General features: G+C 36.6%; 1 protein-coding gene and 2 long non-coding RNA genes across 9 annotated transcripts in view; 2 read left to right on the top strand and 1 right to left on the bottom strand.

The window, feature by feature from the left end:
• The window catches only part of LOC135221028 (regulator of G-protein signaling 7-binding protein-like), a 1,347,771-nt gene extending 1,329,882 nt beyond the window's left edge, over positions 1–17,889 (top strand). For all 7 annotated transcript variants that reach the window (XM_064258752.1, XM_064258753.1, XM_064258751.1 and 4 more), the window contains 2 exons: positions 6,472–6,638; positions 17,705–17,889. In XM_064258752.1, coding sequence (XP_064114822.1) covers positions 6,472–6,638; positions 17,705–17,839 — 302 coding nt within the window. In that variant the 3' untranslated portion in view covers positions 17,840–17,889. The remainder of the gene's footprint in view (positions 1–6,471; positions 6,639–17,704) is intronic.
• Positions 17,890–28,457: 10,568 nt separating this feature from the next.
• On the top strand, positions 28,458–38,847 carry LOC135221528 (uncharacterized). The gene is made up of 3 exons (XR_010316005.1): positions 28,458–28,583; positions 34,571–34,681; positions 38,266–38,847. It is a non-coding gene; the product is annotated as an uncharacterized LOC135221528 (long non-coding RNA).
• Positions 38,848–38,891: 44 nt separating this feature from the next.
• LOC135221527 (uncharacterized) lies at positions 38,892–50,507 on the bottom strand. Its single transcript, XR_010316004.1, has 4 exons — positions 50,420–50,507; positions 46,954–47,055; positions 46,740–46,810; positions 38,892–39,030 (listed from the first exon to the last, which is right to left on the bottom strand). It is a non-coding gene; the product is annotated as an uncharacterized LOC135221527 (long non-coding RNA).
• Between the last annotated feature and the right edge of the window lie 21,582 nt (positions 50,508–72,089).

Genomic DNA, 72,089 nt, shown 5'->3' with positions numbered 1-72,089 from the left:
CCACTACATCATTTCCACTGCTTGATGCCCCTTTGAGAGATCTCGTTACCGACAAATTGACTTTCCTACATAGTATATTGCGGCCTTTCCCTCTATTTTCATTGCCCACTCGTACCCCTGATTGCTTTTTGCCACTTCTGAATATATTATTCAGTTCATTTCGGTATTTGAGCTCGAAAATCTCATCTCTCTCTCTCTCTCTCTCTCTCTATATATATGTATATATCCATATATATATATCCATATATATACATTTATATACGTATGTGTGTGTATTCGGCTGAAAGGTTAATTGAGAAGTTGACACTATTGTAAAAGAAAGGAAAAGCAAAGCATATAGAAAAAATGCTGACCACTTGCTCTGTTACCAGCTTGCGAAATTTTATGTCGTTTGGTTATCCTCGGTATTATGAACATAAGTTTTTTTTTTTCCGAGCCTAGCCATGCCTATTGAAGAGGAATTGCTTTAATACAGATTGCGTAATACCTTTACCCTACAAACTGCAAGAAAAGGTTGAATAAAAGAGGCAGCAGTGAGAAAGGGAAAAAAAGTATATGGAAAGGATGGAGAGAACCGTGGAAAATTTCCAGAAGATAATGTTCGCTGATATCCATATATACCTGGCTTTGACATCCCCGCCAAGAAAGGCCCATCAGGTTCAGACCCAGACACGTCCGGAAAGATGGAGGGAATAAAAACCGTTATACGAAGTGAATAACAGTTTCCAAAGAAAAGGATAGAGCTGTGTTATTTTGAAATGTAGGGCCAGAAAGGGTCTTTTGAAAATACAACAGAAGTTAGTGGCGGAACTGACATGGGGAATGTAAAAAAACGTAGCTTTAAAAGTTTTTATTGTATTGACGAAGTTTGTTTACGGTTTTCAAACACCCGTTAAAAAGCAAGATAGAGCCATCAAAAAATAGTTAGACAGATAAAACCTTGAAAGATAGATAGATAAAAATATAATAAAAAGACATATTGTTTGTTATGTTATGTCCGTTTTAGTTGGAGTTTCATTACGCATGCGTAGACGCATATACATGTTACTATTTATGTATTGCGTATATACGATTATAAAGAGAAAGCTTATCTTGAAAAGTTGAAAATAAGTATTACAAAAAATCCTTAATTGATATAAACGCAGTTTAACATTGCCCTGCTGAGATGTTCTTCATACTTATAAGAAAAATACTTATTATTCATTTAAATACACGTGACTCTGGAAAAGGTGGAGGTCGTTTGACTCTCCCACCAGGAAAAGTTAAAGTGAAAACAAAACTGAAACTATTGTGTCAAAATCCTGTTGGCTGTCTGTCGCCACAGACGTTGACAGAGCACCGATGAATTCGTGGCTGTGATTGACATAACACCAAGGGGAGATGGCCACTCAGTGCTAGTACAAACATATTCTCGGCCCTTGCTTGAAAGATAAAGTTAGGAAAGTCGTATTCTGGTCAGTTCATTTGATTGCTAGGTGGTTTTTATGTAAAGTCGTATTCTGGTCAGTTCATTTGATTGCTAGGTGGATTTTATGTAAGTGTTGCAGTCTTCAAATGTTAACTGTTCTGCGCCTTTCATGGACATTACGATGATTGTTCCTGTACATTGTATCTGCATCCAGTAACTGGGGCTGATAAATCCTTACTGTTATCCCGGAAAGGCCTGACAGCAGAGAGGTCATTCGTTCTTACTCCTTTTCATCATAAGGAGACATTTTTGTACAAAGGATGTCAGTGGTGGCTTAGCGTTACCCAAAGACCAAGCTCGGCTGTGTTCGTCAGAAATTCAGGCACATAAAGGAATCCCAGGACCCTGAGCTCCTTGCTTTGTTCAGACTCTCCTATCGTCTGCAAGCTATTTGGTAAATCTACATAATTATATAAACCGTACTTTTAAGATGTAAAGTTCATGGTCCAGTGGCTAACGTTTTAGCCGTAAATGTATGCACATTTTTCTTAGTTAAAAATTTATTTTAGATCATTTTTGTCAATTAACTTCTTCTGATGTCTGCAGTCCAAATGAACTTTTGTTCCCATTTTTGATTGGATTACGCTCTCAAGCGAGAGAGATTCGTATTGGCGTGACAAAACTATCCGTTGTGAACAATCACGAAATAACTGTTCTGGTCACAAATTATTCTTGGATAAATTCTTACAAAAGTTAAGAATTGGGCTCCAAAGCCATCAGTGGGCCGTCTTCTCAGAAAAAACGTTTCTAGAACACAGGATTGCCTTTTTTATCCCAAGGTTACTTTGAGCAAGAGCATCCTTAATTCAATGCTACATCTATGTGAAAAACAGTGGTCATGCCGTATTTCACCTAACAGCTCGTCCATAAGAAATCAGGCTTCCTTTGTATTTTTTTATTTTCCAAGCAAAGCAACTTCCCAGGTTTCCTTATCTTTCTGTTTACGTTTCTACCAAATTTAGTGTGTTAGCTTTAAATTGTTTTGAATTTTGATATGTTTTAGCAAATTGTCATCTATTTCGTGAGCTGCTTTACTTCCTGATAAGGACGTATAATATCTGCACCTCCTACGATACTTCAATACACACTCACATAGTTGTTCTGTTCCACACATACTTATATAGCGAGAGGAGGCACCTGCCTTCTCTCATTCACGATCTGGTACATAATTCATCAAATGCTCAAAACATGCTCTTAGTCGTTACGAATGTACATGTGACATTTCTGCATGTTCTCTTATTGAGCAGAATTTCCAGCCCTCAAGAACAGTCATATCAAATGTCTTATTTCTGGCACTGCTACCACTATCTTTTTTTGTGTATATATATAGATATTATATATATATATATATGATATATATATATATATATATATATATACGCAGAGAGAGAGAGAGAGAGGTGGGTTTTTGCTTGAGTTTCCCATGGATCATTGTTAATTTACTTACTTAAACCCTCGCCTCTTGGCATGTAATGTGGGTTAGGTTATTCAGCTTAGTTACTGATACAATCTCTCTCTCTCTCTCTCTCTCTCTCTCTCTCTCTCTCTCTCTCTCTCTCTCTCTCTCTCTCTCTCTCTGCTCTCTCTCTAACCCTTGACCAGAGCTGTTCTGTTCGTCTTTCATCCAGTGCAGATCAGGGTTGTGAGTTATTCCTAGCCTCTCCCTCTATTGCTAGTAATACGTCATTACGATCTAGTAGTAGTTACTGTATTTCTGTATTTTGAAGGAAGAGGTTTCTTGATAAGTCGAAATCAGCTTGACCTCTTCTCCTGATAGTTGACTTTTGACCCTTGTCTATAGGGTCACAGAGATTAGTTTGAATCTAAGTCTACTATTCTCTGTAACTAAATCCTCAATAGTTCATAGGTCCATAAGCCTCCCATTGTTTCATTCTTTAGGGCTATAAATCATGGGGGCCCGCCCATCCCCCGAATATTCTCTGTCTGTAATTGTTGTAGGGTTTTGGCTTCATTAAAGGGCTGGTAAGCATCAGACTTTGATTGTATTCCTACATCAAAGACTTTCTCGAAACACTTTTTACTCTGAAAGTCTCCCTCCACTACCGTTTTCATTTTTTTTTTTTAGTTTTTTTTTTTCTTTTTCATTCTTATAAACTTTTCCTTCAGGAGTCGGGTCTGACACCTACAGGAGTGAGATTCTGTTCCCTTCCCCTCTCCCCAATTCGTGTTTTACCTAAAGTCTGGACTTTATATAAGAAAGGAACTGTATTGCTTGTTCCGTCGGCTTTTGCACTGAAAAAAAAAAATATTTAAAAAAGCGTAAATTTAATCAGCGGCTACATTCTCATACAAGCAACGGCTGGTGCAGCACAATAGCAGTTTGTCAACGAATGTGTACTCTAGTCTGACATAAATCATTAACGAAGTTGAGAAGGAGATAGAGAGAGAGAGAGAGAGAGAGAGAGAGAGAGAGAGAGAAACGTGGTAAATATTGTGGTAAGAGAACCTGAAAACACCCAAATCTTACAGTTGAATATAACACCACAAGAAGCAAACACAAACATTAAAGGAGACGAAAGCTGAAAAGCAGAGTAGAGTTGAGAGAGAGAGAGAGAGAGAAATTTCGTGACAAAAAAGTAAGAGTAAATTAACAAAATTCACTGAATATAAATGCAAAAAATCATAAACTAATCGAGAGTACTGCCCAAACCCTCTTCAAAGACAAAACCAACAAACGCCTGAGGTAAAGATAGCGGTAGTACAGCCGTTTGATTTCCATTGCTGGTTTTCCTCCACCAAAGTAAAACGAAGAGGGAAAAATAAAGGATAAAAATCTTCCACACGTCCAGCATCCCAATCATGGGGAAAGAAAAGTCAGTCCGAAAACGAAAGGAAAGAAAGAAAGAAAAAAAATTGAACTACGCGTTTTCTACTTCCCCTCAACATGTGTGATCTCCCAAGGGATTAGCAGCTAAAAGCTAAACCTTCCCTTCCTTCCCTTCCTTACCCGCACCTTAAAATCTCACAGTATTTGGGACCTCGGCTTCCACTCTTTTGTTAATGATAAACAAACAAGAGAAACTTTACAGAAACGTGAGACTCGTCAGAATTAAAAGGGAAGGAGAGGAGTACTTTACCAGAAGAAGATTTTTTCTCGTAAAAACATTCCTCTATGAGAAGAATTCAGTGCTTTTCACTTGCTTGGAATGACTATAAGGGAATATTAAATATGCTGAATAGCGCTCTCTCTCTCTCTCTCTCTCTCTCTCTCTCTCTCTCTCTCTCTCTCTCTCTCTCAGGAGTCTTTGTTGTTGAGGTTAGGCTGGCCTTGTAATATCACAGGCTGTTATTATGAGGCTTCGTCCTTATTTTCGTCTACTCTTGAAAGAATTCATACTTGTACGTTGGTCCACCTTTCCAACACTAACTCGTTAATTATCCTGTCTTGTACTTTGTGTCTGCGCCTTGATTTCTTGAGCATTGGTAACAGAAAACTTGTGGGTTGTGAATATCCAGCAAATATCCGTTTCAAAATCCTTCAAAATCATATTCTTTGACACTTGTCAAAATTAGTGTTTATCTCTTCATAGATGGTGGTATTCATATGTTTCAGATCTTATGTTTTACAAGTAGCAGAATGTTGCTTTGTTTACATATCAAGAGTATGGCGCGTTTATTGTTATGGGAGTCTACACTTACTGAAAATTGGAAATAGTAAATATCTGTGGCCCCAGTGAGGCTGAGTGCCGAAAGGCCATAGCTGACAAGATAATTCGGTTTAACCTATCTCGAGAAAATTGTGACCATTATAAATTCTATTATAATTCCTGCAATAAGAAAACAAAAACCTCTCAAGATTTCTCTCTTTGCTTGAGTTTTCTAGTGATCGTATTTTGGTCCTTACTGGTTCATTCATGAGCGCCTCAGTGGCGTGGTCGGTATGGTGTTGGCATGCCACCTCGGTGGCCGCGAGTTCGATTCTCGAGCATTCCACTGAGGGGTGAGAGATATGTATTTCTGGTGAGAGAAGTTCACTTTAGACGTGGTTCGGAAGTCATGTAAATCCGTTAGTCCCGTTGCTGAATAACCACAGGTGCCATGCAACGTCAAAACACCATACAAACAAACAAAATCTTATTGGTTCATAAGGTAATACATAGTATACATTTACCTGGATTGGGACGTGGGAGTATATTGGCAGGTCTAATCAAGTTAATGCAATGATCAAAATAATGCTTCTTAAAGAAATGAGGCAAGAGTAGTTCATCGAAATAAGAATATACGAGAGAGAGATATCTCAGAGGTACCGGAGATCAACACAGATTTTTCAGACCTCTGACCTGTATTAAGTTGCATCCTGAGAAATATGATATTTCCTTCATCACCAGTCCTTTTATAATCTTCTGTTCTTTAACTGGTAAAAGAAATCATTCATATTTTTCTCAGCCTCAACTGTATTCGAGTGACTTGTTATTTTTCTTATAAAAACAGTAGCAGTAATAGGAGTAGTAATAAATATGATTTTAGAGGCAAAAAACCTGTCGGTTTTGCTTCCATGGTTTAATTATTAAGTGTTTTCCCATTTGCCTCTCGTGATTCTTTCAGCTGATCATACTCTACTTCATGAAATACGATATTCCTACGGATGAAGGCTTCATCTAATCAGTTCTATCAATAAGCCTTTAACTAAAAATAAGCGTCATCGTTCATGTGTAAAAGTTATATCACTTGAAATCATGGTGTTTTTTTATTGCCAACTGTTAAAATCACAATAAATCTTAATTCTAAACTATGTTTACTTTGAGGATCAAAAGAAGAAATTTTAAGTAAAAGTGAAGGAATGTCAAACTGAAAATTTAGATAGGTAATATCTTTTGATATGTTTATAAGTCCAGGCGTTTTGTTGTTAAATATAACCAAAGGTTTCTGTTTTAGAACGTCGTAAATCTTTATCTTCTTTTGTCATGAGGATTTATACAGGTTCCCTTCCCTGAAATAGAGATAGAAAGCTGCAAAACTAATATTCCGTTGTATCCCGACAGAAAATAAACCTGGGCCATCAGGAATGGGCGGTCTGGGGGTTATATCTCAGTTGCTTCTCTGCAAGACACTACAGCCGGATTTCCAGCAAGAAGAAATCTGCAGCATCTCAAAGGATACAGATGACATCCTCGCTATCTTAAAGGAGATGCAAGAATTCATGCCTCAGGTAAGATACCCTCCAAAAAATTTAGAATTAAGGCTCTCTCTCTCTCTCTCTCTCTCTCTCTCTCTCTCTCTCTCTCTCTCTCTCTCTCTCTCTCTCTCTCTCTCTCTCATACACAAATGTTGTCAGAATAAAGATTTATTTACACAATATATTATGAAAGTAAAATTGGAGGCAGGATTATATTTTAAACAAATTTGAGCAAAGGTCTGCTTAGTATAATTAAAGTGTGTGGGCGCTGCCCGTGCTTGAAGTTGGTGACCTGTCGTGTTCTAATGGAAATGTTTGTGAATAGTTCCTCGTTTGCATTATTCTGAGTCAGCGGAATTTGTCTCGCGGAACGAGGTTCGTCTGTTAATTATTTCCTCGTACCATTTTTACCTGACAGTTATTTACTACAGTATTGACGTCTATTTCCGTACAGTATCCAGTCAGGGCTTCATTATCTTTTTTTATTTTCTTCAAGAGCTCACGTTTTTTGGAACAAAAGCATTATAATTGTAATAGCATCGTATGAAATTGCACGACTCTAACGCCAAGAAAGAAATCAAATTGAGAAATGAGATTATGTTGCCGTACTTTCTATGCTGTTCACTCTCTGTGGAAGGTGACATTGCTAATGTCGTCTAGAATAGGAAATGACTTATTGGGAGGACGCGTTGTTAATGTGGACTTGGATATGACACGGCTTTTCGGAAGGTTGCATTGATGATTTTGTCCTGGATATAACATAGCTGTGTGAAAGGTTGTATTGGTATTGTCTTCTTGGATATGATGTGGCGTTCTGGAGGGTTGCAAAGCCCATGTCACCTATAATAGGAGATGGCTCTTGGAAGGTTTAATTGATAATCTTGCCTTTTGGTAAAGGATTTCACCCTGCCACATTTATTATATCGCTTGATAAAATGAACCCTACGGTTGTGGCAATTTATCGTGTGTTGTTATCTCTCTAAATAAATTGTGCACCTGTCAGTTTCCTCACGTATAAATGAAAATTTAAAATGGCAACAAATTCAGGCGTAGTCCAATTTGTAACTGGACTGAATACTTTTTTTTCTGTTCCGTGTGATTTTGGACATTTTGTCGGCTCTTATAACGGGAAAATATTAGATAAGAGAAAATGTGAAGTAATCGTATGTACTTTTCAGCCCACCTTTGCGAAAAAAAAAAGTAAAAGAATTTGTTTAACATTTCTGCGGTGTGCTAGAAAATTTGTCTCTGAAATGTCAAGAAAAATCTAATTTGGGGCTTCGGCCAGGACGGACGGCAAGTGACAGCGTGACCCCGGCGATTGAATTCGTAATTTCATGATTTATCGGAGGCCGCACAGGGAATGCCGGGAGCTGCAATGCAAAAGAAGGAAAAAAAGAAAAAAAAAGAAGCAAAACCGGGAGCTGAGGGCCCTCCAGGCCATCAAGGATTCCCGCTTCGTTATGGATTTGTAATGAACGAGATTTAACTTTTATTTTTCATTGTTTTGCGCCTCGTGTTGATTTGAGTGGTGCTCGAGAATTCGTCTCTTCTGATTGTTTACTCTCAAATATTTAGCTCTGCTGGTGTCTATCGTTTTATTGTCTGAGGGGAAATGAGGCAGCAGCCTCAGTCCATTCATTCACTTGGTTGCTGGACAAGGATGTAGCTTGTGTGAATTTCTTAATTATCAGCGCCGTTTCCTGCATTCAAGTTATCAATGTATATACAAGTGCTTACATTAAAAAATTAAAAAATTATTAAAAATAGTCAAGGTTCCTCGACGTCTTCTAAGTTAATTTGCTTCGGGAGTCAGCGTTGCAGGAAAAATAAAATTTGAGAGAAAAAGCACTAATTTGCTATAAAAGTAAGTGCTGGTGTTAATATTCAATTACCAGACTTCAAACCAAGTAATCATAATACTTACTCAGGTGAGCACAGTTATGATCTTGTTTTTGAGGTACGATCTTAACGAGCGTATATGTTTGTATTTTGTGCTAAAATACGCAAATACTCCCACGGGCGCTCCGCTCATACGTACACGTGGATATATATATATATGATATATATATATATATATATATATATATATAAACCCATATATATATATATATATATATACATATATATATATATATATATACATATAATTATACTATATATATATATATATATATATATATATATATCATATATATATATATATATATATATATATATATATATATATATATATATATTATATATATATATATATATATATATCTAATTATATATAAATTTATTTATATATATATGTGTGTGTGTGTATCTATATAATATATATATATATATATATATATATATATATATATTTATATATATATATATATATATCTAGAGAGAAGAGAGAGAGAGACGAGAGAGAGAGAGATACGCGAGAGAGAGGGGAGAGAGAGATAGAGAGAGAGAGAGAGAGAGAGAGAGAGCAGAGAGAAGAGAGAGAGAGCATGTGTGTATTTTATATAAAGACCAACATAAAGAACGAAAAATGAAAAACATAAAGCGGCTTTTTGCAGATGCATATAATGACATTCGGAAACGTCCGTCGTCGTTTCTTCATTAAAGCGTTTTCTTCCCAACGTTCGCTCCTGACGATTTGCCTTCTGATCATTGAAAGGACATCAGAGATTTTTTTTTTTTTTTTTACATAATTGTGTCGTCAGCATTTTCCTAATCAGCTTATTGAAGGTCTTCCTTCCGTGGCCTAGGCAGGTCCAGAGAACGCGGGTTGCATTCTCTCTCTCTCTCTCTCTCTCTCTCTCTCTCTCTCTCTCTCTCTCTCAGATGGAATTCCAAGATTTTCTTCCGGCAGGATTTCATATTCCAGTGGAGACGTTTGATATGGAAATCATCGCTTTCAAACGAATCTAATTAAGAAATGTCTTTAAATTCTAACAGAGGTGATGGGAATTATGGAAATTGAATTAAGATGACCTAATTCACTTTCACGGACATAATCAGATGTTGATAAAAATCTAAATATTGGGGAAAAAGGAAAGGGGGAATGTGTAGTCCAGAAGGACCACCACCATACGATGAACAGATCTCCCTACTCTCTGGAAATGATTTATAAAAGATCGAAAGCTTGTGCGAGACTATCTTAATTTGTAAAGCTTCGTTATTGTTCCTTTTTGGAAGAAACGAAGTTAAATTAGACTCTTCATCTTTGCAAAATAAATGCTTTAGTCTTTTTTTCGCCTGGTTACGTTGCCAAATACGAAAATGAAGACGAAAGATGGGACGGAATGAGACGGAAGAAGGAAAAGTTCTGGAGGCGCTCTCCGATTTCTTCTTCTTCTTCTTCTTCTTCTTCTTCTTCTTCTTCTTCTTCTTCTTCTTCTTCTTCTTCTTCTTCTTCTTCTTCTTCTTCTTCTTCAGATCATTTACCATGGCGCGCAAATTGCAGCCCTATCAAACAATTTATCTCGGTTCCATAAGAAAAGAAATATGTTAATTGTTAAAGTTAAATTATTGCTGATGCTTATGAAAATATAGTTGAAGAAATCTTATGAGGATAAATTTAAAAGTTACCTCGAAGTTGTAGTAATAATAATAATAATAATAATAATAATAATAATAATAATAATAATAATAATAATAATAATAATAACAATTACTATTATTATTTTGAGGAGTAAGTTGAATACTAATATTCATAGTAATTTCAGTGCCCAAGAATATATAAATATTTATAGAGACCATTCGAAAGTACCCGCAACTTTTATTATGTATCTGAAATCTTTATAAAACAACATTTGGAATACTAGATCGTAGAAACTAAAAATACGAGCAAACAAAGAGATTAAAAGAAATCCGAGGGTACGCAACAATTTTTTTCAAAATTAAGTGTGATTTTTATATATTTTTTTATTATTTACGAAATGTACTATTTTCTGAGTTAATTAAAAGTGCTTTTGACAGCTTTAGATGCAAACTTATCAATATTTTGACGACAGTAATAACTGGTTATGTTTTTGTGTTAGCTACTATAGCAGATGTTTTAGCCGTAGATTTATTATTATTATTATTATTATTATTATTATTATGATATATGATATGATGATGATGATGATGAATAGGATGGCTGCATTATTCGAGTGAATTCCATAATGAGTCATCTCAATTTTCCGTATTTTTTCCTCTTCCGATTTGGTATAGAACAATAATTAGCTAGTGTTTATAATTTGGTAGAGAGAACTACACCAACAGCGAGGTAAAAGTTTTTATTCTCTATACAACAGAGCATACGGGGGAGTCCGGGATTCGCCTGCTGTAAATCTGTTGTTCAACTCTACGTGTTTATCCCCCTCATTTCACTAACTTTGTTGTATAATATATATAACAAAAATTACTGTATTGCCCTTTACCAAAGTTTGAACATTGGGTAATTATTGTCCAGTATTAACGTAAACTTGAAAATATTTACATGGGAAATTATGAAGACTCAATATGAAACTAAGTCGAGTGATGCAACACCGTATTATCATTATATCCATGTGTATTTTAACATCCAAAAAGGATAGTTTATTTTTCTATTTCACTATGCAAGTGAATGTATTGTTAGGGTTGCGTGAATTAAAAGAATCAAAAATACTTCTACTCGTGAAGTTTCTTTAGATAGAACGAACATGTTGTCTACATACCTGCAATAAAAGGAGATCGGACTGCTAAATCTTCTCTCAAAAACATTTAAAACAACCTACAAACACAGGTCCAATAGATTTTCCCACTGTCGCTCCGTACATTTAGTTGTATTCTTCACTGTTAGAAGTAAAAGGAGCCTTCAGAAGTAGGTAATTCGTGTGCTTTTGTCAAGATAGACCTTGAGTCGACAATTTTATGTGGTTTTCACATACATTGTTAAGAATGATGTCTGTTGTTTCTTTTAATAGGATACTCGTAAAAACGAGGGTATACTAAAACTAGACGTTATAAATTCAGAAAGACATCATTCTTTCGCGGGTCTGGAAGAACTGATAATACTTATATCATCAGAAGTTATTGGCTTTCATTTTGGAACTAAAATGTTTGAAAAACTTTTGGTGAATGTACCAACTGAAGTAGTAATAGGGCTTCATCAAGCCTTACCTACTTAATATACCTCATGAATTCGCACATGTAACCAAGTTTATACCATGATGTAGTAAGCTATTGTAAATATTATCCCCAATATTGTTTTTCCAGCTCTCAAAGCCCTGTTTAGTGGTATCCTCCAGTCAAAGAATATGGCTAGCATGGTCAACATTTAAAACCCTAAATGTTTGTTCTGTCGTTAATTTCAAAGTGATGATGATGTCATTAGTATAAAACAATTTTGCAGAATAAAATACTCTCTCTAGCCTGAATAATATATGTATACATATATTTATATATATTGTGTACTTGTATAGATTTATGTATGTATGTGTAAAAATAAATAAAATAAAAACAGAAAACACGCCAAGGCTAAAACGATATATTTCTTTTGATGTCTTAATAGGAATCTAAAGATGTCCTTATCTCGGCATTTCCCCAATTAAATATAGAAAAAAGGGACAATCGGCAACCCCTTGCGCCACAAAGGATACCATCGTGGCAGGAGACAATTAGAGTGAGGTATTCGATGGTCAAAGAGCACGTACCGCGCCTCCTTACCTCGGGATAATTACATATCATTAAAGGGATTTCCGGTTGCTTCTTAAGAAGTCTTCGATAAGTAGGTGAACTGCCGCTGAAAGGTGGTTCAACGAGCGGCTGTTACGGTGAACGTAAGAGAAGACTTCCATAGAAAGACGTTCATTTGTCTCGTTAAAAGGAAGAATCATTTCCTTTCCCCAGTTCCATGTGTTGAGGGGAATTGCCATAGACATTTTGGTTCGTTTTACAAGACGTCTATTCTGTACCTACAGGCTGCTCTATGAGCAAGAGCCTTTGCTGGCACAAGGTCAACTTAATCTGAAACAACAACAAGTCTATTCTGGATTGTATTTTCTGTGTTAAATTCATGTAACCCAATCTGCTCTTCAGCATCAGTTCGTTCTTCATCCTGGTGCGGTCATGAAGTCATGTTCTTCCCTCTGTTTGTGCGCGCGATTGATTTATTGGATTCCTCGTCCTCGTGGTCTCGAAAGTGCCCTTGTGGGTATCGGGCTCATTCTCATCCTCCTCCTCGAACACATCTCGATCTCAGCAGGAAATTGCAAACCAAATTAATCTCAAAAATGCTGGGTCAGGGATTCTTTGGCGGTATCCTCTGCACTCCATATAAGTATCCTCCTCCTCCTCCTCCTCCTCCTCCTCCTTCCTCCTCCTCCTTCCTCCTCCTCCTCCTCCTCCTCCTCCTCCTCCTCCTATACTGTGGTTAACATAGGAGGTTGGTAATATTTATTTTGAAAACCGAGTTCATGCGACACTTTTCAGAAGACTGTGCTCTGCTGAATTCGTTAGGTTATACATGTGTCATTGAACTAAAGTATCTTCAAATGATTGATCATATTCGGAGTTTTCTTAATTCAGTGTACGAGATCATTACGTATACAACTGAATGACAGTTTTAACGATGCACCATACCACTGGGCATTACGTTAAGAAGATGACATGAAACAAAAGCAACAAACTGTAATTCATAAAACGATTCGAAACCTTTGAAGAGTACATATTTTTGTCAAGATCTCTGAGTTTGTTTAGCTGAAATGACCAAAATATAGCAAAACATATATTAATCATTCTACAGATCTATCTCAAACTGTAATCAACACTTCTTTGACTGTAGGCCTCTCCGTCCGCAAAATTCCATCGAAATCCTTGCTTGGCATTTCAGGATATATTATTAATTAACAGATGCGCAAACCGAACCAAACTAGTGTATTCCATCCGTCCCTGTTCTTTGGTGCATATAGAAATCATATTAAGAGAACAAACTTTAACAATTTAGGTTAGTCCGCTTAACTTTTCTCAGTGACAGCAAAGCAAGAAGGGAATTTTTCACGTCTTTAAGTTGCCTTCAAATGAAAGGTCTTTCCCCAGAGTCCAAGCCTTCTGTGCAGGTTGGGGGAGGTCCTTTTGCACATTAGAATTACCAGTCTTTAATTGAGCCAGCCAAGTAGTAATCCATAATTCTAGACTTGCCAATTACTGTCTTTAATTAAAGGTATGCTACCAATCCTCACAGACCTCCAAACCTCCACTGTAATGCATTGAAAGTATGGTAGACTGTTGTAAATCTTCTCTGGGTAAGTTGAATATCTAGAAAAAAAAAGTAGTTGATTTATACCCAACGTGGGTCAGGAAGAAATGATGGGCGACACTATTAGACAGACAATTTCTGGATCCAGTGGAAAGTTCTGGAGAGCCATTACCTGACTTGTGACAATGGTATGGGGTGTTAACACTTACTCCGCATGCATCTAAGGGCTCACATCATGGAGGACACTTATTTCAGCATATCTACCCTTTAAAGCCCACATTCACGATACAGCAATATTTGGTTGTTTTACAAAGAGGAGAGCATTTAAGGGAAAAATATAAGAACAATTCTCTTAACTAGATTCCTTGTTAGAGAAGATTTTCTTCGCCCAGAAAAAAATTTATTCATCTGCCTGCAAATGATACTAATTCTAAACTTTTATCATTCTGCTTAATCAATAGGCTTTGAAAATAATGTCTTTTTAGCGGGAAGCTGATCAAAGTATGTGTTTGCAAGAAGGGTCCTTCTTTATTTTCATTTACAAAGCATACAAGTTCATTTCAACCTGAACCATTGGTAAGGCTTAATGATTTCACGTCACCCCGTGAAATGCTTTCATTTGGTAATAGGTTTGGCGTCGCTATATTTTTCTGAGAAAGCCCTATAAAGGGAGTTTAAATGAGATTGCCTATAAAGGAAACGTTTACTGAAAAGGACCTTTATGAACCCGGATTTGTTGAACCTGAGACATGTAGTGGCTGAGGGGCATCACACAAAAAAAGTAATATGTCTGTCACCTTTCCTTTTGTATTCCTTTTAGTGGTGCTTGTGTCATATGACGTTTTAGCTCTCCTATCCATTCTGTCTTCATTACTTACAAACGTATTATTGTTTTCTCATTGAATTTGCAGGTTGAATGATAATATGAAATTTGAGGTGGTGTTGTTTCCACATATGATTTAGTCAAGTAAATAGTAAGCACAGTGTTTCTTAGATGTTGCATTTTTATGATTTTTCAACATTGCATATTATATTTGTCATCTGAACACGTTTTACTGTGTTTCCAAAACAACTATCATCAGTAAATATATATATATATAATATACATATATATATATATATATATATATATGAATTTTTATCACATCACCTTGATTCATATACTTACATCGAGCTACAGATGTCCTTTCATATCCAATTCGCTCTACCTCGGTAATTAATGTACTTTCATATATGTTAACCGAAGGGGAAATCTTTAGTTGATAATAATTTCGTCCTCTCGTAGGTTCGAACCAGCACCCAGCGGACTGAGGAGAAATCAGGACTTCAGTGACATTACCGATTCGGTCAGCAAGTCGATAATGTCACTAGAGTCCTGATTTCTCCTCTGTCACCTGGTTCGAATCCACGAGAGGACAAAATTATTATCAGCTAAAAAATTCCCCTTCGGTTATATATATATATATATATATATATATATATATATATATATATATATATATATATATACAATCGAGCTACAAATATCCTTTAATATCCAATTCGCTCTACTTCGGAATTAATATACTTTCATATATGTTAACCGAAGGGGAATTTTTTAGCTGATAATAATTTTGTCCTCTCGTGAATTCGAAACCAGGTGACAGGGAAGAAATCAGGACTCTAGTGACATTATCGACTTGTTGACCGAATCGGTAATGTCACTGAAGTCCTGATTTCTCCGGTGGGATAATCAAAATATATATATATATATATATATATATATATATATATATATATATATATATATATATATATATATATAAATGTGTGTGTTGTAAAATTAATTAAACCAATTAACGTGGCTTATCAAAAACAAGACATGATTTCTTCTGATAAGCTGTCAGATATCGAGTATTCATCCGATCCTCACTTATGGACAAGGCCAGTGCTGTCAACAATTCTGTCGGCTTGACGCTAGTTGGCAGCTCGTAAGTAATGGTAGTAATATGAAAGAGATATCGATTACATTTTATAAAAAGGAAATGTTTTACAGGCCAGTGTTTAACCCTCAAATACCTGGCAGTATAAGAAGATACTTAGGCCTCTAGGTTAGTTGTAGATACCCAGGAGGGAGAAGGGTAAAAGCTATCATCAAATGGGAAAACCTTGTGAAGTCTACGGATGATCACATCGTATTTTTTAACTTACTCTGAAGATATTTTTTTTATAGTTAAACGCGTCAGTTTAAAGTAGTAGAGGATCGAAGGAATGAAAGGCTCTGAAGAGGGTAAGAAGCAAGGTTGTCGCCTTGACTGAAGCGAATCTTGCCGTGATTATCCCTCGAGGAGAGTAATTGTAATCTGTCGGTATAATTCTTGGTCTTTTTCCTGTCTGGCCCAATCAAGGACAGTAGAATGTACGAGTGAGTTACAGTTTTGCTTCTGTATCTTCCTTCGATGAGGTGATAACGTTTAAATGACCTGATTCCAAGGACTAGGTTATAAGAGAACGTAAAATTGGCGTTATTTGAAATTTAGGATAGCCTAAGACAGTCTCTTAGAGCTTTCTTTACATTATATACTAAACTTCTTTTATCCTTCATGTAATGGACTCTTCTAACATTTATACAATGTGTAATGTTGAAAAAGTAACTAAACTCGATCATTGTCTAATATCAGTCTTCACAACTGAAGGCCATGATAAGAACATTGATGCCTAATAGTTAATAGAAGGAATATTTACTGACCTTTAAATGTAAACCTTTATCAGTATTCTTACATGTTGTATGATTATTTAAATTTAAACAATATCATGCATTTAGAAATAGACATGAAATGAATTATAAAGGTATCCAGCGATTAGTTTGAGTCTCTCTCTCTCTCTCTCTCTCTTCTCTCTCTCTCTCTCTCTCTCTCTCTCTCTCTCTCTCTCTCGTACCCGAAGACGACCACATCCCAGATCCGATCAGGGCACTGAAAATGATGACAAGCTATATATGCTTTTTCATATTTTTCTATTTATTAGGTATTTTTTCCCGTGGCCGTGGGTAAAGATGGTAGTAATGGAGAGGTTGTGACTAGTTGAGTTCTCAGAAATAAGGAAAAGCACTTTTAATGTGGCAATTATTCAAATTTGTCAAGAAAGCATTAGCGTTGACCTTGTAGGCATCCTCAGATGTATTAGCAAACGGTCCTTTCAGATCTATGTTTCGTCTTACTTCTTACATAAAGTAAGATGTTCTATTGCAGTCAAGGTTTTTCACTCATTCCTTTCCATAGATATTATTTAATAATATATTCAAATTTATACTTTCATATAATTATTGTGCTTACCGCAGAGTGAACGATTATATTCTCATACATTTTTTTTATGTCTGTAGTTATATGAAGTTTTTCATTACAGAACTTTAACCTGATGGTCGCTAGGGTTTCCTTCCAGTTAGACGTTACAAGAGAGTTCTTGCATAAATATCGAAGACTTTTTATGAACAATCCAAGATATTGTTAGTCAGAATTCCATCAGGAATCACAGCATTTCGCCTACTATGATTTTGTTACAGATTTCATAATACATAATTGCATCATGTACTTTCCTTTTGGTTAAATAAAACTCTCTTTGAGTGTTTACAATTTCCTGGAACATGACCCACTTTATTCTGCTCAGGGCGATGATGTATCACATTTCATTCTTGAGGCAAAAGCTTTTTCCATCACCGTTTTCCCACTCAATAGCATAGAATATTTATATTTCATGTAGAAGATATCTTTCAAAATATAATAATCACCCGAGTCAATAACCTACGGTTTATATATCTTACAAATAGTCATTTAGAGCTGAATTTTTCATCAGTTCGTCTCGTCATTCCATATGCTAATTATTGTCTTAATCCATTCTTTTTCTTCATCTACAGGAGGAGGCTGGGACCAGAAACCTCGCCCTCACGGGCGAAGACATGTTTAGCCTTTGGAGCAAAAAGAGAGCGCGGCGTTCTTTCTACAGCAACATGTCTGCTCTGTGCTGCACGTGTAAACCAGCTTATTTGTAATACGCCAAAGTCTAGTTCTTGTACCACTCCACCTGTAATCTACACATTATATATATTATATATATTATATATATATAATATAATATTAGATATCTATATATATCTTAATATATTATACATATACATTAATATACACATTATTATAACATATAACATATATATAACATACATTATATATAATACAAATATATATATATATATATAGATATAAAGTTTATGTACCTGTAAGAATTGCCAAAGCCCTTTCATGTATTGTTTTGCCTTTTGTTTTATGCGTCATCGTTCATCTGGCATGATTCACTGTAGGTGGATAGCTTCCATGCTGGTGAAAGAGTGTGCACGCCGTATGAAAATGAAGTCATTATGAGTGCAACCAGTCCCATTGCTAAATATCTAATACATGCTAAGTCACTCAAAATGAGATATATTCATTCATGTATATAATCATCCAAATCCAAGCTATAGTGGAAATGAAAACTGTCTTGCCTATTCAGTCACGAACTCAAGTATAGCAAAAAGCCTTCAGGAATCAAAGTCTCCTTTTGTCATGCCATGACGACAATTTCTGGTCCCAGTCGAAGATGAGTGTACAGATTCGTTTACCTATCAGTTAGTCATATTCACAGTAGCACCCGTCTCAGATTTCCACAGAAAGACACCTAGAAATACTTCGATTTAGTCCTATGGTTATGATCTCACCCTTTTTCCATTTCCTTGCAAAGTGAACTGGGTTAAGGAAGTCGCTACCTGGTACCTTTGATGCTCTTCTCTCGTTAAGACTTCGTTTCGCTTTTCGATTTTCTCTCTCGACGCAAATAAATAAATAAATAAATAAGCAATTCATCGACACACTTCTTAAGATTTATATGATCACAGCGCATATACCATAAAGTTACCTAGCGATGGTTTCAATCTTCACGTGCAAATAGATGCAGCATTAAAGGATTAGCGATGATGCCATTCAATACGCCAATATTCACGTCTGCACCATCTGTGCAACGAAGCTCATTGGCAATCCTTTCCCTGCATTTATCTGGATGGATTTCAAGATAATGTACACAACAACAGTTTTTCATGAGCTTTTACCACACATTTGTATTACCAGATGTTCGTTTGTTTTTCATCCTCATAGGTAGCAATGTAAATCAGAATTTATATCTCGTGAAGTGGAGAGGAACTAGACTTAAGCAATAGGTTTACTAATGTAAAAAACAACCGTGAGTCCTTAGACATGTGAGTGATTATATTATTATTCTCTGTGACCAATAAGTGATTTGTTTTTGCATTTTAATCTCTTAGTACAAGAGAGAGAAAAGAGAAAAGTTCAGCAATATAGTATCACGCAACACATACGTATGATGTATGTATATGAATGTATACAAATGTGTACGCATGTTCTTACACGTGTGCATATATTCATACATGTCTGCATATATATATATATATATATATATATATATATATATATATATATATATATACATACATATATATATAATATCTATATATCTATATCTATATATATATATATATATATATAAAATGATCCATACATATAAATGCGTACATAGATATATACATGCATACATATACATAACAATATATGCCCCAAAACAAATACAAACAAACATGCGTACAAAGATGTATATACTGTACATCTCCATGTATGTATGTGTTCATGTTGGTTATGCATGCGTCAATGCCTATAGAAGAAAGAGAGAGAGAAAAAAATGATATTTTGATTATGCCGTGTTCTGATGTCTGTAGCTTAGATGACAAAATGCCAGTCCCTGTCTTGAGTCTGATGCCCATTTTAAAAGCCCATGGTAATGATAGCATTTTTAATCTGTTTTAGTACATATCACACGCGTAGCCTTCTCTTTTCCGAAGCTTGCTAAAGCCAGATTTAAATAAATCCTCGTTAATGAGTAGTTTAAATATTAGATCAAATAGTTCAGAGGGAGTGACTATTGACACTACTACTATTTAGTGTCTGGGACTTATTCATAGAGCTTAACCTAAACTTATTATGAGATGTCGTGCAAAGAGATTTCTCATCATGATTGGGGTTTAGTACTTTGTCAGTTCTTCTAAACGACCTCCATGGAGTGCATAGGATTGGAATAGATAATATTTGAATCAAATACTGAAGCGCAACCTCCTAAAATTTTTGCAAACAATAAGCCTCCAAATGCTGAATTCAGGTTGTCAGTGAAATATTAAAAAGTAAATAGTATGTTGTTACAACCTGTCTTCAACTTCGGAAAATAAAATACTTTAAACTCATTCAGTTGTTGAGCTGTTCGTGAAGAGACCCTTCACGCAAACCAGCGTTGATGAATAAGTCTGAATCCTTCAATGAAACTGTTACTTCCAAACTTGGTGATGAATCTGTTAGCACGAACCTAAGGTCTGCAGACACTAGGAGAATCACAGAATAATAATGCGATGTTATGCATAATGTCAATACACATTCGTGACAGTGTGCGTAGAGAGTGAGAGGGAGGGGTGGGTTAGGTGGGGGTGACAGGGGGTATTGTGGGTACGAAGCGTTTGTTTACACGTATTATACTCTGTAATTAAGATTGTGAGTGAGGTCTAGGTCCTTCCTAATCAGTATTTCCCATTTCTTAGAGACTTAGAAGGTATTGCATGAAAGTGTGCAGGGCGGAAAGGAATGAGAGAGACACGTTATATATTCCTTGGTAATGACCTAATGTAACGCAAGGGAGTAATTGAGAGTTCTTAATTTGTGTTATTTTGTTTCAATCAGACTTAGATACGGTGTCAAAATCTGTTTGTTTTTTAAATCGGTGAAAGTGCCAAAATATCACGTCATCCTAAAGGTTATCGTATTATTTATTCCCTGTCGATTCTGTCATTAATATTACCAGAAGAGGTGGCGATGATTTGTATCAAAGTTACCAGTGACAATTTGCAATTGCTCTTACTTTCAGGAAATATGTATGGTAGTTTAAGCAGGACCGGAATAAATTTAGGTCATGTATTCTGCAGTGGTGTGTAAATTCCAGTGAACTCCCTTTTTTTTCAAATGCCCTTCAGTTTTTTCTTTGTTGCATGAACGTCATTCACTCACACCGGATACATTTCGTTTGACATCTGGGAACCTTCAAGTGTGGTCTCGTTATAAAAGTATGTTTCTGTGAAATTTAGAAAATATTTAGAGGGGTGTTTTTGGCTAAAATAGTTCGAAAATTTTGACCTAATTTTTGTATAAAGGGGAAAAACAAGTCTTGTATTGTCATGCACTTATGTAGATAGGACAGAGGACGCTAGGCTTACAAGGAAAGACTCATTTCTGATTTTTATTTCATCAAGTATTAAATTCTGCGTGTCCACGTTTGATCTTCGTAATCCAGAGTAAAGAATTTGGAATTGGTTTGTTGTTAGTTCTTCAAAATCAAATTCCAAAGTTTAGAGAATGCAAAACTGAGGGTATTAGAATTTTTTCATTGCATTCCTAAGACATCAGTTCTATATTTTAAGGTTATGCATTGTTAAATTACCGATTTTAATTAACAAGAAATATCGGCCTTAATTTTGCTCATGCAGATTTTGAGTGTTTCGATGTTTAAGAAATGACATGATGCCTTAGTCGAGGGAATGGGGTCGCGAACTAAATTAGGCGGACGAAATCAGCATGCGAGTTTAAATTCATCGTTTCATTTTCAATGGCTACTTGCGTATCAAGCTTAAAGAATTCCGTAGTGCCGTATTCAAAATAAAGTCTCCCCGAGACTGTCAAGAGCAAGATGTCCATTTATATTAGACACTAGAGTCGTTGTGGAGATTCATACGATGAGTCAAGTGTAAAAGTGTCAAATTGAAAAGGTTAATATTTGCCTGCATGAACAAGCCCTACCTGTGTGTAGTATGGGTATCCTCCTAACACCACTGAGAAACGGGTATATTATGGTAATGCTTCTCAGCCAATGGAGGGAAAAGTAGTCTTTGCTCTCTTCCTTGAAAGCCTTTTTGCTTAATCTGTCAAGTCTTGGTGTCCTTAGATGCACACACACAGACACACACATACACACAGACACATACTCACACACACACTTAAACACACAAACACACGTTCATTTTTATTGTGGTTGTCTGTAGTATTTCATAGAAGAGAGAATATTTCTAGTATGACGAGCTGATAAAGCCTTGAGTTTTATAATAGTATTACTATAATGATATATTCACCTCTACCTTCTTAAGCGTAAATATTGTAGATTGCAATTACCAGTATCAGTTAGGGTGTTGACAGATCTAACCAAAACTGTGCATATATAAGATATTCTATTCTTTAAATGAAAGAGAAAGTATTAATATGTAGACTTAAAATTGCTGAATATTTGTGCATATTTTTTTTCTTTCTTTGTCTCTAATTTATATATATGGTACAGCAATCGATAGTCAAAATGTCGATTTTTATCATGTTCGCTCCTTTTTTTAAGACGGTTATAAAATATATTAGTTCGTATTAAGCCAGAGCTAAATTCAAGGTATTTGTTGATTCAAGAGCGCGATTTTCTCACAGAGAAACAAATTCCCATAATATTATCCTAGGAATGCTTGGTATTAAATTCCTTTACTGTGATTTTTTTTTTTATTCGAATGCAGGACCATCATACAATAAGCTGGTATGCTACAATGACATGATGAAAAGAGTTCACGATGGGTACCAGGGTGTCAAATATTCTAGGCGGTCATTCATTCAGTTATGGGACTTTTACGTACAAGGAATCCGAACTTTTTCGCACTGGTGTCTGTCAGTAAAACGGACCAACCCCAGATTTGCAAGAAAATTAGATTTTAAACTCGACTTAAAAAAAAACTGAAGTCATACGTTAACCGCGGACTATTCCGTGGGGAAAAAAAAAAGTTTTTGTATGTCACTACACAATAATCAAATCTTATTCGGTAATTCTTGTCAGTTGATATATTTTGCTGTGCTTTTATTATTGAAAAAAAAATCCCGTTTTCTTAACCATACTTAAAAAAAAGTTGCCTTATTTAATTATTCCTAGACCTGACAAAATATAACCCGGATAAATATTCAGTGTGGAATGTACATTGTTAGAAGAAATAACAGAAAGTAATTTATAATCATTCCTCCATAAAATCGGAATGTAATTATTAGCAATTTGTTCCTAGTTTTCCACGAAAGAGAAGGGAATTGGAATGAAACAGTAGAATTCTTGTTCAGTTTGCTCGGTGGTATCGGCGGTTGTCCTGATTTCAAAACCCGGTCAAATAGGGTCGATTTTCATTGACGCACGATCTTGCTGTTCCTGTGAGCTTAGAGACTGACAGGTTTGCAGGACAACAGGTCTCTCGTGGTCTTTGATCATACATTTGTATGTTCAGTACTCTAGGACACACTGTGCGCAAGTGCCGTAACCGTGTTCCTTGCCTCAGCTGCTCACTGGCCACCTTTAAATCTTTTTTATTGTTAAAGTGTACTTTCAGTTTATCAGCAAGTGAGTCTTGAGTGGCTACAGCAGTAATGGGATGTCCTTTATTGGAAAAGGCCTGTTATTTTTTCCTAGGAATACGAGGGGGTGAAATGACAAGACAACTTATAAATTTACTGTGGCAGCCTTCAATGCTCTAGTGTGATGGCCCAATCATGTATTCTGCACCATTAATTGTAAACAAATGAACGTTAGTGAAGTTTCAAGACTGAAGAATTTTTAAACTTTTAAATTTAAAAATTAACTTCTACAGCGGCGCAGGTCAGTTGCATAGAAAATAACGTTAAAAATCTTCATTTAAGCAAAGTGTTACTCTAATTAGGAGGAATATTAAAATCTTTGTTACCCTGAATATCGAAGCTAATGCCTTTTTGGAGCGGATAATCTTAACAAAATAAAGAAATAGTTTTGATTTTCAAACTTCAGATTTTGGATTTTCACGAATTATATTTAGCGTGACTATAATTGATTACTGTATTGGGTGTCATATTAAACGCACTTTTCCAAAAACAAGAACTCAAAAAATGACCCACTGATCTTTTGAATACGGAGGTCTCCCATAGGATAATGTTATCCCAGATGCTCACTACTCCTGGCTACTGCTACTTAGCCAGAGACTCCTTATGATATTATTGACATATTGGACGTTATTATTATTATTATTATTATTATTATTATTATTATTATTATTATTATTATTATTATTACCGATACTGTTATTATAATTACCGGTACCACTTGATCCATCACCATAGTTAAAAATGCCAAAACAGTCCTGTCAGTAATCTGAGTTGCTTTTATTATCCCAGATTTATTGATTTACATTAAAAAATTGTATTTCCGAATTATTTATTCAGTTAGCTATTAAAGGCAATGGTGATGTATGTAAAACTCAATTAGCTGATGATTTGAAGACTCTAAACGTTACCAGCATGCTAATGGAGTATGATTTCAGTGTTCATGTTTTATAATATGATAATACTGCAATTTAACTTGGCACTGTAATTAATACGGTTTTATTAGAATTGTCATTATTTGAAGTACAACTATGTTATTTAATATCAAAAAATGGATACTGTTTTCGGTTTCTAAGGCATTTTGGAATTTCGAATTGAGGATAAGAGTTTGTAAACCTGTACATTAGAAACTTTTCCTCCTGAATATGCCCTACTAAAATTGGGGTTGTTGGTTTATACCGTCAAATACAGGAATTATCGATGACAAAGAATTATATGATATTTCAAGGATTGCTACCGTCATGTAATTATGACTAATGTATATGTTTATCGATTTATTTAACAACCAATATACTAGCGTGAGTCATAACCAGTTTCACGGTTTAACATCACATCATAATCAGTATTCGATTCTAGATTCTACGATATTATGTTTCTCTAAGGTTTGGATCCATGTTTAAGGTTTTTGAGCTCTGGCTGTAAAATCATGTTTATTTTCAGTATGTGCCAATTTTTTTTTCTTTTTTTATTGAAGTGTTATATTAAAAAAATAGTTAACATTGTTCCAACACGATGGTGTCCTTTATTTAAACTATTAATAACCGCCAATATTTAATGAGAGTTCCAGTTATGTGTATCGTTCTGTTATCTTCTTACTTTATCTAATGTAAATATGGTAATTACATCATAGGTTTTAACGTCAGCCCAAAAAAACTAAACCTGTTACGTAAGTTAATTAAAGAACTCATCTATGAGGAGCCATGGGTGTTTAATACTTACCACAGCTACAATCATTTTGATTATCATGCTATTTTCATAACAGTATTTATGTTGGTATTCACGTTACCATGAGAATATCATAAATATGGTAAAGCTTCGGGAGGAATCCCGCCACATAACTCGTCATTCTGGACAAATCTTATTTTTGTTAGCGCTTAAATCAAATGAAAAGGAAACGTGGTATTTTCGGACATGGACATTTCCTCGATTGGCCTGTGGTAAGAAAAATGGCGGTATTATATTTCAACTTCTATTTTATTCGGTCGTTTGTTCTCGAATTTCACTCTGTAGAATATTTTCCTTCACTTCGTCCTAAAATGATTAATACATTTACGTATGTATTCATGATTAAAATATTACAGAGATTTTGAAATTATGTCTATAATAATGCCTGTGAGGACTTGAGTTGTTAAATGTCCATGGCTCGCGTAAGATAGAACTTCTAATCTTCCTGATTACTTACTCTACTCCCTCGTTCTTCCCCACCTTCCTTCTTGGCGCATGCGCAATACGGTCACTGCAAGATGTGTCTAGGAATAACGTTTAAGAGAGAATCAGGTTTAGGGATTGCATGGTACCTTCGTTGAGGGGTTGATTTATGTTAAAAGTTCAAAATTAATAGCTTTGGTAAATAGGTTTAAAAGTACATTCCAGACTGTACCTAAGAATACTTGTATGGTTATGTAGGATATTCACTGTCATGGATAATGTCTGAATCAAAATAATATTAACAGCTGTCGGTTCTGCGATACTGAATTTTAGAGGACAATTAGAAAGTAAATGGTAAGTTTTCGAGTTCAGCAATTGTGAGACCGTAATTTGCGTTATTTGTCAATATAATTTCTATAGTGTAATATTACCAAACCTAATTCAAATTTAACACTGTCCTCGTCATTAATTATGATGGTTAAATGCAAATATATTTGTATCCAAGGTAAACATATATATAAGAATACTGTACTCTAATTAATAAGATTAAACCCAGGTAAAAAAAATGGTGAATAAAAATATATTTTTTGGAAGAAGAGGGAACAAATTAGCAGATGCAGTAGCACCTTAAAGCATAAAATATGGTGTAGACAAAGTTCTTAAATTTTTCGCCTCATCGCAAGTTGACCATTTACATTTGTAAATATCAGCCCAAAGAAGGGCTTTCTTAATATTGAAGGCATACGCGGATGATAAGTTTATCTTAAATTTCTTTACATCAGTTATTTCATTTTTTTATGTGTGTGTATGTATTCGCATGCGCCTAAACAGCGGACCAGTGATCAATTTATCATGTAATAATCTGCAATATAGCAATAAACTTTTCCATGAAAATAAAATTAAAAGTGTCTGATTATCCTCTATTTATCTAGATTAGCGTATGTATATATATATATATATATATATATATATATATATATATATATATATATATATATGTATATTATATATATATATATATATATATATATATATATATATATATATATATATATATATATATATTATATATGTAAGCGCATGTGCACTAGTAACATATCAGCAGAATTCACCTCGCTAGAAGGGCTTTGCTCACTAGTTGGTAAGTAACGAAGATGAAGTTTTGTGAAGCTGTAGGTGAGAAGCAGTGACAGTGGATACTAAAAAAAAAAAAATGGGTGAAGAAGATAACAAATATATTGTTTACAAAAGGTTGATTTTTCCTGTATGCAAGGTGGAGGGATCCTAAATCCAGTCACTGGAATTCTGCTTTGCTTTATTTGTACCTTAATATTCATAGAATCGAAAGGTTATAAATAATCTAAGAAAAATCTAAGATTTCGGTCATTTATTTAGCTAAACTCGAGAGGAAAACTGTGATTTGCTGCAACATCGTTGCAGATCATCAGAATGACGTATGCAGTATTTATTACCTTCTTAACTTCTCGTATTCTTCACATTTTGGAAACGCTTGTCACTACGAAGCCTAGGACCAAATGGAGATAAAAAGTATACTTTCAGCGAGGTAGTGCACCCGACATGGTGCACTATAGGGATTACTTAAGGTTCTTTGCAGCGTCCCTTAGGCCCCTAGCTGCAACCTCTTTCATTACTTTTTCTGTACCTTCGTTAATATTCTCTTTCTTCCATCTGACTTTCCACCTTCTCCAACAATTGTTTCACAGTGCAATTGCGAGGTTTTCCTCCTGTTGCACCTTTCAAACCTTACCGTCAGTTTCCCTTTCAGAGCCGAATGACCTCATAATTCCCAGCGCCTGGCCTCTAGCCTAAATTCTGTATTCCAGTTCCAATACTATATTGATGCTTGTCCGAGACTCGATCTCAGATCGGGGTATCGACACGAGGTAACGAATTCGGATGCATTTACTAGAGCGACCCACCTTCACCATCATAGCCAAGTTTATTTCGTCCGTAGGTTGAAATACGAGTATGTGTAGGATCTACTGATCTGCAAGTAGGGCTGATAATGTGAGCTGTACGCCATATTCTAATCTATTTTTGATTTTTTTTAAGAGATCCTTTTCAGTTAACTTTTACGAGGGAGAGAAAGCTTGTATCAGAACAGTTTGCTCCGCACCTAACTAGAAAGTTATTTGGTTTTCGTTAAATATCTCTCCTTTTTGTTGGTTTATTGCATTAATCTTTTATTCTGATGATGAATGGTCAGTCATTCTTGTCGACTTATTCGTGCCTCCATATCTTAAATAGTTATATTGTTTAATAGGTCTACGGTATTCGCCACCGTCTAGTATCTCTTGTGATGTCGTCGTTTGTGTTCGAATAGCTTCGAACGTAACTTCAACTCTCCGTAAGTAGCTATCATTCCTCTTGTTTTATGAGTAAGTGGCCAAGATTTGAGAAGTGGGCTACTTATAAAAGTTTCTTCTTTAGATGAGTTAACAGCGGGGCTGATTTCCTTTTTCTCTCAGCCACTGCTTAAGGAATTCTCAAGTTATAAAGTAAAGTCGAAGTCAGGTCCATCATCCGTCTCGGCGTCTATTTTACGCAAATCGGGAAAAGATTAACTTTATAATTATTACAGTAACCTAAAGTTAAATGTTTATGAGTTTCACATGAATGTGAAAACTTTACAGATAATAATCAAGTTCGTTTAAAACAAATTTTCAAACAAAACACTCACGAATTTCGAGGGGTAGGTCATATGGTTCAGGTCTGTTTGTTTGTTACCTATCAAGGGACAATTCATGACCAAAAAAAATGGCAACAATATATAACAAACAAACGATAATAAACATAATTTGTCGTTGGTAAGGAATAGGTCACTTGGAGACATAATAATGAACGAACGAAGTTTCTGACATGACACGTCAAAGCTCTCTCTCTCTCAACCAATCAGGAATCGTTTTTGCCTCCTCTTTTCGAAGGACATTGCATGGACTCCTGTGATTGGCTAAAAGCTATCTGGAAGATTTTCAGTCGGTCTGTAGCGTTGGCTTCGTTGAGCCACGTTTTTTCGTCCTTCGTCGACGTCGCAGTGTGACAACGTGACTTGGGATATTATCGTTAATGAAGGTGAGTTAAGCTGTAACTTGTAGGGCTTAAGAACTCATTGAATATCTACACCTGAGAAGCATAGTTCTATGGTCTCTTACAAATTTGTGACCCGTTATAGTTAGAGGTATGTTAGGCCATGGGAGACTTGTAAATGTTCCTTTCTGAAGTCCTTTGGCGAGGAATTTTTATCCGCACAGGGGACGATGTGATCGTGTAGTACCGCTGAAGATTGCTGAACTTCATGTGTATTACAATTGGCTGCCTTTGCAATTGATAAATGCTAGAGGATGGGATCCCAAGACTTAGCCAAATGAGATTGGCTTAGGTCAAGTTAGTCATTCGGTCATGATTGTTGCATCGCCGATTGTTTAATTCTTACTTGAAGAGCCTTTAGATCAATATATTGTGAATGGCGCCCATACCCTGTGGGGCTACATTTTTGCAATGACGAATTTGCTTTCAGTGTCCTGCGGTACCTAAATGTAACCTATTGCATTCGGCTATTTCGTAATGTCTCCTGTAGTTTCCTTTCAAAAGTGAGGGGGAAGGGAAAGAGTGGGGGAGGGGAGGCCGGTGTGGGGAACGGTTTATTACATGAAAATCTGTTAAATGTTAGAAAGGCAAGATGGTTAAGTATTCAGGATTTCCGAAATTGATCTTCACCTATCCAATTTCTTGTACTTTGTCCCTAGAGGGTGTGGGATTCCCGTTGAAACTGACCAAACCAAGCAAAGCAATGCTTTTCTAACTGGAAGACTAACAGCGAATTGAAAGTACCCTTTTGTTTAAATGGAGTCCGTTATCGGTCGATGACATTAATTGTTCCTCAAACTCCTGTTACGTAATGACGATTTGTCATTCTGGCGAACCTCGGTTTTAGATTATTTTATTCAGGAGGAGGCTTACTCCATAGGTCAGATTTTAAAAACTATTTTACTTTTAAGGTAAAGGTAGAATGGTTTTACCGTTATGCCAAAGGTAAAATTTTAATGTAATAATGTAGAAAGATAAAAGCAGTGTTTCACGTCATATTTCTAGGTGCACTACCGTCGTAAATCTGTCAAAATACCGAAATCTGGAACACTGTAGAATCTGACATGGTGGTTATAGCTCGGTGGCAGCGCTGGATTTTGTCCGTAGTGGCAGCAACTAAGTTTTGACATTATCTTTAATGCAAAGAAAATTGCAGTGGCAGGGTTCTTAATCGTTTGGAGGGTCCCGGTGCCTATCAGTTTTAAGGGTAATGTAATGACAGCGATTCCTGGTTGTGAGAGTTACGCCAGAATAAAGCATATAGTTTTTTTTTTTTTTAACTAATGAACATATTTATTAATTCAGGTGGTATCACAAGCTGAAGATGGCTACTTTAGCAAGGGAAATTGCAGGTTATGTATTTTATTGACCAAAACACCGGTGGAAGTCTTGAATGCTGTTGACGTCTTAGGGTGATTCAGTTTGTTGTGATTTTCAAGTTGATTCAAAGCAACAATGGAAATTTATATTTTGGAGAAAAAAAGGGCCAGAGTAAAATGTCTATTTGTTTTATTCTTGGATTATTGTATACTTAGAAGTATTTCTTAGTTCCTCCCTTTGGTATTATTTTGCAACAGTTCCAACTTTGATAATATTAGTATTATAGATTCATTTGACATGAAAAATGATTAAACTGTCTGAACATTTTTGGGGGAAATTCATCGTATCTATGATATGAATGTATATATAATCACCATCCTCGAAATATTTCCAAGTGTATTTGTTTACTTGAACACTGACACAGTCCGTGCTCTGATGCGAATTTTCTTTTCCTTAAAATTGCATTTTGGTTCTGATAAGAGTTTGTTTTTCCTTAAAATTGCATTGTGGGTAGTTACGTCCCATATCTAGGAGTCACGTGACCAGGGGAAAATTTTACAGGGGTCAGACATTTTCTCTTGTCATTTGGTTCAGTCTTTCCTAGCGTGAAGTTATATCTAGTCTGTGTTCCTCCTGTAATTTCGATTATTTTCGGTTAATTCATAATTTTTATGAATATGAACCGCAATGCATTGATTTTTAAGGTAACATGGATTGTTATATGCAAAAGTGGAGTCTTTAAAAGTGTAGTGAGTACTACTGTATAAATTTATTTAAGATAAAGGGTGTGGCTATTTGTATAGTAATTGCTAACCTCCTTTAACCCCTGTGGCTATTGCACTATTACCGCTTGCCAGTATGTATATAAGAGATTGCCAAGAATCTTTCAAAAATGTGGATAAGGCGCGAATCACCATTCTGCCACCCCCTCTTACTGAAAGCAGATGTTAGAAAAATTACTAAGTAGCGTCACCCTCCGGTAAGTGTGCAGTGTCAATAGCGCTGATCTGCGAGGTCTGGAATTGTCCTTTGTAACCAGTCGCCTTATTTTTATAAGAAGTCCAACTCGGTTTTTAAGTAATTATGTAATCATGGATGTAGTAGGGTTGTAGAATAACTCAAAAAAACTCATTTCCCACATGAATTACTATCATAATAATTCAAAACACATCAGAACACAAGAAAATACATAATTATTTAAGAAAAACGGAGTTTGAATTGTTGTAGAAAGTTACCCAACCATTTTATCTTCAAAAAATTAAGACATAAATTCGAACCCGGTATGCATTAAGTTCAAATATCCCCTGCCTTCGGTTTCAGGTTTAAAATTTCCCTGGGACATACGTGTTGAGAACCATAAGAGAGAGAGAGACATAGAGAGAGAGAGACATAGAGAGAGAGACATAGAGAGAGAGAGACAGAGAGAGAAAATATGCGGGAAAAAAGCCCAGTCACTCGTGTTTACGCCGAGAGAAGGCCACAGTAAACTCCTGAAGACGCGTGGTAATTGGTATAGTGGTTAGTGTCGTGGAATGCCACTCAGATCTCGCGGGTTCCCGTCTCCTCCAGGGCGATGAAACATCACTGGCTCTGTATCATGATCAGTTACTGCAGGAGCTTGGGGTCTGCGATTGGAGGATGTAGCCAACATTCTTTGGGAGCTTGAATTTGAATTTGAAGTCAATGAAGTCAATGGCCCCTGTCTGCTTGTTCCATGTTAATAGGTTTCGTCTCCCGAAATATTATAATAATAATAATCACAGATAGCAAACTCAATAGTGAAGTTTTTCTAAGATTATAAGCCTTTCTCATCACGCAAGTTTTGTAAGTTATTGTAGAGATTTTCGACCAAACGAGCATTGATATGAGGACAGTGCCCTAAATTCTATATTCAATTCAAATTAAACTCAATTCAACCTATAGCAATTCTTTGCTTAGCGATTTATAGTAGTTAATTCTTTTGACTTTTCCGGTTATTTCGACTGTTAGTCTATTTGCTTACTTGACCTAAATGCACTATCTTGCTCCATGATTCTTGAGGTTGCTCATGGTATGAATTCTTTTGATATTTCCGGATGTTGCATTTGTGGGTCAACGGACTTGGTCGAAGTAACTGAAATGGAGGAAAATTTTTCCCAACTAACAGTGCTCGACCGCTAAAGTTTCTACGAGAATAGTGAATCATATTCGGTACAGTATATCATGTATCCATCAGTTTTGAGTTATATTGTAAGAACAGGATCAACTGTGAGCATGATCAGTCGTATTGAGTTAATTTTCTTTTACAGAACCTCCACAGACGTGGTATTGAAAATGTCTGGATTAGTACATTTACTGAACGTGAAAAGACAAAATCCAGTTTCCATTATATGTAAAGAGAAGTCAGTCTTGGGGAAGTCATTGTAGACAAAGAAAATGCAGACGACGTACCGATGTCTACTGTGTTCTATATTTTGTACATCTGGTACTTTTCGAACAGAGTTGATTCAGGTAATTTTAGGGAGTGTGAATGTTCTTTAGTCTTTTAGCATCTTTCGAAAATATTTAGCTGAGCGAATTCCATTGTTGATTTCTTGACTGACACCACTGAAGGAGGTGGATGATCTGAGGGATGTGTTGGAAATAGTTTTTTCACGGTGCTCCATGAATTATTCAAGTCTCGATGCGCTATTCGTCATTTGTTTCCATTACATTCTTCGCTGTCATTTCCATCTAATGTGTTATTCCCCAACGTGTTTGCTCAAGAGTTCTAAGTGTTCAGAAAGGATTGTAATGTTTTCGTTAATAGTTTCGTCGTGCCTGACAACCTCTTCGCTTTGGTCAAAAGAAAAGCTCCTCGCCAGTTGGAGTAGTTATTTCACGTAAACTTAAGGTCGCCGTGGCTTTTTGAGACCAGAACGACCAGCATCGAAAATTGAATTAACCTTAGTCCACTGGTGAGAGCGTCTTTGGTATCAGCCATAGCTTGGAAGATTATTTTCAGTGGTTTTAGTTGGTTGGAATCGTTGTTTTGGCGCTGAGTGAGGGGTTGCAATAGTTGGCCGGTAATGGTATTTGGTAACTGCTAGTTAAGTTTTAAGCCAGTCAAGGACGAGGTCAGTTGTTAATAACCTACTCCATTAAGGGTTTTTTGGCCGTTAGTTACAAGGTCTTGAGAGTATAGGGATATTCTCTAGACCTTGGTTAGTTCCAGCAACAAACTTATGATATTATGGTCCGACCTTCATGTCCGGCCGACATCGAGACTAGAGAAAAGCAAGTGGCCAAGGGTACGGGTAGGGGGGAAATTTTAGCTCAACTTTGTTAAAGTCCACAGATATGTTGAAGGATGGCATGTGATAGATGTGTCAAAAGTTTACCTTTCAGGTTACTGGAGATTTGGGATGAAAATCTGAAAAAGTGGCAGGATTCCAGGGGATTTTCACCTCTAGTATCAGCTGCTCGACCTGTAACATGCTGTGTGCTTATTTTAGTATCGGTACTTACAACGTTCTGCTAATTGGTATATGCCGTAACCGGCTGATGCCCTGTGTCATCATGGCAGTTGATCTGGTAATATATTACCTCACCGTGTGATGCTAGCTAGAGCCAGAGATTTCGGATCTGATGCAACCATAACATCGTGGCATCAGTAAGAATGTGCAGATAGTTCAAATAAGGATTTTAATTCCATAAAACCATAACATGTGGGTTTCTCTTTCATAGCAACGGGAAATCACGAGGATCATTTCTTGCTGTCGACAGATTTAAGTCAGAATATTAGTTTGTATTGTGTGTTTGTTTTACATGCAAATATGACTACATATTGCCTTATGCAGAGCATGATTTGAAAGTTTCCAAAATGTTCTTTAAAAAGCGCTGGTCTTTTGGTAGGTAATAAGTACACGATTCCCTGCAACCAGATATTTAGGGAATTGTCTTTAAAATTAAATTGTGCTACTTCCAATATATTATTGTGACACTTCGTTTCCCCCTTTTATCTATGATTGGTGAGACCTTTCCACAAGAGAATGTAGAAGCAGCCCTTCTATGAAGGATGATGATTTGGCGACGTCACCATCTTCATCCTTATTTTGTAAGGCACTTCTTTCAGTCAATCACGTTGGGTACAGTTTATATAATATATATATATATATATATATATATATATATATATATATATATATATATATATATATATTGATGATTTAATTCTGGTTAACGACATTTCTCGAATAACTTACCTTTAATTTCATCGTGATTGTCTTAAATTTTCGCATTAATTTTGTTTTTGCTTTGACGCCGATTAGTAGGGTGCCAGTATTCTTAATACCTGATGAAATGTTGACTTCACTGGAGGAGTTTTATGACGGCTGGCAAGGATAGATCTACTTGATTTCCAGGGTTTGTCAAGATCATTCCTTGTCTCTTGTCTGGATATTTTTTGAAGTAATGACGAGATAGGTACATTAGGCAAAAAAAAAAATTCTTTCACGAGCATGGCCATTTAAAATCTATTAGATGCTTTCTGTCACATAGTTTCAATTTTTTTTTTTTAAATGAACGTGTTATTTTGATACTTTTTAGCACGTAAAAGTAATTATGGGTATGTTTATAAATTATTTTTATGACATTTAAAGCTAAATTAACTTGAACTAAACTTTAATTTTCAGATCAAGTTGATGTACAGCATCCTGAGAATCCTGTGGGCTAAGCGTTCTACTGAATTGGTGCAAATAACATTATATAGCTACCGGTTGTCGCCCATTTAAATACTTACCAAGGTAACTTTGAATTATCCTAAACAGTTTCGAATCTGTGAATGATTTGTAGACTAATTTTCTTGCCATAAGATGGGGACTATCAGGAATAAAGATATCGATAAAGCTTTGGTTACCTGAGCTCTTAAACCAGAAATTGGTATAAACTGCATATTTCAAGCAGAAGATTTGGTTTTTATTTGAATAGGTATGAACCGACTATAGGGCAGTAAAGTACCTATAGTCAATCATTACAGTAGTGCTGCCAAAAGACTTTGAAAATGCTATTTCTCTGGGGTAGTTTTATCTGAATTATATAGGTGACAGCGACAGCTAATACAATTTTTCATTTGTCTTTTTGTTGAAAGTCGGCTGCATGAGGGTGTCTGAACCCTCGACCAATCCACGATGACTAAGAGAGTGGTACTAAGAAAGGGTGAGAGAAAACTAAAGAAGGGTGCACTGTTGAGTTAAAAAGAATGTTCGTGGAGGTTTGTGTCGAGCGTTAAATGGATAAGATGTGTGTTAGGTAAGAGACTGGGATACTTGCTAGATGCTAAGGTCAAGTGAAACTGAAAATGCATGTCAGCAAGTATTACAGAAGTAGCTCTAGGAGAGTTTTAAGTAATTTGGCACTATATAGTGTGAACCTCAAGCAGGATGTTCCACAAGATTGGATTGTCAGGTGTGGTTAATCGAAGGATTGAAATAGTGACATAGGTTAGGTTTACTCTTTAAGTTAGATTCCTCTCTTCGATTTTTTTTTTTTTTTAATATTCGTCGACATAGAGTACACAAGTCACTACAACCCATACTCTAATCTTCATAGTGGCTGAAATCAAGAGGCCTCTTAACTATAGTAGGAAGGAACAATCATTCTGCCATAAGAATAGCTCAGTAGAGCAAGCCTAATATTCAACAGTATATAGATTGTCTACTTGCATTGTGCACCTGCATGCTCTGTCACCATTATCATCTCTCTCTCTCTCTATCTCTCTCTCTCTCTCTCTCTGTAAAGGTATTTAGGCTCTAGTGTCCAAAGATGTGCACTTAGAGTAGGGATATACAGTATGTATTTGTTGGATACTCGGTAATTCAGTTTGCATGCCTTGAGAATGGGTGTTTATGCGTAGATAACAATAAGGTGTAAGAATCTTTTACAGAAATATCATGGAAGGCATGGTTCTAATTAAGGAAATAAACGAGTAGAGATTGAGAAAACCTTGAAGTTCTATATGAATTTTTATATCAATAATTTTGTGTTTTAACCCATTCTTATTTGATCGCCCAAATTTTGGTCTCTGAAAAATCCTCGTGTTCAAGCATTGTTTTATTAATTCTAAAATTTCCTATAGTTAAGTATTGTTTTATTAAATGTAGGTTTCGCTATTTTGGTGCCCCTTTAAAGTTTTGTAGGGTCGAGTTCGACCCGAGCACCCAGAAAAATTTGTGAATTCAAAAACTGTAGCTATGCGGTACATTTATATTTCTAAAATCAATTTCACCATTGCCTACCTAAATGAAATAGGAAGTGGCTATTTTTTTTATAGAATAAACTCATATCCTAGAACAGAATTATGTAAAAAGATCTGCAATAAGATGTAATTTACTGTTTATATAGAGAAATGTTATTCTTCTCTCTCACACACACACACAAACAATTTACGAAAATATTTACAAAAAATACAAAATACGCTATATACACACAAAAATTGAAGGAATCCTTCCTAAAACTACTATTTACAATATGTGACTGCCAGAAAAGGTGTCAGACCCATGGAGGTCAAAATCAGAAAAGAGAAAAAAAAGGTTTTTTTTTTGGCCAAAGAAATTTTCAAAATTTCACGAATTTTTTTGGTACCTAAACGAAATAGGCAACGGCTAATTTTTTTTTTTATAGAATGAACTATTTTAGAACGGAATTTTGTAAAAACATATGCGCTAAGATGTAATTTACTGTCATATCAGAAATGTTATTCTCTCTCTCTCTCTGTACAGTGTGTCATGATTTATTGACATAAGCTCATGTAATCTGTTACCACAAAAGGCAGAGACCCACTACTTCCCACCCCTTCTCTCCCCCTCATGTCGTAATCATTTCAAGGTCATCACCCTCGCCTCCAACCCTTCGTTACACAAACTGGAGCTTCTTGCCATAGAGGTGTCAGCAACCTCTAAATTATCATCAACATGACTTTATAATTCTATTAGAATTAAGTTGATGACATCCATGCCCAGAGAATACTGCCTGTTGGCCATTGTTGATGAAAAATGCAAAAACTGAGAAATTGGTATTCAAAGGAAATTGGACCAAATAGGAATATAAGGGAACTCGGCCACAATCAATGGCAAGCATAATGTACACACACCATCTACCTACAGTTTCCAACAATATAAAACTATCCCAGAGTCAAGTGTTAGACAGGAAATCACTACTTGATAACTTTTCCTTTGTATCTCTCACATGTTCAAAACAAACTATTACTCAGAAAAGGGAAAAGGACAAAGGCAAGGCAAACGCAGGTTTCGACATGATTGTAGTTGTTCTGCTATCCTCTTGCACCCAGATTCGAGATAGACAATGGTTTATGGGAAAAAAACATGTTTTTTGAAACACTCCTCTGGTTGTGCTTGACCCAGCTAACCTATCCAGGGTAAGTCTAAAATTCCACATAATGCAGAGTAAATTGACAGTTTTACCATAACGGGTAATCTTAGTCTAATGTTGATAATCAGTTAACCGTAAGAGGTTATTATAATTTAATTGAATAAAAGATGTTAAAAGAAATCCCATCAATGACTAATATTTGCTGACAACTTATTCCAAAGGTGAAGTTTTTCCAGATTACCAACCCTTTAACTTTTGAAAGGTCCACTGTGCTGTTTTAATCGAGGTCAAAGAAACTGTAACTTTGAGTTCTTTGAAAATTATCTGTGGTAACATTTCAGTAGTATTACCTAGTCCTATAAAATTTGCCAATATTCATGGAACACGTAAAGATTAGTGAACCCAATATTTTTCAAGACAATATTTAACCTTTGATTAATTTTTATATACAAATATGATAGTGGATTCGCTAATCTTGACACAATCCATATGTATCTTGCAACTTGGCTTTATCATTCGGTGTTATTCCTAGACCAAGTTTCTAGCTCCGTTTATGCCCAACTGCAGCGGGTTACAGCTTTCTCAATTTACTGTAGTTTAAAATCTTGATATTTTAACAACCCGTTCAAATTCTCTTATTGATTTGACGTGAAATAGTGATATATTCTCAATTTCCTGTCTGGCAAACATCTAGTACGTAAAAATTACAGAGCACATTAAGCAATATAATTATTAAAAATTAATTATTTCCCAATCTGGTTGCGAGACTCCGGCCAATGCTTTTGTAAATTTTGTGTGTAATGGTTTGTTAGCTTTCTGGCAAATTGTTAACGATTCTTAAGAGGTTTGCCGCATATTAGAAGAAAAATTACATATGTATTAGAAAAGCACGGAATAACAATGAACTCTCCAGTCGAGTGAGGAGACTACAGACAACAGAGACCATAACTCAGCAGTGTAGCATTATTCAGCAAAAAGTATTAATTTCCTGTACTTCCAGGAGTCCTGGATCTTTTCCCCAGGTGTGGAGGAGGTGACAAGGGCTTCCCAACATCCCCTAGACCACCTGCCCTTTTGTTCACTGCAAATTCCAGGAGTCATGGATCTTTTCCCCAGGTGTGGAGGAGGTGACAAGAGCTTCCCAACATCCCCTACCTACTGGACCACCTGCCCTTTTGTTCACTGCAAATTCCAGGAATCTTGGATCTTTTCCCCAAGAACAATGGAACACGAATAACAAGACAAAGACAAATGCCACGAAGGAATGAGAAACAAAGTAAGGGGTTCCCGGGGTTCCCGACATCCCCTACCTCCTGGACCATCTACAAAAAAATTCTATTCATACACGTAGATACTAATCGGTAACTCGGAAAAGTGTATATCAAGCTCAGAAAGCTGAAATCTTTTTTATGGTACAGTCATATGTTTTTCTTTAAAATATATTTATAAAATCTTGGTGGTTTCAGAAAATTGAATGTTTCGAGAGAGACTTCGGACATTTATTAATAGTGCATTTTACACAAGCAGCCTTTTTTTACATGTTTTATATATTGGCTTCGGCGAGCCTCTTGAAATAATCTGTTACTGCAATCGACGATCTAATTGCGATCTCTTCAATTACTGCAATCGACGATCTAATTGTGATCTCTCCAGTTACTACAATCTACGATCTAATTATGATCTCTTCAGTTACGGCAATCAACGATCTTCTTATGTTCCCCTCAGCTCCTCTGGCGCTGTTCTGTCCCGCGTTCTCTCCCCCAAACTGTAAATAATAAACCAATTAGATAAATACACTAGTTTTTTATATAAAAATCTTTACATGAATTCAATACTCCAGAAACCAAGGTATATTGGCAATTTACAAAGAATAGATTTAAGGAGGTTTTTAAATATTTTAAAAAATTTTCATTTGTTAATAATGATTACATCTTTAAGATACCGTTGGTTTCTGAAACCAACGGTATCTTAATTTCAAACTTCATAAATACGAACATTTTAAAATCGTAATTACAAGCAATTAACTTTCTTGGTAAATTGTATACATAAAAAAGGCGGGGTGCTAAAAGCATGGCCCTCTTTATTACGTGAGTAGTCTGGATTTCTTGATGGAGTATCTCTTCATATGTATTTCGACCTACATATCGATACTGAACACTCAAGTAAAATGTGGTTTTGAAAATCAAGTCTTTCATGCATACATATCATTCCAAATAATTTTAAAATAGTTTGACTGCTTTCAAATATAATTCTCAAGAAAATGCATGGACGTTTTACACACCCGGACATCTCGCTAAAAAAAAAAAAAAAATACCCAAAAATACCCCACTTAAAAGTAAAGCATAAGTCTGCAAATTTGTCAATGGGGCCAGACTGGCCATCATATGCAGACTAAACACTATTTCGAAACATACAGTGAGACCAGCAAAAAGATAGGCGACTAATTGAAATAAACATTATTTTTGATAGCCATGCCAAATTTATTTTAAGGCACAAGATGAGTTTGTAAAACTAAATCACGCTTTCACAACGTCTTAAATCGGCAAAGAAAGGTTGGTTGGTTGGTTTTATAAAGTTTAGGTGTAACACCAAGCACTGGGGCAGCAAAGGCCATTCAGCGCTTACTGTATAACTATGAAATTATAAGACGTGTTATATCATATAAAGCAGGTTTATTTCTTTGAGATAATTTACTATATTCTGAAGTGGGGCATTTTCTCCCAATAGTTCTTCAAGTGGTATGTTATATATGTGGTTGGATCTTCGTTTTCTTTCGAATTTATTGCATTTAGTTAGTAGATGACGGACTGTGACCAAAATACGACAATGGTCACAGTAAGGGGCCTGTCTTTCCTCGCCTTGCAACATCAAGTATGTGTGTGTTAAGTATGTATGTCCTATTCTTAATCTTGTTAATATGACATCTTCCCTTCTTTGACATAGTTGTCTATTCCAAGGTTTTACAGATGATTTAATATGCTTTAATTTATGATTCAATTCTAGCCATTCTTTTTCCCATTTTGATTGACCGTATTCATTTATTGTTTTAATGTCATTGTATGGTATTTGTATTTTTTTGAAAGACTCCTTTTTTACTGCCTTTTTGGCTTCTTTATCCACCTCTTCATTACCCTTTATGCCCACATGGGAAGGGACCCAACAGAGTTTTATATTTATAGATTTCCGTTTTACTATTATATCTATCCACTCCCTTATTTCTTCAATTACGGGATGAGAAACTGTGTATTGTCTCAGCGCTTCTAAAGCACTGTAAGAATCCGGCAAAGAAAGGGACTGGGGTAAAGAAACAACGGACTATGAATAAAGAGAATTTCATAGTTCATGCACTCGAAAAACCTAGGCTTAAACGTTAACGAACAGAGTAGTTCTTTAATTGTTGACGACCATGACTACTATTAACACCCAGCAAATTTTCATCAAGTTCGATAGCCCGAAAGAATAGCGACGTCCATCAATAAATTCTAAAAATAGACTGTATTTATTTCATCAAGTTAAGGCCTCTACTCCCTGTCATCACCCCTAAAAACTCTTCCCCCTCCTTCGCTGCTTAAGCAAAAACTTCACGAAAGAAAATGTGTAGACTTAGAAACTCATTTAGGCCTAAGCTCTTCTGTCATCATCCTAAACAATAATGCCCCCTCCCACCCCAGTTTAACAAAACTTCGCGTCAACATATTTAAAAACTCATTTAGGCCTAAACTATTCTGTCATCCTAAATAACACCCACCCCTTCCTCGCCTGCTTATACAAAAGCACGTTGAGAGATTTAGCGCCCACTTAAAAACTCATTTAGGCCTAAACTGTTCCTGTCATCAACTAAACAACGCCCCCAACCCCCTTCTCCCCGGCTTATACAAAATTTCAGGTTGAGATTTGGTGCAAAACTAAAAACTCTTATGTAGCCTCAAAACATTCATTGACGAAAGTGCCTTCAATTCAATTCGTTGATTTTATTGCTGACAAAGCGTCAAACGAAAAGAGAGAGAGAGAGAGAGAGAGAGAGAGAGTAAAAATTTAAACTAATAAAAAAAAATTCGCATGCAAGGAGACTGGTCATACCATAAAACGAACTGTGATGTACGATTAGAAAGTTTCCTGAGATAATGGAATTCATCATCATTCAAGTCGAGAATTTAGGTCAGGCTAGCAATATCACCACTACCACCAAAAGAGGTCACCCCAATTGCGAGCTAACGAGGACCAAAGCAAAACCAAGTCTGAACATTTCAGTAACAATAAGAGTGAGCACAGCCAATAATATATTGACCCAAAACTCAAAAAAGTCCTTGCTAATCACACTGAAGAGTATGGGTTCCAGTGAAAACCGTTAAACTTAAGGAAAATACCAGCCTGGTGACAGCAGCAGCATTGGGTCAACTAGAGGCTTTTACCAACTGCAAACCCGTCTCCTTAAACATCTAGATAAGCCAGTCTACCTTTGTCAAGCCGTTGAAATTCCTTCAACAAGAATCTGTAGACATAAAAACTAAACCCAGACTTCATCTGCAAGAGACTAACAAGTTAACCTTATCTAGCACTCACGAGTTAATATGGCTATTCAGTGGCATTCAAGACTTGAAGGAAACTATCTCAAACGTCAACAACCTTTTAAAAACTTCAGCCACGCTGATTATCTATTTCCTCATTCTTTCAAAGCGGATGAAATAGAATCTCCCATGCAATGCTTAATGATCACATTAACTGCAGGTAATGACGACGCATTCGAAGTTGGTACAAAATGACAAAACCTATCCAAAAGAAGTCTTTCCATAATCTGTGATATTTACGGTCGTTGGCAATTTCACGGAAATCAATAACAGGTCCAGTTGCAAAAGCATATCAAGTCTCTGGACAAACAAAGCTGCTGGTTAACAAAACTTTACTATTACATGAGCTGTATATAAATTTTACATATTGACACTATTAATCTTGACTAACCGCGCACACGCGTGCAAACCAAACACACGCAGGTGTCAGTAGCGGATTTAAGGGGGGTCCACCTGGTCTCGTGCACACCCCCATGGATATATTAATGTGTAAATCTCAAAGCTTTAATTAAAATTTGATAATGTGTACCCACTGCACATATGTAAAATATTGATAGAAACACTGAAAAAATTAAATAATTTGTTTTTTTATACACGTATTTAATGCTTATTTTTACCAAAGAAACTTCACCTGCTATATACTACTTTGTAAGCTACAGGTGTTGGAAACAATGTAACAATCTTCAGAATTATCTCTCTCTCTCTCTCTCTCTCTCTCTCTCTCTCTCTCTCTCTCTCTTCTCTCTCTCTCTCTCATTGATACAAACAACTTGTTGTTAAGCAGCCAACACAGATCCTGCCTATCAAACCTCTTGAAGTTTTTTTCATTAACATGCTTGGTATTGACGACAGTAGTAGAGCAGTAGTAAATTTCCAAAAGGCCTTTGACAAAGTTTCACACAAGAAACTAACGACAAAAGTTAAGAGCTTTAGGAATTGTAGGAGAAATAGCGGACTGGATCGAAGACTGGCCAACTAATAGAAAACAGTGTCGTAATAATTGGTGGAGAATCAGAAATGATCGGATTGTAGGCTTCACCAAACTAGGAGTAAATGCACCAGACCCAGATACAATGGAAAGTTTAAGAAATTATCAAAGGAAAATAGGAGACGTAAAAATTATGGTAAATGCCTATTAACCTGAATAAATGTAAAGTACTACAAATAGGAACACAAACAACCCTCATGCCAGCTACATGCTGCTTGGGAGTTACAGTGTAGAACAAGAAGAGGGCCTTGGAGTTATTACTACCAAGGACTTAAAATCCACAAAACAATGCATAAAAGCTGAAAAGAAGAGACAGAAACTCGTGGGATACATAAAGTGGCAGTTCAGATACGGAAATAAGGAAACGGAGCTGCAGCTCTGCACATCAATAGTTAAACCACATCTTGAATATGCAGTCCAGTTTTGGTCACCAACACTAAGGAAATAAATAGACTAGAAGGGGTACAAGAAAGAACCACAAAATTAATTCCACCCATCAGGCAAATAGGTTACCAAAGACGACTAGGGAGCCCGAACATGCATGACTTAGAAACACGACGGTTGCAAGGACAACTAATAGAAACATTCAAAATACTGAAAGGCAAAACAAAAGTAGACAGTAACCTGTTTACATTAAACGAAAACCAGACAAAAAATATTTGATGGAAACTAGAACTGAAGAAATACTCCACATCCCATTGTGGGAACTTATTTGCATACAAGATATGTGACACTAAATGGAATAAACTGCCACCAGAAGTTGTGAACAGCAACAGTGTGGAAGAGTTTAAAAGAAAGCTAGACAAAATCATTATGACTGTGCAAGAAGAGTAAAACCTGCTCCTAGAGATTAGTGAGCACACGATGTCTCCTCGGATGGACTAGAGTCCTTGAGACATCCTAATCCTTGCCACTCTCTCTCTCTCTCTCTCTCTCTCTCTCTCTCTCTCTCTCTCTCTCTCTCTCTCTCTCTCTCTCTCAGCTGCGGTCCGTAAAGCTGCCTTATAACTAGGTAAATAGTTGATTTTTTGGGTATACAAGAGAGAAATAGCAAGGCTACATGTTCATAAACTAGTTGAAGGGTAATACGGTAACACTGCACAATGTCACAAAAGAAAGTGCCGAGATTCTTTCTCCGAACGGCCAGGCACAGAAACTAACGAAACATCTCTCATGAAGCCCCAGAAATATTAATACTTCTCCAGGTTAGATACTGAAAGCAAAGTAAGGAAAGCACGAATGAAAACATTTGAGAAGTCCAACCGAGCTCATAAGCCCATAAAAAATTGAAAACCAACAGATGAGAGAAAAACACACACACATAAAAGGGACCAAAAGAGGTCTGATATTAAAGCCTCCAATAATAAAAGTAGATGGGAGGAAGGAAAGGTCTTTGGAAAAGGAAGTTATAATCTAAACTCCTGAAAAGGGTCGTAGCTCATGACCTGAAAGCGCATCAGGCAACGGAGACGACTCCAAGTCAACTTTCAACCACTTCAAGGGAGATATTGACCTGCAAAAGAATATGACAATAACGCATACTGGAATATCGAATCTCATTTCGATCTGAGGCGATAATTATTATGACTACGGAAGAAGGCAACAGAAGGAACTTCAAGAGGGAAGTCCAGGAAATGTATAACGCTCGCACACTGATAGATCTGTGAAAATATGAAAATAAGTTGTCGCTTGGCATGAGTTAAATAACTCGTTTATTTAGGAGAACTGTACCGAAATGGGAAAACAAAAAAGTATTCAACTCCCTACAAATCGGTTACACGAGATTTTACCCCTGACTATGGCAACCTCTCCGGAAATGGAAGTTACCTCGTCGAGGCCCTTCGTGCCTTGTCAAGTCCTAATCGCGGTTTGCATTGGCGTTGCTGAAATGACCAGAGAGAGAGAGAGAGAGAGAGAGAGAGAGAGAGAGAGAGAGAGAGAGAGAGAGAGAGAGCTTTATCTTTGTTACCAAGTTTTCAATTTCAATTCGACGAAAACAATGTTACTTTATTATGAGAGAGAGAGAGAGAGAGAGAGAGAGAGAGAGAGAGAGAGAGAGAGAGAGAGACGGACGTTTAAGTAAAATAAGAGCATTATCTCTTTAGTAGAGGAAACATTTATTGTTTGGTAACTTATCCGATGAAAAAGGTGCAATAGCTGAGAGAGAGAGAGAGAGAGAGAGAGAGAGAGAGAGAGAGAGAAATTTATCTTCGTTACTATATTTTTAATGCCCATTTAAATTTTACGAAATCAGTGGTGTTTTATTGAGAGAGAAGAGAGAGAGAGAGAAGAGAGAGAGAGAGAGAGAGAGAGAGAGAGAGAGAGAGCTTTATCTTCGTTACTATGTTTTTTATTCCCATTTCTATTTTACGATATCAGTGTTGTTTTATGGAGAGGAGAGAGAGAGAGGAGAGAGAGAGAGAAGAGAGAGACGAGAGAGAGACGAGAGAGAGAGGAGAGAGAGAGAGAGAGAGAGCTTTATCTTCGTTACTATGTTTTTTATTCCCATTTCTATTTTACGATATCAGTGTTGTTTTATGGTGGGTGAGAGAGAGAGAGAGAGAGAGAGAGAGAGAGAGAGAGAGAGAGAGAGAGAGAGAGAGAGAGAGCTAGCTTTATCTTCGTTACTGTTTTTCCTTCCCATTTCAATTTTACGAAATGTGTTGTTTTATTGAGAGAGAGAGAGAGAGAGAAGAGAGAGAGAGAGAGAGAGAGAGAGAGAACCCACTAAGCATTTTATTTCAAATAAGGAACCATGAGAGGTAAATGCTACTACACGTTACGTTGTCATTTGACTCTGTCAACTGCTGACATGAACACGTTACAGTTTTTTAGGTTGATCTAACTATTATTATGAAGAGGATTACATTTTCTTCGCCATACCCTGAGCCTACCCACTTCATAATTACTGTTTGGTGATACCCCGCCCCCCCACCCCATGGCGTCAGTTTCCTAAAGTCCTATGTGCAAAAAGTACTCGCGTACTCGCACACTTGGCCCTTTAAGCTTGCCTCACTGATGTAATGGGGATTAGATTCATACAACTTACAATTCAAGACCATTACTTTTGGAGAGAGAGAGAGAGAGAGAGAGAGAGAGAGAGAGAGAGAGAGAGAGAGAGAGAGAGAGAGAGAAATGATTAGCAGCGTGGTGTGATATTACTATCTGAATAAAGCTTGGCACTACAGGTCACTGTACTAAGCATCTTTAAAGCTTGTTGATGCCTTCACTTGGATACCTAGGATAGTTAACCTACCATTTGCCTAATATCAGCCTTAATAACGAAAACCCAACCATTGATAAAAAGCTGAAACCAAAATCATAACTATAATCTTAATCATCATTATGAATAGCCTGAAGAGATCTCTAGGTCATTCCGGAGAATCGCCAAAAATAATTTGTCTCAAGTGAGAAGTAACGACAATTGGAAAGGCTAGTCAGGACGACCAGGCGCCATGACTACGTAAAAGGAACTCGTGAAAATCACGAGGCAGATAAGAATGTATCTGGGGCCGAGGTGACGTTGCAAAGACCCTCTTGGTAATGCCCACAACCCCTACAGGTGGTCCCTTCTCCTCAACAGGTCATTCCTATCTCTCACAGAACCTATTCATTTGTTGCTAGCAACGGCGCCAAACTATTGGCATCACAACAAAAATTCACTTATGAGGCAAAAAAAATCCTTGACAAGTAGAAGACAAGTCTAAATATATTAGTTACAATGAATCCTGTCTTGTATAGCTCCGAAATGTACCACCATTCGTTATGAGCATTGGACAGGGCACAAGGGTAGTGTATTATAATTGCTAATCAAAACTAGGAATTAAGACACCGAATTCATATCAATTTCCCAAAGGAAATAATTTCTTAACATGTAAATGAAGGAAAAACGTCAAAATTGGACATAGGAACACTTACTTTAAGCAAACTTGGCTGAGCACAATGGGAACTTCCATAAATGTTAAACATCCGCTGCAGGCATTAATAACCTAAAAAGAAAATCTTTCAGATTAATTATGTGAAAAAATATACATATATACAAAATCAAAACACAATAGACTGGATTCTTGGAGTAGCAAACAAAAGAAATTTCAGAACATTGAGAAAAATAAAAAATAGGGAGGACACTTACGTTATTTTGGTACACACCTAAAGAATGTAGTCCTTTCCAAAGGTCCTGGTTGGTAAGCCGGAGGGAAGGACAGGTCTTCCGACGATGGCTGTACGCATTCACCTACAAATAAAAATAAAAATTCTTAATAAATTTAACAAAATAATGACAATCCCCTCAGCAAACAAACTAATCAGTCAATACGCACCACACACGGCCCGTGGATAAATCTTAATAAAATTCGAATTTTTTTCGCGGATTATATATATATATATAATATATATATATATATATATATATAGATATATATATATATATATATATATATGTATATATATATATATTTACTGAAATAGTTAAAACAATTCATCTAATAAATATGAGCCAATACAAACACCAAAATTCAAAGCTACGAGAAAGCTATAATAGTGCATATATACACAAATATATGCGTATGTATAAATACTTTTTAAAAAGTGTGAACTCGTGCTAGTATTTGTAAGTTGATTGCTCCTATTACCAACCAACAACCACCACCACCCCCGCCAACCCCCCAAGCCCCACACACGCACAGATGATTCAGTAGAGAATGTTTAAATTCAAAGCTACGAGGAAGCTATAAAAGTGCCTATACACTCGTGTGTATATATGTATGTAACCAATAAAAGGCCCCTCAACAATACACGTGGGATTAAATCTAACTGAACACAATTTTCCAGTTGACCAAGTTCTCTTTCTCAGCAACGAAAAACGTGCAGCATAAAGTGACTGCATCAAAACACACACCACAGACCGGGGAAAAAAAAAAGCAACAGGCCCATACAACAGACGTGTAAGTGAAAATTAGACACCAACATCGCCTTGGGAAAACACATCACCGCAAACCACCCACAAGGCACATATGGAAGACCGTGGGTCCCGGGACGGACAAGCAGGCAGGACACTTGGACACACGGCAATACTAACACGTTCAGCAGCAAATAAAATAGTTCTGATGGTTAATTCTTATTACTATGAATATTCACTTTTTAACAGCGTTTTTAACAGCATCGCTGTTAAAGATGCTAAAATTATTACAACAGCCTCTATAGTTATCCCACAAGACTAAAAGCCCTCTGAGAGAGAGAGAGAGAGAGAGAGAGAGAGAGAGAGAGAGAGAGAGAGAGAGAGAGAGACCCTTAAACGAAGAAACGTTCGATTAGCGACCTCAAAATCACACTTACGACGAATATTTTGATATTCCTAGGCACTCATTAATCATATATAATTCCCTTCGTTGTCAAGGTCGAGTCAATCGTGCTCCATAAGCCTCATCATGGGACCTGTTTGGGTACTGAATTTACGAGGCATAAACTAATGTCTGCACTGCGCACTCAATCTTTTCTCTCTCAACGATTTTACATCTCCCTCGGCAACCATTCAACGTAAATGACTGGAGATATTCGAAATAAAATACTGTCGGCTAAAACAGCTAAGGGGTCCTTCAATGCCTGCTTAACACTTTCCTAAGAAGTCAAAACCCATCCCAACCCCCAACGGAAGGGAAAACAAGGTCACACTCGGTGGTAATTCTAAGCCCGCATTCCGCGGTACATTAGACTATGGCAATTGACGGTTTCCTATGTTATTTTACCAGCTGAACAAGAATTTAAAGTAATATTTATTCGATCGACTGTAATTAAACCGTAATTTACCTCTGAAGACGGTAAATCTAAAGGAGAGCTCCGTCTCTTGTTTGCAGAAGAATATATATTTTTCCGAAGTATTTTTTATTGATTATGCTTAAACTGATCATTAATATTGGTGGCATCAAGCAATTACACCCTTGTTCCCATCTAACAATCTTGGGGGACCCCAGTGGGAACCGGGGTTTTTGGGTGGTGGGGAGCAGGAGAAAGGTGATTTCCAGGGCACTACCTAACCAAACAAACCACCTAACCTAGAGCGCCGTACCCCTACCTAGGCCTAGCGGGGGGGGGGGGGGCGACCCCCCCCCCCCCTTAAGGGCACTACCTTCCCTGCACACTTCATGACAATTCCGAAAAATTTGAGCGGCCATTAGGCTAACAGAGACAATACTCCAGCATATCTCACACGATAATCACATATTTCATACGATAACAAAAATATATACAGGAAACAGCTTACATAGGTTTTATGGCACCGAAAGGCTTTTTTGTTCAAGTCAAGAAGGCACTTTACCTAACAAGTCGGGCAAATATGTTCACTCTTGATTAAACCGTGATTTTTGGCAAAAGTTACGAGCCTTTCTATAGGCCCATAATAGTTTGTGAAATCTCGATAATTCACGTAATTTTCACACACTAAGGGGAAAGTTTCCTGGGGAACAAAATCGGAGCGTGTAGACGGTCGTGCTAATTCACTCATGGCGTTAGTGCAACTAACGCTTAATTGGAGAAAATAGGTGTATTTGTCGAAAAAATTTACGACTTGGTAACATTATATTGTCATTCGGTGAAAACACTGTGCTTTCTTTTGTTTCAGAGAAAAATGAAACTTGCTTATTTGCGATTGGATATTGTCTATAATGATGTCTATAATGATGTCACTTTTTGGGTAGAGTTTTTTTCGTGACGTCATTCGGAAGGTGTGGTTTCACCATGACAATTCGAGACTGCGCAAATAGGTGATACGACAGAGACAACAACATGAAGGACTTTTTTCTGTAGGTACAAATGTTCAAAGGTAAATTACACGTTAATTACAGCCGGCCGAAAAAATATCTTAAATTCTTGTTCAGGCGGTAAAACTGTATAGGAAAACGTCAACTAGCATAGTCTTGTTCGCTGCGGAATAAGGGCTTAGATCTACCGGGAAATTGATAAGCGGAAAGTTTTTTAAGGCGTAATTGGAGGAAAGCTTCACGGCTGCACTATGAAACTATTAGAAGAGGGTGGTTAGTACCTTTTTGCTCACTGCCAGACATACTGAAGGACGAGACCTTACCTCACCCCACCAATGTCCCCCAGAGAGCATCGGCTTCACCCGGAAATTTTACAGTGACCTGTACAGATTAGGCTACAGGGAGTAGCAACTAATTACCTACAGAGAAAAACTAGTTACCTACAGAAAAATGAAAAAATTGTAGAATTAACTTGCAACTATTCAGAGATTAAGAGGCGAACTAGTGTACAGGGTCATAAAATAGCCATTTTTGTCACCTTACCCAAGTCTGCCAATTACAAACCGAATAATTTACACAACCGACTTTAAAATACAAATTTCTCGGTTTATTCCGCAACTGGAAATTCATGCCCTAAATAAGGTATTGTAAATAAACATACGTCTTCGGGTGATTACAACTGACCAGTTAGAACCACCAAAATAAGAGAGATTCACGGCAATAACTGATCTCCATAGAACAGATTCCTCCTCAGTTTTAAAAGCCTGTGTATACATACAAGATAAATACAACCAGATATTAATAAAACTGAGCAAGAATTGCTGTCACGAAAAGGGTACTTACGGAATATTTTGGAAACGAAAGTTGAAAACAGAGGGTTATAAATACACCGTCCTTTCTTGAAGATGGCTGCCTGTGAACTGCACAAGACCAAAGACAATAAACGAAAGATGGGAAACTGACTATTTATACCATTAAAAAAAACGTCATCCAACCCGTCAGGATGCGCGCCATCTATTGATTATGCCCTCAACTAAAACTCGGCTGTGGCGTAGCGCGGCTTTTTTAAATGTTAAAATTTATTCTTATGCTCCAATAAACTTCTCTTTATAAATTATTGAATACTAAATCGATTAATATTGCTTGTTAACATGATTATAGGGCTCTATCATAGCTTATGACTTATATATTAGGCATTTCTGAATCATTAAATAAAATCCTTCAGTTAATGTAACATTAATTGCTAAGTATCTTTATCTAAAATTGAGAGGGCAGTTAGAATGAAACAAACTTATTCTCATATTATCTTATTATTTCACCAATATAGTATACAGTAATTATTTTCCTTTTTTTGGGCTTGTGCTTATGATTGTATACTGTACATACCTAAGCAACTGTACACAAATGTTCTTGCAAAGAACATAAACAAAGTAAAAGAAATGGCACATGCTTCATTTGCATGCAATAGTCATACAAGTCATGCAAACAAAACATGCATATATCAGAATTTAAATAGCAAACAAAGCATGGGATGATCAAAACCAATAATATGAAATCAAAATGAAAAAAGCAGACTTAACTTGCATGCTGATTAGGCAAAAGTTAAGCAATATTTGTTAATAAAACTAAAAAAAGTACAACAACAAAGTAGTAAAAGTAAGGTACCCTTTTATAACAAATGCAATGCTGTATTTTACAGAATACTGTATAAGCAAAAATCTAGGTTTAACTTAATTTCCATAAAAAGCAAAAAAAATTGAAATCACAAATCAAATAGGAAACAAACCTATTTATAACAATTTATTAAAATCTCATAGCCCAATTGTGGGAGTTCTCAAAAATGCATATTCAATTGGCACCCTTTTATGAAGGTAATGTAAACAACACTTCTGCCTGGTATTTTCTAGTAAAATGCCATTTCTGCAAGAAGCATGCACATTCCTAAAATAAATTTGAAACAATTATTCTAATTGACTTGAACCATGTTTCTTTTTGCATCATGTACAGTACAAGCAAATATCATAGGTTTTCACAACTTGTTTTGCCAATTTATTACTACTGTAGGTTACTGCGTACATTTGCTGCCAATGGTAAATTTACTTTGGAATACTATGTGGGGTGTTGGTACCAATTACAAGATTTCATTAAAAAAATTGAACAATTATGAGCATATAATGCAGAAACTAGATGAAACGGTAAGAATGGATCTTGTGGGAGCAGATATGCTGGTTTGCATGTAATTTTCTTTTATTTGAATGCTTTTATCCATACATATAGGAAAATTCAATCATAGATTAAAAGGTTAGTGAACTTGAAATTAAAGTAAGTCACTCTAACTTAACTAACCTACTTATGCTCTCCCATATGAATGCTCCCACAAGATACATCCTTCCTGATGGAACAACTTTGGTTCGCTAAATAGTTTGCTTATTAATGAAAAATTAAGGTAAACATTTATAACTACAACCCCAATGGTAAGCTGCTGAGAATATAACATAAACTACAGTATATATACAGTATATCAAAGTTGCTGTGAGAAGCCTATCTGGAAAAGGCCATGGAGACCCAATATTCACGAATTGTATGACAGTGATAGGAATTTGGTATGTTTATTTCATATTTCTAGAGATTTTCAAGATATGCAAATATAACTTTAAGGTATTTATTTGAAATACAATTGACAAGAATGACAAGAAAATATAGTTTTTCTAGTTGATTTTGATATGTTTTGCAAGATAGCTTCATTTCCATTGCAAATTACTGTTGACATGGTTAGGTAACTGTTGGCATGGTTATGGTACCGCGCGATATGGTTAGGTTTACTGTTGACATGATTAGGCTACTGATGTACATTACCAGGAAGGTTAGGTTGGTTGTTGGGGTTTCAAATGGCAAATATTTTTTTCTAGTCGAAAATCACATGTAAATATATTTTCTTTCCGCTTAGAGGCGTCCACCGTATTATAAATATTTTCCAATATTTATTTCGGAATAACACTGCACCGACATTCAATTTTGCTTTGGTCTATTTTATTTCTTCATTTTCTCTAAAAGTCATCTGTACTTTGTAACAGATGTAATGATTTTATTACCTTTCTTTATTCTGAGGAAAAGCATGAAAAATCAGATGGGGAAAATCATTTTCGTCCTATTGCAAACCACACACGGGTGATGATGGCTACGCCCACTCATGATTGAAATTGAATGCCCGCTTTGTGAAAAAGTAAACAAACAGACGATGTAGGCAGGTGAAATGCTACCGCCATCTTCATTTCATGCCAGGAACTAAATTGTATGCGGCCGATGTGGCTGTGGCTTGAGCTTCCCATCTTTCGTGTATTGTCTTTGCACAAGACTTCAACCGAGGTTTCTCTTGGCCAATCAGAGTTCTACACCACACGCAACTAAAAAACCCTATCTATCGCCTTCTCTCATAGGCTGAAGCTATGAGCTTTGGCCAATGGATGGAAGGCTTTGAAAGCGACTTCCTGACTGGATGGTAGGATTAAACCCGATGTTCAAATTTTTTTCTCAAATGATCATTGTGACCAAAGACAATACACGATTGTGACCTTCAATATTAAATGAATATTCCATAAACAGGCAGGTACAGAGTGAGTTACCTAAAACATTCATTAATAAATTGATTACCACACAAAAAAATGAACAAATTTGAAAAAGTCCTTCAAAAGGAGTCAAATACAGCGACTATACCCTGGATAATGTGCTGGCAATCATTACGAGTAAAACCTATTCGATCTGGGAGGAGCCATTTATTTTTGGGGGTATGGTGGATAAAAATAAATAAATTTTCATGGATGATTACTTTTAGTAGGAAATTTGGTATTCTGTCTACCGAATCATAATAATAATGACCTATATAATTCCTAGATTATGACAACTTGAAATTGATTTTCATAAAGGATGCAGACGTTGCATAAACGTTACTGAGGAGAATTATTCTTGAATAACCCATTTTTTCATGGTAACAGATTCTGTCACGTTTAAAGAAGGCAGTACGTAACGCATCGCTAGTGGTATGTAGTGAATTATCTCATGGAGAAATTCCAAAGTAATCGCTAATCCATTAACACTCAAAAGTCAAGTCTTTATTGGTCAGGAATCTGCTTTGATAAATACAAAACGAATTATGTTAAAACTGTCATATCCTAAGTCTGAACAAAAATGTCTATTGTTCCAGTTTCCAGCTGCCACTCAAATTCTTCTCTGCAAATCTCAGTTTCATCTCAAAATATGACAAGAGTAGTATTGTTCATTAATAAATAAGACACATTTTGCTACAAAAATTCCAAATATTCGAAGAGATTGGCCCACTGATCCATGTGTGGTTGGTTGGTTGGTTTACATTAAACTGGCCTTATGCCAGCACAGCTCGTGCACAGTAACGGTCCGCAAGAGTTGGAAGGCAATTCAACTGCAAATATGACCCATAAAATTCAGGATGAGTCATGCTACACTCACGTCGTTCAAAACAGAAAATGTATCATACTATATTTGATGCTTGCCTATTCCATTTGATAAACTGATTTATATTTCTGTATTTTTACGCAAAACAACTGATAAATCTGGTAGAGATTCTGAGAAGCAGTGTTAAGGCACCAGTCAATGATGCAAGATGCCATCGGGATGTGATATCAATAACCAAGAATTGCTTCGAAAAACAGCTTGCTAAGACACTCATATTTATTTTTATGTTTTATAGAGCTCAACAGGGGTTTGACAGGCATCAATGGCATAACACATTATTATTACAATAAACGAGGAAAGAATAAATGTCGGTAATAAACCTCATTAGAGAGAGAGAGAGAGAGAGAGAGAGAGAGAGAGAGAGAGAGAGAGATTGAATGCTATGGCAAAATGTCAAATCTCAAAATCAACTGCGGGTAGGCCCAGGTGAGGTATTTCTCACCCTATTACGGTTTCAGACCTAACCCTGAGGAGGAGGGTGGCCGCGTGTGGAAATTTGGATGACTGGATGGTAAAAGGGAGGAAAGAGGGAGATGGAGTGGAGTAGGAAGAGTGGGTAGGGGGACAGGGATGGGCTGAAAACTATGATTGCCTTTTTCTCATGTTCCTGATTCTGGTGACGTTGTGGTGTCTTGTGCACAACTTTGTTCAGGGGGAAAATGGTCTTTACCATGTGACAACTACCTTCCTATGAGAAAAGAAAAAAGAAAAAAAAACAAAGAAGCAAGACTAATATCCTTCGCCTTCTAACTTTGCCTTCGGCTACAGTTTCTGGTCAGTGTCACACTGTGTAACACCAGATGAGACATTACACAAACTACCCATCGTCCCATCTCCACCATCAATGAGACGAAGAATCTCGCCATCATGTATGGCCTCCCTTTTGGACTTAATAGATAAACTGGAAGAATCAACGTGAATGAAATGCGTGAGATTATTAGAGCGATGCAAAATACAGAGATGACTCCCATGACTGAAAAAAGAACATGCGGAGTACCAGTGTTTCTTCCTTAAGATTCTCCGACATATCTTTATCCAAAGGCTGAAATTGCAGAATCACTGTACTGTTCTAAACTGCACTGTCCTCGTTTAGTTTCGTCTTCACAGACTTTGCAAATATCGACTGTTAACTACCGGTACCTGACTCTTTGCTCATCCATGATTCCCATAACTCCATCTGCAATGACCAGCGACCAGAGAATCTGGCGAGATCTAATCTGATAAGTTCACGTGAAATTGTCAATTGACGACGGCAGGTCTCGAGTGTAACTTTATTACGTAATTGGCTGCAGCGCAACTTTAATGGCCTGGCAGAGTTCGGGTCTTTCAGAGTTAATTACTCCCACGAAACAGATAATTACACAATACTTGTCTCATTGGCACAGCAGAGTTAGTCGCAGGATTTGTCCAACTGTTGATTTGTCTAACAGCAAGTAATTTCCCGCGGTTTTCGCATTTTTACGAACCTACTATGAGATTCAGGGCCTCTGTAACACGGTTTTTTCGCAATAACTTTTTATCTATGCATTTCATAAATATAATGCTTATTCAGAATACATATTAGATCAACACATAAATTTTGAGTGTATTCTGCACTACGTAGGTTGAATAAATCTGGTACTTATAATGTAAAAGTGACCTTTTTTGAAGACGGGCCAACTTACTCAGAGAAAAGGTTTCGAACGCACTCGTTACGTAACTTATGACACCATTTCTTCCCTCTTTCTCGATGGATGATTGGCTATACGTAACGAAGGCTAAACCTCTGGCAACAATGACATACAAATTTAAATACAAGCAAAGCAGTACACCTTTATGAACTCTGGAACCTCTCCACTGATAATTGTCATAATGAACAAACCAACAAAATATGTTAATAAATACAAAAACACTTCAATTATTAGTCTAACTCCCAAAATAAGTTTCCAAAGAAATTACAGTCTACTTTATAGGTCACAATCAGATTGACAAGATGTAGGGAATAGTTGGTAATTATCAAAAATATAGTAGACAAGCTTGATTTGATAACTACTATATCCAATGTCAAGCAATTTTTATTTATTGGCTATCTACTGAAAAAAAAAATAGCCGGCACCGTATATTGGCTTTAAACCTTCACCAATAATTATCGTCAAAATGGTGACTTCAGGAGGCTCCACCCACTTTCGCCTCGTTATAATTCAGGATAACACTGAAGGCTACCATGGCCATTGTTGGATTAGAAAATTTAACTTCTGGCTATAAAAGCTAATTTCTCGAGTAGTTGTAAGAAGTGTTAAATGATCCTCAAGGATCCCAGCAGTTGGCCTAAACGTTTAACTCATGTATATTACTGCTATACTGTTGCGGCACTACTGCTTCAGTAGTATTACTACGCTAGCACTGATATCCCACCCACATCTATGTATCGTTCCGCCATTCATAAAGTCTTTGGGTTTCAGAGCCGATGGAATTTCTGTCTGATGGATGGGCGGGGCAACTCAAAAGGTGTTTGTTTACCTTGCTTACGTAATGAATGTTTTTCGACTCTTGGCTCGTAATCATTGGCCATGGCGTCGGCTAGATCATTTTTACTCTATAAAAATTAAAACTATCGGGTTTAGGTTATTGATAATGCTGACAAAATTTGTGTGTGGTTGTAAAAAATAAATATGTCAACTTTCAGCTACATCCGATGCTTTGACAAGGAGCAAAGTCCAAAAAACCGTGTTACAGAGACCCTGAATCTCATAGTAGTTATTATTGAAAATAAGCTATTTATAAGTACTTGGTTTGCTTAAAATGAAGACACGTGAGTTCACTAGAGCCCTTAATTCACCAAGGAATGCTTTATTTTTACTTGTGTCTACGTAATCTGAGGGAACATGAATTTGCCTTCTGGAACAATTCGACAAGACCCTCGCAATATGGATGAAAGAGTAAGGCGTGGATTTAATTTTATTATTATTATTATTATTATTATTATTATTATTATTATTATTATTATTATTATTATTATTATTATATTCAGACGATGAGCCCTAATTATATGGAACAAGCCCACAGGGGCCCACTGCCTTGAAATTCAAGCTTCCAAAGAATATATTGTTCATTAGAAAAAAGTAATGTGGTTGCTCTCGGCAGGAATAAGGGATCAGGAATCAATTGTGAATGTGAAAATTTGACAAACAAGAGAACATCCGTCGATGGTACAAGGCATAACTGCATTTTCCTCAGTTTACTAACTAAATTTGGGAATTTTCGACAAGATATTCATTCTCCGTCAATGAGACGAAAAAGCTAATATTTTAAACAAACAACTTCAATGAAACATTAAGTAAATATACGTTAGGTGAAGACTGCAAAGAACTGTTCCATAAATAGAAACTGATGCAGGAAGGAGAAAAATAGCTACCGAGTATGGCCTCATCCCCATTAGTAACATTTGCTCCAGTTGCCCAAATGGAGAAAATTATGTCAACACTGGGGAATTCCTTCCCTACAAATAGGCGGACTGTGGCTTTCAATAAGGCTGTACGCTTAACGATTGCATTATAGGTTTCCCTTTCCCTCCTAAATAATCTGACACCTTCGGTAAATTCCCAAAACTTATGATTGAGATGTCAGTTCAAAGACTCAATAACGGGAAGAAATCAAAGGTTGGCGAACAAGAAAATAAAGTTCGTGAATAAGGATGAAAAAGTAATCGTGCAAAGATGTCACGCTCTTCTGTAGGGGCGCATTCCATGGAAAATACAAAAAAAGGCGAGCGCGCCCTTCAGATTATCATCTAGGGGGAAATCATACCAGCAGACAAGGAGAAAAGATCAAGTTCGTCATTTACTATCGAAACAAGGAAACTAATAGCTTGGTTATGAAGAACAACCCGGGCCCCTCTCTGCAGGACCCCCTCAAGAGGATCAAAGGGGTTTACCAATACAAATGCCCTGTCCGAAAGTCCCTCGGTACCTACAATGGTATGGCCACTATGTGTTTCTCCTAAAGGATTTCCAGCTGCACACAAAACCAAAAGAAAAGAAAATTATGTAATCTCTAACATCGACAGCGCAGTAGACCACCACCGCCTCCGCCTCCCAGGAGCCCTACACATCGGGAGGGCGAGACCCAGCCTCAGCATCATGCAGGAGACTCCTACCCATTTTGGCACAAAGGGTGCCGCCCGCCGACATTCCTGAGCCGAGCAAGCGGACCACATGGAAAAACGTGGCCGTATTCCAAGCATGGTAGAATCTTTCTAAAAATTGCCCCATAGCACGGCCATACTAGGTGTTTTTTTGGTGGCCATCCGGACTTTCCCTTCGTTCTGGGTTTTTAAAATTGCAGTCGATTGCGATGTAATTAACCAATCCGCATGCGGCATGGAAACATGGACATTTACTTGGTACCTCACACTGTTGCAAAGTGGGCAAAATCTCGGGGTGTCAACTAGAATTCTCCTAAAAGCTATATAAAATAAGCTGTACTGTGAGGCAACTGACCACGATGCATAAAAAATGGCAATATATGCACATTAGCTTGCAATTCTGACATGTTGCAAGCCGGATATAAAAAAAGTAGCCGAAAATTACCCGAATATGCCTTCGGTATATTTGGGGATCAATGGAACTTGCATTCAAACTGTCAAAGCTACTGTACACTGTGCATGCAAATTGCAATATTTGTGCATCTGCTTGCAATCCGGCCATGTTACAATCCAGGGAAAATGGCCGAAAATAGCCCGATTAGCAAGGCTATAGAGCGTTAGGTATTTTAGGTGAGCAACCAGCTTTTTCTTTCACAATGTGTGAATTTCGTTCTATTCCGACTTAATAAGAGCATGGTTCCCCAAGGTAACCTAAATAAATAAATAAATAGATAAATAAATTCCCGGACTGAAGCCTGGGCCAGTCCTCAAAAACTACTATATGAAATAGACTCAAACTAATAAAATTAGAGAACAGCAGGGGCGAAATAATACAGATTCCAGAACGCACACATAGCTACATACAAACTGCGAGTTGTCTGATTTGGCATTTGATACTACCAAACCACTGCGCTATAATCTTTAACAAGGCAAATCAATTTCTTACGAGTATACGAGTACGCTATGAGTGCAATAAAACAGAGACATTATCAAATGCTTCAAAATACCTATTGAAAGGACAACAGCCTCACAAAGTAATATTAAACAAGAAGTAATATTAAACTGTGAAGTTTAGCAGCGCTCTGGTCCAAGTAAAAGACAGAGTATAGACATCCTAAGGAAAAATGGGTATTTCCTAGTGTCTGATTTACTTCTGTAATCATCTGTAAAACACATGAAATAATTAGCTTAAGAGTAAAAGTGATATATAGTATTTAAATCTTTAAACCAAAAATGTTTAGTGAAAACTGGCTTTTATAAATTTGTGGGAACTTCTAAGTTACTTTATATAGTGGCTCGCAACATCAGTATGCACAGTACAAGAGGTTAAGAGAGCCACTGTATAGTAAAACCACTAATCTCAAGCTATTAATTAATTAAAAGTACTTATGATCGACGTCAATTTTCATGGATCTCAAAACTCTCATAAAAATTAGGCATCAAATGTTTATTAAAAGCCTATTAGGGTTAATATCACAATAAAAACGAATGAACAATATCAAAACATTCGAAGACATCAAAGGGACTTGTGAAGAAATGGCTAATTTTGCAAACTGAACTCTACAAAAGTCTTGATTTTGCTCATAAGATGCGGTACTAAGCAAAGGTTTAACCCAGTCCAGATTTCGTTGCTGACTCTCACCGTCACTTACCTTGAGCCTATCTGGCATTTACCCAAATAGGCTCAAGGCAATGGACGCACAAGATGGCTGCAATTGTGCAACACGACACACAGCAAACACAGTTATGAGAGAGGTTGTGAAGACAATGCAGTCACGGTGATGATCTTAGATGCGCATACAAGAATCCCACAGCTGAAACAGTCACGGTAACTGCACGGACTGATAAGCTAAAGAGGAACACTGACGGTTGCAGTAAGCAACACTTTCCATAGGACTTTTGATAGGTTCCAGAAAGCAACACTTTCCATAGGACTTTTGATAGGTTGCAGAAAGCAACACTTTCCATAGGTCGCAGAAAGCAACACTTTATATAGGTTGCAGACAGCAACACTTTCGATAGATTGCAGAAAGCAACACTTTCGATAGGACTTTTGATAGGCTGCAGAAAGCAACACTTTTGATAGGTTGCAGAAAGCAATACTTTTGATACGTTGCAGAAAGCAACACTTTTGATAAAACCACGTTAAAATTCCATTCTCACTTTTATACAGTGACTCAGAATTCCCGGCTGCAGCCATTTGTATAACAAAACTTTAAGTGGAATTAATAATAATATTGAAATTAGCAAAACACTAAGAAAATCCATATTAAAAAAAAATCCGTGTTCTCTGCTAAAAAATTAACCAATTAAAACTAGATAAAACTCATTTTATAACATTTCAGAAATAGTGGAAAACTTTCATATTGAAATAAACTGCGTTCACCTGTTGATTTTTTGACAGGATTTCAAACATGCACTAGAAATATTTTCATCTCCCCTTTTATTGCAAAAATGCAAACACAAAGCACGACAACATTCAAATCGTATATTGTATGCTGATCCTTTTAGCCTTCGTCTGATTCCAGAATTATTTTTAGATCGATGTGCATACCCTGTAGTTCGTCGCAGATACTGAACTGATGAGGAAGCACACAGGCTTGTTGAAAAAATACAGAAATAATTGAATTAGTTCAGCTTACGGAAATATATTTAAATGGTTAATTCCAAAGATTTAACCATTATAACATTGCCTAAAAGTACTTAAATTACTTTATTAAGTATTTCTAGAATAAAATACAAAATGTAATAACAAAATTTTAACGCCAACTTCTTCCATTATTGCACCTCACCCGGTTCAACTTACATTGCAAAAGAGGTTCTTATGTCTTGCTATTTCGTCGCAAAATCTGCATTGTTTTGGTACATTTTGAACAGAGGTGAAAAAAAATCACTATGACCCCAAGTTACATTATTGTAATCAGTAACAAAATATTTTAACTTTACTTGTGGCCAAAAAAAAGTTCATTTTTTTGTGAAACTATACGACGCTGAGATGCCTCTACAACGAGTATAAATTAATTTTCATATCTGAATATTATGAAAGAGTTTGGGAGAATTCAGCTATGCATCCGGTACATAATAATGCACATCTAACATTTTTAGCTTTTTCAGTTTTTTACAAAAACTGGAAAAAGATTTTCAAATAATGTAAACTCTCAAGACAATCTATGATTTTTTTTCCAGTTCATAAATTCTTAAGGAAAGAAATTTAAAATGTATTGCATTTTTATCATAATTGTTAATATACTGAAACGATAAAATGTAACAAAACAGTTCTATTGTAAGTAAACCTTATTTACAACACTCCATATCACTGAAAATATGAAAGGCCTAGGGTTTTTGATTAATAATATATTGCCAATATGTTCGCTGTGACCTATGGAATGTGAAGAACAGTGGAGAAGCAACGACCCGAGAAAGCTGATGAATAGTTTCTGTGGGTGGCGTGACATAAAACTGCTTAGTTAGACAAGTCAATGTACTCAGGTCATGAACTCTTCTCAAAGTGCCTTTGTGAAACTGGATGCAGCTAGTATTGTGAGGCGCTAACGAACTGTGCATTCTTATGTGCGTGTTTGCCTCTTCCTTTTAAATCTATGATACCCAAGTCTATGGGGGATTTTGATAGAGGCGTCTTTTAGAGAAAGACAAGATGCCGTGGTGCTCTCTGAAGTGGTTTTTTATTAAGTGTGCGAAATAGTCCGGCTGCTTGGGTGAGTGTTGAAGTGTTTTAGCCGAAGACTGGCTTGTTATCTAATTGACATTTTTGTGGTAATATCCAATCTTTAATCTCTGATTGTTAAACTTGTGTGTGTACTTATGGGATGTGTTCTGTGTCTTTGAAACAGACGGTTCTGGCAAAGGGGGACCGAGAGTCTTAGGGGGACAGAGAGTTCCCGATGGATATAGACTTTTTGGTGACTGCATACTGTCAGACATTTTACTGTTGGGGTTTTTGAGTTAGTCTGTAAGACTTGATTAATTCATTATTTATTCGTTGTTAATAAATGTATTTTCTTATGATGCAACTGTTAGTGGAGAGAAAGAGGTGAAGAGAAAGAGATTGTCGGAGAGAAAGAGATAGAGAGAGAGGGGTCGCTTGGAGAGAGAGAGAGGAGTTGCCGAGAGAGAGAGAGAGAGAGAGAGGTGGAGAGAGAGAGAGAGAGAGAAAGAGAGAGAGAGAGAGAGAGAGAGGTATCGCTTAGAGAGAGAGAGAGAGAAAGAGAAGGTCGCGAGCCACTGTCACTTGGAATAGAGAGGTTAGTTTGTTTTGCCTTGACGCTCGAGTTACACGTTTACCAAATGAATAATGAGGAAATAACCTCATTACAAATATAATACTACGTAGATTACCTGCAGCATTTGGGAATACCCTAGAAAGCCCATGTGGAAAACAAAGCCCTCCTTTAGGAATTATCAGACTGATCAGGAATCGCAAATCCTCAGTTTCTTTCCAGTAACTTTGAGGGTATTTAATTAATCAAATGAAGCATCAACCTTAAGAAACGAAATGCTTTTTACCTCGTAGTTCCCAAACTGTCTTGGCCAGCCTTTGTCGGGTTGGTCTAGTCATTCCTTTAACTAACTGTTCCCTTACAGTCATCGCTGCCAACAGTTACTCTTCCTTTACACAGCCAGCACTGGTAATTGTCCCTTCTCTCCCTTACACAAGCAGCATTACCAACAGTTACTCAGATGTAAACAGTACATCTCTTTGAAGCACTTCTAAGATTTAGGAAAAAAACTGATAGGTATTTCTTGGAGTTAACTGTGCTACTCTGCACACTTATCGAAGTTCACAAAGTATACTATGACGTTTGAAAGTAAATTCGCGGTTCTTCTCACATACGTATACGAACATCGGCTTTGTGAAAGTGTTGGTGTTTGTTTAAATTTGGTTTAATAGGTACATCAATTTCAGATACTAGATGTACAGAATTTTGAAATCATCCAGCCATTAATGCATGAAGCATTAAACAAAATAATCTATAATACATCGATTATCAAAATATTTATAACCACCATTCATAAAATGCAGTTCGAAAATGTTAATCGAAAAAGTCAGAATCGGATACTCATCCCTATTTCCAGTTCATTATCGAAATTTGAAAACAAGATTTCAAGTTTAATGACTGTTCTCTTAATGACAGCCAAGAAACAAATTATCGAAGGAGCACTGCATTATAATTTATCCCTGCATTCAATACTCCTGTGCATCTCCTTGGTGAGGTCAGTATTTGAGAGACTTGATGGGAAGGAGTGGAATCTTGAGTCAACCCCACTACGTCTTCGTGCACAGGAAATATGAAGTCCCGTTGCAGCACGGCGGAATGCTTGGCAGTGCAACGCCCCGAGATATTAAGACAGGAGGAGGAAAGGAGAGGCAATACAGAATAACATCCGACGCAGGGACTGGCGGTGGTGCCTTTTGGATCGCCTAATATCAGACGACCAGGAAGATCGTCGCTCCATAATGGTTTTTGGGGAGAGGCGACTGGTGAGGCCGACCCTTCTAATCACGGCGATAGGGTTGGGGGAAACGAAGGGACCTCATTTTGCATTAATTGCTTGTAGCAGGGGGCCGACGAGAGAGCGCTTGTAGTACGTATTTTGGGATGCGTGGGAAGGGATGGAAATCCGAGCTTCCTTCGCATGTTGGTGGACGGCAATTTGCAAGACGGCATCGCTCACAAAATACACTTCCACATTTCAGAAGATTTCGAGAGTCTGTCGTCAGGGTCTCTCTCCAGTTTCCTGTCTTCGTAAGTTTTCTGTCAATATTTTACTTTTACCTTTTAAATTGATTTATAGGTTTGATTGACTTATAGGTTTTAGGCATAATGCCAAGCACTGGGGCAACAAAGGCCATTCAGCGCTGAAACGGAAATTGACGGTGAAAAGGCTTGAAAGGTGTAACAGGAGGGAAGCCTCGCAGTTGCACTATGAATCAATTGTTAGGAAAGGGTGGAAAGTAAAATGGAAGAAAGATGATATGAAAGTAGTCGCAGCTAGGGGCCGAAGAGACGCTGCAAAGAACCTCAAGTAATGCCTACATTGCACCGCATGAGGTGCATTGACGGCATTACAACCCTACGGGGACTGTTTAAATTAAAAGGAAGGATAAATAGCATAGATAATCAAAGGTAAGGCACACTAATCTATGGAGTTAATTATCAGAACCTCAACAGCAGTCAAAAGGGAAGTCAACACTGATCTCTTGATGTGCAAGGGTGGGTGGAGGGTGGGGCGGAAAGAGCTTTCTGTCAGAATGGTTGGTCGCTTAAAGATTACGCTAGCTTTCGTCAGCGCGAGCACATATTGCTAAAAGGAGGCTCTTATACTGGATAAACAGTGCTACCTTAGCTTAGAAAATTCTCTGTCAATACATCAGTTTCAGGTTCGTAGTAGCAGAAGGCTATCTAACTATACATACATCTACATGGAACGATGAATTACGTACTTATATTGTAAGGCATTTAAACATGACATCAACACACACGCACACACACACACACACACACACACACACACACACACACACACATATATATATATATATATATATATATATATATATATATATATATATATATATCACTTCAATAACTGTCCTCATGAAATCCTTTGATTGATGCTACTAATTAGTAAATACAGGCTCGCCAATCTTCATCTTCCCGCAAATATGGAGTGGAAATTGAGATCACTACCTCAGGAGTCAAACATCGTGAATACTTCTAACTGTCTTTCGTCTCTAAACTGCTTTTTACAAATCATTCAATATGCGTTGGTTAAGGAAACAGGTTCATTGACACCTACGAAGACTAATCTATTTTTTTTCTTCTTCTTCTTCTTGGGACCAAAGTGAATCTGCCAGCTCTGCTTGTGTGAAAAAGTTAAGTATATCTCAGTTTTACCAGACCACTGAGCTGATTAACAGCTCTCCTAAGGCTGGCCCGAAGGATGTGATATTTTTACGTGGCTAGGAACCAATTGGTTACTTAGCAAAGGGACCTACAGCTTATTGTGGGATCCGAACCACATCGAGGAATGAATTTCTATCACCAGAAATAAATTCCTCCTATTCCTTGTTGGCAAATCGCACCCGGACCCTGAGATCGGTAGTCGAGCACGTTACCGACTCGTTCAACGAGGAACTTCTGCTTGTACGAGTCTACATCAGAAGATAAGAGCACAACAACTACTGAACTTTTTATCTGCACCATTCCACTACGCATAACCGTAACAGTTAACGAAACTCTCCAAAAAATTATCTAGATTACTTTATATACGAAGAAAGTCAGAGCCTTACACAAACTTATATCAACTCTCAGATCTTAGAAGCCGAATAACATAGGAGAAAATTGGATAACATAATTGGCATGACCACCAAATTATATATCTCGTATTACATTTTGCGTTTTGTATAAATAATTAAAGAAGAGTAAACCGAACAGAAACAGAATGCTGTATGTAAACAAATCCAAAATATGAAATGGCTATATGAAAAAAAAAGCTTTACATAAAATATCTGAGCATGCTGACAAAAATCAGTGAATGAAAATATTTTTCGGATAAAAAGGCAAAATATGCTGTTTCACTTTACAGCACTTGTTAATTCAACAGCCGTATAATTCCAGTCAGCGGTGTCAGATCAATCGCGCGATTCGAGTCTGGTTTTTTTTTTTTTTTTTTTTTTTTCTAAATTTTTGCGGGTTCCCTTTTAGCGTTTGAAAATAATTCAAAACGGTAGAATTTGCCGCAGAACACTACGTTTCACATTTCCAAACTAATACAGAATCAACGCCCCCCCCCCCCCCCCCCCCATACCAAACTGAAGGAAACATAAAAAGGCTCTATTTCAAAACTTAGAATGGATCTATTCGCAATCACACATTCTTTTTCACGTCTAGCTCGGGTCTGGGCAAGGTAAAGAAGCTCAGTTTTCTATCGTGTCGGCATTTTCACGAGTAATAGAAATAAATTCCTTCGTGAGATTCCGTTACTCCTTAACCCCCTCGAGTACTTGCGTTAAACATATCTATCCTGATGGGTTATTTCTTTATTCATTTTTATTTAGGTCATAGAGAGAGAGAGAGAGACTGAAACATCTACAAAGTTTGGAAACTCTGCCGACCTCGTTGTAGGGAGTGATGGACGCGAGAAATGTTATCCGGATATTGAAAAAAAAAATTTCCCCAGACGACGTCATTCAAAACTCGAGCCATGGAATTTATTCCACAGAACTGTCTTCAAAAAAAAGTTCTATTTTTCAATAAAGAATGGTACAACAACTATCATCATAACAAGGAATTCAGTATTCAAGATTTCGTTTTGCTATTGACACACACATAGTCATGTATACACACATACATTTACAATAATACATGAATTCAATGTAGCACGGAAGTCCACGTGCTTGAGCATATCATAAAATCCACGTAAGAAGGCAAGTGAAAACCATGACAAGTACTTTCGTAGTTTATTCTACATATACAAATTCATACGGGAAAATGTAGAATAAACTACGAAAGTGCTTGTTCCAAGTCCCGGTTTTCACTCGTTGTCTTACGTGGATTTGATGATTATATTATATATATATATATATATATATATATATATATATATATATATATATATACATATAGTTTTTTTCCTTAAAGAAATGAGAATCCATAGTGTATTAATCTTTGTGCATACTACAAGAATTTTGGGATAAGGCTGCTAGCCCAGTGTTCTTGTCTTCCATTGCTGCATCCCACCACGACGTTCTGAATTCACTTCTTACCTCATCAGATGCAAGACGCAATTTACAGGAAACAAAATGAAGACGTTATATAGAAGAGTATATATATATATATATATATATATATATATATATATATATATATATATATAATATATATATATAATAGAGGTTGACAGACCTTTATATATCAAAAAAAGGGGGCCGGGGTTACAGTTTGTCAATCTGGGCGGCGTGTTCTTTTGCTTAAAAGCACAGCGCCCAGATTAACAAACTGTAACCCTGCCCCTTTTCTGTTTTTGTACATAAAGGTCTGTCAACTTCTATCATATCGCTTTCAGATCACCTACACGCCGAAAAAGGGAAAGTCCCGTGCCAACAAGGAGTGTTGGCTCAATACAACAACAACAACAACAAACATCTATCATATTCAGTGTGAACTTGAAAATGTAGAATATACTGCGAAGTACTTGATCCAAGTCCCTAGTTTTTCACTCACCATTCTACCGTGGATCTAAGGACATATATATATATATATATATATATATATATATATATATATATATATATATATATATATATATATATACGATATATATATATATATATGTGTGTGTGTGTGTGTGTATACATATATAATATATGTATATATATATATATATATATATATATATATATATAGATATATATATATTATATATATATAAATATATATATATAGGAGACGAATAACCCATTTTAATGGTAAAATCCAATTTATCTGCTTTTTCACGCAACTTAATTTCAGAACAACTGTATGATGCGTTAACGAGCGAAACATTATAGTATAAATTTTCAAGGTCAATCAACCTTACCTTCTCAAAACACGAGTGACCATGATTGCTTTTCTGTAAAGGTCGACATCACTGGCAATTTCATGACCTTATCAAACTCAACCTGTAAAGTCTCACCTTGGTCCATTACTCATAAGGCTATCAAAGCGTAGCTGACTTTAACCTTTTGGAATACATCATTTTGAAGAAGTTGTTATAACGTTATCCTCATGTCAGCAAGGGCTATCCTACTTAGGCCAGACCATACTGGTATACAAGAGTCAGCTGATGGCGTGGTCACTATTCCTGTCATAAAAAAAAAAATCCGAAACTGTTCATACGAGCAAGGTCTCATGATGGCACAAGACCTTCTTAATCTAACAGCTATCACAAGGAACCATAATTTCTCGCGACACATAACGAAGGGTATAAATCTAGCATATGTACTGCTCATATAAGTGCCCGAGCCAATTCTTGAAGCAGGATATACTGTGCTAAATGTCAGTAATGACAGCACTGTATCATAGCAGTTATATACACCTCCTGCGATATGAGCGCAGATGAAATTAGTCAATAATACTGAGAAATATGGATGTGAAGTTACTTGATTTGCTACAAGAATTATAAAATTTTTCTTTGTCTGTATTTATCATAATTCACACGAGAAAGGGAAACTTCCAGGGAGCTGAAAAAGTGAAAAGCAGCTATAAATAAAAAAATTAATAACAGTTAAATGATAATAAACCTAAAAACAGATCAAAATATTCTTAGCCAATCAGAAAATTAATTAGGGAAAACTTAGGTAATGGTGCGCGGGGCTTGAAAAATTTATTATGGCTTCTCTTAAACTTCTGATTACATGAGATTTGGGCATGAAAGAAACGAACTGTACTTAATAGAGCCATACAGCAACTTTCCGTCTACATTCAAAATGTAATAAACAAACTAAAAGATTATAACGGATGTCAAGGCAACCCGATCTCTTACTGTGGCAATCCTTTCATCCGTCCACTTTGGCAATTACAGGACCTTTCATTACATCAGACGTGAAGGTCCCCCTTACCAATACAATATTACAAGAGCCGAGTGATTTCTTCGATAATGCAGTCAGACATTTGCTCGTAGTAATAAGAAGCGAAAGACAATGACGGTCAGTTTTGCGCAATCTGTAATCTGGGGCGATCAGCAACATAGTTCCTTTGCGTGACAAACTTCAAAGGGTCTTCAGACACAAATGCGTGTACCTGACTCATTAAATCAAGGAATTCGTTGACTTGATAAGTTACCTCTGAAAAGTTTCGTAACTAAAGACTAAAATGAGCCTTAGATGAAAATCTCACTTATTCTGAATTGAAATGATCTCATTTCGTTGTCTTCTTATCAGATAGACAGAATATACAATTCAGGCAGAAGGAAAAGCGCTGGGACCATTGAGGGTAAGGGGTTTAGAAGAGGGTGGAAAGTAAGATGGCAAAAAGAATATGAATGGAGGAGATACAATAAAAGGAATGTAAGAGGTTGCAACTAGGGGCCGAAGGTACGCTGCAAAGGACCTTAAGTAATGCCTACAGTGCAACCCCACCCCCCCCCCCCCACCACCACCACCACCACCCCCGCTACTACGTGGTCTTCTCATCAGGGTCCCTGAAAAGTATTTGATGACGATGATGACAAACCGCTTCCTTTCACATGACCTGCCAATTGTAAACGAATCTGGTTTTGTTAAATACGTTCTAATTCCTTGATATTTGTATGACATGGACGTAATGTATTATTCACAAATCAAATGTCTTAAATGTTAACGATGTGTCTAAACAAAACATTAGCAACATAACGCATGAAGACGAGTCAGGATTTGCTTCCATCATACAGTTAATTGGTTCATACATATTTTGTTTGTTTGTTTGTATGGTGCTTTTACGTTGCATGGAACCAATGGTTATTCAGCAACGGGACCAACGGCTTTACGTGACTTTCGAACCACGTCGAGAGTGAACTTCTATCACCAGAAATCATACATATATTGATAATGAGAGTAATTACTATATATTACATGTGAACAGTATACAATCTTAAATTGCACAAAAAGGATTATTGTAAGGACACAGAAATATGAACTTCGTTTAAAACGATGAAGAATATTTTGGAGAATGGTTTTCATTGACACCAGCAAAATTCAATACACATTAGAGAGAAAGCGACTAAAAGAATTACCAGGCCGTTTTGGGCAACAGCCATGGAAGTAATAATATGAACTTCTGGGGAGGCCAGTGAAATCATTTCCAAAATTCTGCAGTGCGGTACCTTCCCAAAAGAGTTGTCTGTTGCTCGCAACCATTTCAGTCCAATCCCTTCTCTAAAGGCGCTCTGTAAGGTTGACGAGAAGTGATCTTTGATTCATTACGCAAGGACCTTGTATCCAGTCAGATGCATCTTGTCAATCAACATTAGTTACTTGTGGTAACCATTTAAATCAATCAAGTGATAACTGTCAACCACGGCAACCTTGACAATGTTCAAAGCACCATCAACGTGCTGATGATGACGTTTATAGTGAGGCTATACCCACCTAGTTCTGTCTGCAAGGTAATGTGACTGTACTCTAAAGCAAGGTCTATATACCTTGCTCTAAAGTAACAGTTATCTAACACCGGTGTTTTTAACGCTCAAATATTTTATTTCCTTTTCTTGTTATTTCCTATGTTGTATACCTGTCCTACTTGTCATACCGTAAGAATTCACAATTCCATGTTTACCGTAATCTATCAACCGAGCGGTAGTTTTCCCAGATGTAATTTTCACCCGTATCTTACCATATTCAGCAACGATTTGAAAATGTCTTGGTCTAGTCAGCTAAGTAGTCACTGAGTAGGGAAAGACCCTCTCTCCTTCACCCTCTCTTTAACCCCTAAAGGTAATAAATTGGTCCGTCAGCTGTTAAGCACTTATGTGGGATTTAGCACCGGTGAAAAGTGCTTACAGACAATAGACAGACAGACCACACTACAGGTTATTTATTTTAATTTTTTTTTTAGGAAGATGATTGCTGACTTTAGAAAGATAGTACAGTCATCAAAGATTCTGCTGTTGTTCTGAAAGCCACCCGTCCCAAATGCACAAGGAAGTTGAAGCTATGCTTGACAGATATTATAGTTGTTTGTTGGAAGATGAAACTGGGTTAAAGATTAAAATACGAGAGCATAAAGGACAAGTATACAGAAACATCTTTGAACCTTCGGGCACCAATCAGTATATAAGGAAGGATACCGGTCCTGGCAACGCCAAAAAAATATTAAGAAAAGCCACAACTCGTAAGAAAATAGAGGTATAGTAAAAGAATATATAGTACCAGTTTAAGCTTAAGCAGCAGAAAACTGACAAAGAAAAGCAACCGAGTTTCCCTTAACAGAACGAGAGGAGTTCAAAATTGATACGATTTCTAGCTGCTCTAAAGTCCTCCACTTGATCGCAAGTTCCAGTTGCAACCACCATCGCCATCCGACTACCAGACTCATAATTAACTGCTTAGGTCAACAGAGGCATGCACCCAGGCCACATAATTACGTCGTCTGTGAGAGGGAAATTTCGAGAACAACAGCATCTCAGAAAACTGGAAAATAATCCTCAAATTCGGCGCTTTCTTGCTCGAGAGAGAGAGAGAGAGAGAGAGAGAGAGAGAGAGAGAGAGAGAGAGAGAGCCCCAAGAACTTGTATTTCATAGCATCCGGCTGAATGGTTGCTTGAGCACCGATCGTTTATTTGCGTCATAATTTTCCTCTTCCTTTGGGACTTAATAAGTGTAAATATTAGCACAGGGCCTTACACGGACTGTTGCTAATGAATTCCCTCTTCCCGGGTCTTTTCACGAAGCAATCTGGCGTATTTGATCAGCTGACAAAGTCAGTTTTTCATTAAGTCGAGGCTCTCGGCACCTTTTCTTCGACCAGACTTTTGAAAAGTTACAAAAACCTCCTATTAACTGAAATTTTAAAGACCTGCCTTATATAATGTTAGTATTTCGTTTTAATTATGAGAAAACTACACAAAGAAGCAACGCATGAATGTCCAAGGAAGGGAGATAAGAAAATTAATCTGCACAACATGAAACGTGAAGAATTATATCTGGCGAATGATAATGGATGTGTGGTTTCCAGATTCACCAGAAATATATAATACATCATTCAAACATTATGGTATATATACTATGTGTGTATAGTATATACTGCATATCATTATTTCTCATATGAAACACATGAAATCAGGTCGATAAAATATCTGACGTTATGATGTATGAATAACAGCATCCTAAAATAAATAACTGGAAAATATGCCCAAAATCAGAGA

Source organism: Macrobrachium nipponense, chromosome 2 (genome assembly GCF_015104395.2).
Source record: "Macrobrachium nipponense isolate FS-2020 chromosome 2, ASM1510439v2, whole genome shotgun sequence".
In the NCBI taxonomy this organism is placed as follows: domain Eukaryota; kingdom Metazoa; phylum Arthropoda; class Malacostraca; order Decapoda; family Palaemonidae; genus Macrobrachium; species Macrobrachium nipponense.
Note: the sequence above shows the minus strand (reverse complement) of the source record. Positions and strands in the feature narration are given on the sequence as shown.